Source organism: Sus scrofa, unplaced genomic scaffold, assembly GCF_000003025.6.
Source record: "Sus scrofa isolate TJ Tabasco breed Duroc unplaced genomic scaffold, Sscrofa11.1 Contig524, whole genome shotgun sequence".
In the NCBI taxonomy this organism is placed as follows: Eukaryota; Metazoa; Chordata; class Mammalia; order Artiodactyla; family Suidae; genus Sus; species Sus scrofa.
In genome coordinates this window covers 16,226-84,783 of record NW_018085235.1, presented here as the reverse complement: position 1 = coordinate 84,783, position 68,558 = coordinate 16,226, and the positions used below count along the sequence as shown (strand labels likewise).

General features: G+C 36.7%; 4 protein-coding genes and 2 pseudogenes across 4 annotated transcripts in view; all 6 read right to left on the bottom strand.

Annotated features, from left to right (window-relative positions):
• Positions 1 to 141, bottom strand: part of LOC100155959 (olfactory receptor 6C2-like) — a 1,089-nt gene extending 948 nt beyond the window's left edge. The window contains exon 1 of the mRNA XM_001928759.3: positions 1 to 141. This exon is cut by the window's left edge and continues 948 nt beyond it. Coding sequence (XP_001928794.3) covers positions 1 to 15 — 15 coding nt within the window. The 5' untranslated portion in view covers positions 16 to 141.
• An 8,706-nt stretch (positions 142 to 8,847) lies between these two features.
• LOC100513471 (olfactory receptor 6C2-like) lies at positions 8,848 to 9,894 on the bottom strand. Its single transcript, XM_003126245.4, is given in 2 exon segments — positions 8,848 to 9,335; positions 9,338 to 9,894. Coding segments are annotated over 2 exon segments (948 nt in total). The 5' UTR covers positions 9,798 to 9,894.
• An 8,541-nt stretch (positions 9,895 to 18,435) lies between these two features.
• LOC100521089 (olfactory receptor 6C2-like) lies at positions 18,436 to 19,460 on the bottom strand. The gene has a single exon (XM_013997614.2). The coding sequence runs from the start codon at positions 19,419 to 19,421 to the stop codon at positions 18,480 to 18,482; it is 942 nt and encodes a 313-aa protein (XP_013853068.2). The 5' UTR covers positions 19,422 to 19,460; the 3' UTR covers positions 18,436 to 18,479.
• Positions 19,461 to 27,811: 8,351 nt separating this feature from the next.
• LOC100625596 lies at positions 27,812 to 29,254 on the bottom strand (annotated as a pseudogene).
• An 18,910-nt stretch (positions 29,255 to 48,164) lies between these two features.
• On the bottom strand, positions 48,165 to 52,913 carry LOC100513280 (annotated as a pseudogene).
• Positions 52,914 to 57,709: 4,796 nt separating this feature from the next.
• On the bottom strand, positions 57,710 to 58,528 carry LOC110258870 (olfactory receptor 6C2-like). The gene has a single exon (XM_021082113.1). It carries the CDS (start codon positions 58,526 to 58,528, stop codon positions 57,710 to 57,712), a length of 819 nt encoding a protein of 272 aa, XP_020937772.1.
• Between the last annotated feature and the right edge of the window lie 10,030 nt (positions 58,529 to 68,558).

Genomic DNA, 68,558 nt, shown 5'->3' with positions numbered 1-68,558 from the left:
CTGTCCAGCCTGCATGCCCAATAATTCAGAGGTTATTATTTAGGGTATCTAACTTGTGTAAAGTCTAATTTAATCAGCTCGATATTCAGTATATTTTCATATTATATTTAAATCACAATATGCTTATGCTGTAGTTCGCGTCATGTCTCAGTGGTTAATGAACCTGACTAGTATCCGTGAGGATGCGGGTTTGATCCCAGGCCTCACTCAGTGGGTTAAGGATCTGGTGTTGCTATGAGCTGTGGTGAATGTCGCAGATGCATCTTGGAAACTGCATTGCTGTGGTTGTGGCGTAGGCCGGCAACTGCAGCTCTGATTTCACCCCTAGCCTGGGAAATTACATATGCCATGGGTGCGGCCCTAAAAAGCCAGAAAACGAACAAACAAAAAAAACCAATATACATAGAGGCGTATGCCTGGATATATTGCTAATATAGTGCGATTTCAGGAATAGCAAAATGCTGTTTGCCTCCCCACATTCGTCCATATTCAGAGCTATGTAAAAAAAAAATCATTAAATTATGCTTCTGGTTAACAATTTTGTCTTTGTCAAAATGGGACAGTAAATCTCTGCTCCAGCTTTCTAAGACTTTTCTTTTTTTTTTTTTTTTTTTTTTTTTGGTAGATAAGTTGTTTTCTCCTATGAACAAAGGGAGACATTACACAGAGACTATGTATAAGCTTCTCTCCTTCGACTTCCTTCCACATTTCTCTATCAATGTATAAGCTGTTATTTAAAATACCATTCAGTAAACACAATTTTGTTGTATTCTTCTTCTTTTTTTTTTTTTTGTCTTTTTGCTATTTCTTGGGCCGCTCCCACGGCATATGGAGGTTCCCAGGCTAGGGGTCCAATCGGAGCCGTAGCCACCGGCCTATGCCAGAGCCACAGCAACGCGGGATCCGAGCCGCATCTGCAACCTACACCACAGCTCACGCAACGGAGGATCGTTAACCCACTGAGCAAGGGCAGGGATCGAACCTGCAACCTCAGGGTTCCTAGTCGGATTCGTTAACCACTGCACCACGACGGGAACTCCTGTTGTATTCTTAAAGGAACTACTTTGATAAAGGAACTGTAAACTTACACATATGATTTTTCTAAGTTATCTTTGTGCCTGCTTGGATTCTTAGACCTCTTAGTTGCTCTTCCCTTCTGACTATACACCTCTCTCCATTTAATCCACAATTCCTACCATTTTATATAACATCTTTCACCTAAGGAAGACTAAATTTCTGTTTCCAGCAATGAATTTTTCTGACTTAACATTATTGACTTGAATACCAAGCACACCTGCTTATGTATTGAACTGACTCACAAACACCTGCTTGTACAAACCACTCATGTCCGTTTCAGTGTCACTAAAACAGAAGCTATGATCATCCACGTGGTTGGGTGCTCTCTTCCCTCTGCCCGTATTAACCATGTATTCTGTGCTAGTTAGTATAGTATTAACCATCCATTCTGTGCCAGTTATTATAGTAAGTATTAACCATGAATTAACCATGTATTCTGTGTCAGTTATTATAGTATTAACCATCCATTCTGTGCCAGTTGTTATAGTAAGCACTTACCTTGTATATTTTGCCCTGTATTTTGCAACTTAACTGAGTAAATGTAATCATCACTGATTTTCATTTGAAGTAAAACTTCCTCTGATACATTTTGTGCAGTTCTCATAAAGAATATTTTCTGAATAAAGTTATATACCCCAAATTTATCAAGTACACACAGACAAAAATATTTCTTCATATTTATGCTTAAATTCTGATAATGAATATTTTTATTAATTTTTTGTAAATCTGAGTCTATGACTAGGAAATTTTATAGGTATTTTGCTTTTCCATTTATTTATTTATTTCTGTAGCTAGATTTTATTTATAAGAAAGTAAATTTCCTTTTAATATCATTTAAACAACATTTTCCTTATCTCAAGGCACAAATATTCTAAGACAGAGAGAAAATAGTAAATGAGTAACTTAAAAATATGCAATAAAATTTGAAATTTGGGGAAGCATCTTTTGGGTGACTTCTATTTATCCTGCCACTCATTTTTTTATATTTTTCATTAAAAAATTATATTATGGTTGATTTACAATGTTGTATCAATTTCTGCTGTACAGCAAAGTAACCCAGTCATACACATATACATTATTTTCTCATGTTATCTTCCATCATGTTCTATCATAAGAGAGTGTATATAGTTCCCTGTGCTACAGTAAGAGCTTTTTCCTTTTAAAGAAGAGTTTTTTTTTTTTAAGGCGCACTATGAAATAATCTTTATTTATTTATTTGTTTTTGGTCTTTTTGTCTTTTTAGGGCCGCACCCGCAGCATATGTAGGTTCCCAGGCTAGGGGGTCTCATTGGAGCTGTAGCCGCTGGCTTATGCCACAGTCACAACAATGCCAAGATCCAAGCTGTGTCGGTGACCTACACCACAGCCCACAGCAACACTGGATCCTTAACCCACTGAGCAAGGCCAGGAATTGAACCCGAAACCTCAGGGTTCATAGTCGATTCGTTAACCACTGAACCACAATGGGAACCGCTGAAATAATCTTTACAACTATGACAAAAGCTATAACAGCCTTCTCTTCCCTCCCTGGTTTTTCAATTAAGTAACTGTATTTTCATTGACACTGTGTTTCTTTCTTCACTGTTATCTATTAATGCAATGTTAATTCCAGAGATATCCTGGGTTTTCTGATGCTAAATTTATGCCCAATGCTACTGCACAGTAATTTGCTTGGGCTTTCAGAATTAATTATTGTGGTGGGGTAATTGAAAGTTCTCAATTTTCACTATATCCTAGTGCTTGTTATCCTATGCCAATTTTTGAAAAAGTTTCCCTTTGAAACCACAATTTATTTGTTCATGAAGACTTTCTCTTCATTGCTTTTTAACTATATTTTATTCATACTGAAGCAGGAGAAGGGCCATATCTTCTGGTTTGCCCAGTTCATAGTATTAAACACACACTGGCAGACACCAGTGTGGGGACAAAGTGCTGACCTACGGCTCATAGTTTGCCTGAAAACTAGAACCCTCCCAGAGAATTTTGGGACATATGCAATATATATATATATATTAGATTAATTTCAGAAGTAGTAGAGAATGATGGTTGCAGTCTACCAAGTCTTGGGGTCATCCTTTCTCTTTATCTCTCAGGCTACATATGCATCACTATGTAACAACTCAGCATGCTATTGACATTACTCAGTGTTCAAAAACGGTATTTTTTTCTTACAAGATATTATACAGTATTATAAGATATAATTCAATAAACTAATTGACACTGACATGTAACCAATAGATTTTGGTTCATCTATCTTTCAATAAACATGTGGAAGGAGGCAGGGATTGCTAATGAGTGATGAAGGGAGAAGTACCCACACTCACACATTCCTACGCAGAGCTTGTATATTTTTCATTTTGAGGTTGTGGTATGGCTTATGTCATTTCTGGGTATACATTGTATTAGGATTCTCATTTATATATCCACCTACTTATATTAAGACATCTCACATATATTTTTGAAGTCTTTATACCATATATAAATCATAGCTTATATATCTGAATTTAATGCAGGCAGTTGAACTATTTTTTCTCAGAGAAAAATATGACCAAAGTTAAACAAAGGGAAATATTACTAATGTTGAAAAACTTATTATACTTACCTTTCTGTGAGTCAATCATAACTTCCTTAAGGTGATTAAAATAGCAATTCCTAAAGCCACATATGTGAAAATGGTTGGTTTTATGAAGATTTTCATGTGAACTTCTGTTCACTTTTGCTCATGCATCATTTTCACCTTCACATGATTTTTGACTGTGTAGAAAGCTCCCTGAGATTGTTGTCACCAATAAATAAATAAATAAATAAATAAATAAATAAATAAATAAATGGATTGACTTTCTCAGGAAAGGCCTAAAAAATATTTTTATGTATAAATTAACATTTAAAAGGTTAAAAAAAAAGTATCCCAGTGGCAGAGACTCTCTCCTCTTTTGAAAGAGTTGGTATTTCTATATCTTTGGACAGAGAAAAAGGTTTGAACAATACCAACCTTATCTTTTCTTTTTTTTTCCCCAGTTTTTTCTCTCTTCAAATAAATGAATTTCAAAAAGGTCCTTGGTGATTTACCCTCAGAAGTCACTAATGACTCTTTGGAGTAATTTTATTTGGCAAAAGCAAAATAACTAACAAAAAAAGTGCTTTGGCTCCAGTGTCCTTGGGGACAAAGAGGATAACAAGTATCAGGTTATTTTGTTCATTTTCTTACTTTTCTTAATAGTTTTACAAAGGAAAATCAACACACAATAAACTGCACATATTTAGAGTGTACAATTTTAAATTTGATGTATGTACACTCCTGTGAAAACATTAATACCATAAAAAGAGTGAAAATGTCCATCAGCCCCAAGGGTCCATGGGCATCTCTGTTCTTCCCTGTGCCCTCTCCTTCCTGCCCTTCCCCACTCAGGCAGCCACTGATAAGTTGTCTGTCTCTGTGCACTAGTTTGTTTTCTTATAGCAGTTTAAGTAAACACAGGATGCAATATTGTAACTTCCATTTCATTTACAATTACATTTGGATCTACATTTCATTTACAGTTACCATTACAATTGCATTTACATGCAATTTACATTTCAACAGACGCAGTGAAGAGTAGCCATTTCCCACAGGTTCTAATAAGTAGGAAGGGTAAGAGGTCTTTTCAACAGCCCCACTATCTCAATATCACTTCATTTTGGCATGGGCTGCAAATGAGTTTGACTAAATTTTTATATATTTATATATTTGTCTCTAAATTTGATTTGCTCATAGGCAAATTATCTATTCCAATTCTTCACTTCCTTTTGGATTATTTGTATATCCTGTTTCTATATGTAAGAGCTCTTTTTATAATTTAAATATTAATCTAGCACATGTTTTTTTGGATTTACTGTACAATGTATTTTGATTTATAAAATGTTTTATTTTTAATTTTTATTTTTTACTGTATTTATGGCTGTTGTTCTTTATTGCTGTATTCCTTTCCAAAAGTATTTATTAATTTACAGTGCCATCAAGTATGACTACTTGATAATTCCGTTTTGAAAATTACTGTACTAAAAAGCTGTGATTTTGCTATTTTAGTAGATATAAAATGCTATTTTAAAGATTTTTCTCTTGTATTTCTTTGTTTACTCTCAAGGGTAAATAATTTTTTCCATGTATTTGTTTACTAACTGTATTTCCTCTGGGTAGAAAAGATCGTTTTCCTTTTTCCCCATTTTTATTGAAACAAATCGACATATAACATTGTGTACAGGAAGTGTTTTAAATTACATATACTCGGAAGTATAACACTATTTTATTTTATTTATTTATTTTATTTTTTGCTTTTTAGGGACTCACATGCAGTATATGGAAGTTCCTAGGCTGGGGTTCAAATTGGCACTGCAGCCGCCGGCCTACACAGAGCAGCAGCAAGGCTGGATCTGAGGCAGGTCAGCTACCTACACCACAGCCCATGGCAACGCAGAATCCCTAACCCACTGAACAAGGCCAGGGATAGAACCCATGTCCTCATTGATACTAGGGTTCATTAACTGTTGTGCTACTGCAGGCAACTTCTTTCCTTTATTTTAGTGTTCTTTTTCCATTGAGAAGTGTTTTAACCGTGCATCATGTATTTTCTTCCAGAAAATACACACACGCAGTATATGTGTGTATACATGATCCATCTACTGATCTACGGATAGATCCATCTACAGATAGTATCAGTCATTTAAACCATTGTGCACGTTGTAAAAAAATATAGGTCTAACATATTTACTTACAGAAGAAGTTGTAGTCACAACATTCATTAAATAATTCTTTTCACACTGAATTTAAATTCCATCTTTGTAATTGAACATATTACCTTACTTATACACATCTTTTTCTGTTTTTGTTTGTTTGTTTGTTTGTTTTTTTTTAGGACACCCCATGGCATATGGCGTTCCCAGGCCAGGGATCAGATCCCAGCCATAGTTGAGACCTAACCCAGATCCACTGTGCTGGGCCAGGGATGGAGCCTGGGTCCTAGCACTTCCAAGACACTGCTGATCCCATGGTGCCACTGTGGATACTCCTTTTTCTATATTTTTTTGTTCTGTGCATTAACTATTCCTCCACCAATACATATTTTAAATTTATTTCAGTGGATCTTATTTGTACATTTGTGGGATATTTGTGAGTTTTATTTTTCCAAGTGCATCTGGAAATAATTATATGTGATTAATAGCATAACTGTTGGAATTTAATGAGAATTGCATTAAATTTTTATGTTAGTTTTAGGTGAGTTATAATACTTTTGGTCTATTGCTTTGCATCCAAGAATGAGATAACTTTTAAAATTATATATTTTCATGATTTTATATCTTTAAATGGATTTTATCTCTTTCTTCATTTAGAAAACCGTGTTTCACTTCTTAGTGAAGTCCCTTTGTTATTGTTATGATTTAAATTAGTTACTTAGTTTGCTTTTCAGGTTTTATTGGTATACAGAAGTAGACCACTTTTTTTTAAAATATAGTCCTTACTTATCCAACTTAAATGCTTTTCTAAATTCTATTGTCTATTAGTTTCTTGCATTTATACCCTCTTCAGTGTTAGCAGAAGAGTTTGTATGTCTTTCTATGAAATTAAAATATTAATCCATAGGCATGATTTCTTTTACTGATACAGACATAAAAGATGCTGCCAATTAACTTACCATGTAAATGCTTAGCTGTCATACATTATAAACACCTTTTGTATTCAGAATTAGCAATACTTAAAACATGCATATTCAAATTGCAAAAAGTTACTTTTGTATTTTTGTCTAGTATTTATAATGACTTTTATTTTCTTATGACTTTTTAAGATCATACAAAACAATGTTGAATAACAAGGAGGAGACTCAGCATCCATATTTATTTCCTGATTTACATTTACAATGTATTGGTATTTTATTTTTTTAATATTTTTATAAATAGTTTTTTAACATATTCCTATTTTACTTGTGATTTTTCATGACTATTAAATTTTATTAAAGGTTTTTAAGCATCTACTTATCTATTCTTATGATGTCTAACTTTAAAAATTCATATGATAAAGTGTGTGGATAGATTTTACAGAGATCTAGCTTTTCATGGTAGATTAAAATATAGTTGTTCATAATCTTTTTTCTTTTAATATTTTCCTAAAATGTACTTACAGATATTTTATATAGAAAAATTCTATTTTTACACTTAAAAATGCAATTGTGTTGTTTTCTTTTTCTATGATTTGGAATGGATCAATTTAAGCCGAAACTAATTAGGATATTTTTTTAAAGTTAATGAGAGTTTTTAAAAAAAATTTATCCTGTTTCCACATTAAAGGCAGAAATTTATTCACTTCCCCAGTATATTTTATCAGTATTGCTTTATTCAGATTTGTAATTTCTTTTTTTCATGTCTTGCCAAGAATTTTTTATTGCTTCTAATTTTTCTGTCTTTTGTTGTCAAATTGAATGCAGCATGTATTTATATGTATTTGAATTTCTTAAGTATTGATATTTATATCTTGTTTCTAATTATTAATCTTTAATATGTTGCTTTCTGCCTTTTTCCCGATATTTGGGATGTAAGATTATATTTTCCACAGTTTTAAGAAAACCAGTCTCCGATTTGTTCACTTTAAATTTTACAGTTAACTGCTTTTGCTTTTTATTTTAAACTTTCATTGTTCAGTCTTCTTTGTTTCATTATGTTATTTTTGAATTGTTTCGGATGAGTATGAGTCTCTTTGTTTTCAATCTACTTAAAAAATAATATAAAATATGTGTAGGTACATAAATTACTCTCAAGTAAAAATTTATATACACAAATGTACCTTATACTACAGATTTTTAGAGATATATATGCTTTAAAAACAGATTTTTAGTGTGTTGTGTCTTGTTAGATATGCTGTAATTTCACCCTCAAATTTTTAATTGATATTTAATTGGTATTATGCACTTAATTTTAAAGGATTTATTTTAAATATTTACATTTTGAATTTTATGTCTGATTTGTAGACTTTAAAAACTCCACTTGCATGCGTCTACAATCAGGATTTAAGTTATGTTAGGGGATCCGTTTCTCTTCTTTTCTTTTTTTTTTTAAGCTGGTGGACAAAAATATTCAAGTTTTTCTGAATTTGTGGTTGGTAGATTGTATTATAATTCTATGTTCCATTGAATGTGCATCAATTCATTAATTGAAGTTTGACTTTACTGTGCCATTTCTAAATTTTTTCATCATGTGACTGTTGAGATCTTATATTCCATTTCTATTTAAATTCATTCTGTTCGGATGCATTTTAAAGTATCTTTATTCACTCTTCTCCAATCTATGCCATACTTAGTGTCAGGCTCAAGCTGTTTTGTTTTCTCTCTCTCACCCAGGGATTTCCGTTATTTGCTATAAGATAACAAAACACTGAAAATGATAAATTTGTACTGACAATTTTTCAGGTATTTGCTCCGGTTAGAATTTTTACAGTATTTCAATTGATCATATTTTTCTTAGTTCTGGAATTATAACATATTCTTACAAAAATGTGTGTTTTTTATTACTGCATTACACCCATTTATAAATTTTAACTCAAATTTTATTATAAACATATCCATGTGGATGGAATTGTTAAATAGATATGGAAGAGAAGAGTCAAACGGTAATAGTTCCCCATCAGTAAAGTTAAAGAAGTTGCAAAATGTTAATAAAACTGGAAAAGAGATTATCAAAAACTCTAGTATGATTAGAATTTTACCAGAAATGTTGAAGGAATATTCATGCTTTCATCATGATGAATCAAGTACCTTTTTTCTTACTTTTTGAAGAATGCAATCTTTTGATCAAGTCATTCAAGGCTTTCTGCACTTGCTTGTTTCTCAGGGTATAAATAAAAGGGTTCAACGTGGGTGAAATAGAAAAAATGAGCAGGGAAACTCCCTTATTAAGAGCCACCTCTTTCTTGGCTGAAGGTTTGATGTAGATGAATATACAGCTGCCATAAGTGATGGAAACCACAATCATGTGGGCAGAACAGGTCGAAAAGGCTTTTTTCCTTTGCTGAGAGGAAGAGAATCTTAGAATTGTCATGATGATATAAATGTAGGACAGAACTACACACACAAAGGTCAAGATGAATGTCAACACAGCACACACTAAAATCATTCTCTCTATGAACCGTGTGTCTGAGCATGATATCTTTAGCAGAGGAGTGGCATCACAGAAAAAATGGTCGATGACGTTAGAGTCACAGAATTCCAGATTGAGGCCCAGGCTTAGTGGGGGATTATGATGCACAAACTAGCCATCCAACAGCTGATGATTAACCTATTGCAGACTCTGTTGTTCATGATGGTTACATAGTGCAAGGGTTTGCAGATGGCTACATAGCGGTCAAAGGACATGATGGCTAGAAGAAAAAATTCCGTTATCCCAAAAAGGTAAGTAAAAAATATTTGAGCAGCACAAGCAGCATAAGTAATGATTTTGTCACCCGTTGCTATGTTGTACAAAAATCTGGGAATACAAGCCGTTGTGAATGAGATTTCCAAGAAAGAGAAATTTTGGAGAAAAAAGTACATGGCTGTCCTAAGACGGCAATCTATGAAGGTGAGGGAGATAATGGTCAGATTCCCAGCTGCACTCAACATGTAGGTAAAGAAAAGGAAGATGAAAATCAGAACTTTCATTCGTGGGTCATCAGTCAGTCCCAGAAGGATGAATGTTGTTATTGTGTGATTTCTCATCATGGATTCTTGCTTTCTGCCCAATCTGCAGGAAGAATTCAGAGATACTTGAAAAGAGTGCAATGAAGCCAAAATGAGGACTCAGCAATGGCTAGAAATGCCCCCCCAAAAAACCCCAAAAAACAATAACAAAAAAACTGGCTTGACTGTCTTGAAGTGAACATCTTGTTTACGAGTAGTATTTTTATTGCGGATACAAGTAGTAACTGTATTCTAATCCTTGCCTTGGTCTCTGATCATATAGTTTTATTTTTGTTCACAATGCTTATGGCTTAGCATTTCTAGCCATGAGTTATATAAGCTAGTGGTCGAATACCTTGTAATTCTGAGAGAATTTTCTAAAAATTTTTCCTCAGCTTGCTCCAATTAATTACAGACATCACCTTCAATTATTTTCGGCCTTCATTCAGTGCCTCCCGTGCTTGGATTTCCCGATGTCACTGAACAAATAGGAAATTCCCCTCACAGAATGGAAATTATTTTATGTCATTATACATTTTATTGTCTTCCTTCAAAATATACTCTTCCTACTGACATGTAGCAGGCTCAACTTTCACACACACACAAATTGTGTCCTCAGTAAAGCTTCAGGGTTTGCAGATACTACTATGGGAAGGAAATGGCTTTGGTTTTTCTTTGCTTGAGGACTTTTGAAAGCTTCCCTCAAATTAAGGGCAACCCAGGGTACAACCATAGGCAAGTGAATCTGGGATGTTGTGAAAAACACTCCACAGCTCAACTTCTTCTCCTTGTCCTAGTCATGGGCACTTAGGGCATCACTGTGACCCTGAACTCATCCTTTCACACTGCAGTGCATTTTCAGGGTTCTAGAAGTAAATATTTTTTTCTCAAAATTAATGAGGTTCATCCATGAGATTCAGTTTCTCCTCGATATTACACATCAAGGATGTTAAACTTAGAATGCAGTGCATTCATTTCTGTTTATTTAGACTTCCTCAAGAACCAGCATTTGTAGTGAAGGGAGGGATGCCAAATGAGATGATAAATCATGAGTGTGTATGACCTCGTTTTACATGGGAGTGATGACCTCATCTGTGTATGTGTCCATGTCTATTTGTATTTTTTGTTTTTGTTAAGTTGTGAGTGAAAATAAGGTAGGCATTTACTGTCTTGATATTTCTCAAACTATACTGTACTAACTAATGCTTTTTTTTTTTTTTTTTGTCTTTGGTCCTTATACAACTGCACCTGCGGCATACGGAGGTTCCCAGGGTAGGGGTCTAATCAGAGCTGTTGCTGCCAGCCTACACCAGACCCACAACAACGCCAGGTCTGAGCCGCATCTGTGACCTATACCACAGCTCACAGCAACACCAGATCCTTAACCCAATAAGCGAGGCCAGGGATCGAACCTGCAACCTCATGGTTCCTTGTCGGATTCATTTCCGCTGCGCCACAATGGGAACTCCAACTAATGCTTTAAAATCAACCTGTCCCATGGTTTTTATCTATTCAAAGTTAATTATTTTTTAAATTACATCTAACATAATTTTTAGTTCCATTACCATATGTCAAAATTTACCCTAAAAGCTTTGATTTGGTAAAGATGGATTTATGCATTTTTTTAGCATAGGAATTTATGACTGTATCTTACAAAGGACAATGAAAATAAAGCTTCAGTGTACTTACTTTTTTGCCAGTCAGTCATAACTTCAAGTAGTTGTTTAGCAACATTACTTAAAGATAACCTCTATTTGTGTCTTTCTGGTCTCTATTGCTCATAATCTCACTCTATATTCATGTTCCATTTGGGATGTGTAATTCTATTATTCATCACCAAATACTATAAAATTTTCCTCATACATAGCGGCTCTTACAAGTCTAAGAAACACTTTGTCTTGCTGAAAATAAAAACAGCTCTGAGACTGAGAATTACCAAGAATTCTCTCAGGTTTTAGAGATCTTGATATCCTGACTTCCTGGCGGGAGAAGTTGATACATTAATAAGATTGATGTTTCTTTTATTTAGCACACTTACAACTTAATGAATCAACAGAAGGGTGCTCAGAGACCCAGGTTCAATAAAATCACTATGGAATCTTTGTGTCATAATGTTGGCCAAAAGCCTAAAACATGCAGTTCTGAGGAGTAGGAGCCACAGGGGAAAGCAGAAGGAACATCTTAGGGATTGGAGCACAGACAATAAGAATGAGATAAGGTGAAATTCTAAATAATTTTTATTTATATTTGTATCATCCAAATCACTCTGAGGATCAAAGAGCCCAGCTTTTCTCTTGCATTTACCTTTCATGTGAATAAATAAAACTATTCCAAGAATTAATCAGATAAAATCTACATGATATCATAATCTAGAGATAACTAATGTTAATACTTTGGAAAAATATTTTCAGATTATAAATCAGCAACTTTATCAAAAGATATTATATTTAATATTTAAAAATATGTAAACAATGATCATAACTTGAATTTGCTTAATAAATTATAAAGATAAATATAAATCTTTTTTAGGGACCTATTTAACATCTCAAATTTAATTAAATTTAGTTCCATTATATTTTGTCACTATAATAGTGGATTAAAACAAACAAGTTCATTGTATAAATAACTATATTTTTGCTATTATTAAATGAATATATGAATATAACTATATATTTAATAAATAAATTGATATTACATGTAGTTTTTGGAGGATTCCATTTTTATAATTTTTTGAGGAGTCTGTATTATTTTAGTGAAAATATTTTTGTATTCTAGCTGGCTATTACAGAAGAGAAATTCCTACTTAAGAAATACATACAAACCAGGAGTTCCCATTGTGGCTTATCAGGTTATGAACCTGTAATAATACTGTTTGTGAGGATGCTGGTTTGATCCCTGGCCTTGCTCAGTGGATTAAAGGTCCAGTGTTGCCACAAGCTGCAGCATAGGTCCCAGATGCAGCTCAGATCTTGCATTGCTGTGGCTGTGGCACAGGCCTGCAGCTGCACATCCAATTCGACCCCTAGCCTGGGAATTTCTTATGCTGCAGGTCTGGCCCTAAAAAAAACAAACAAAACACACAAACCAAATTGTTAACTGAGAAATGAAATATAATACCTGAATTAAGAAATTTACTGGATGACTTTAATAGCATTATAAATAATACCGAATAAAAGGCTTTGTAGTTATTATAAAAAAAGTAAAGATATTGAAGACAGAAGTAGATTAAAAACCTACAGGATGATATTATGTGATCTAACATGTTAGATCAATTGGAGTTAAGAATTATACATGGCAGAGGCTGGGCAGGAAAGACAGAAAAGTATTGGAAGAAATAAAAATATATGAAAATGGGAATTCTGGAGTTCCCGTCGTGGCGCAGTGGTTAACGAATCCGACTAGGAACCATGAGGTTGCGGGTTCAGTCCCTGCCCTTGCTCAGTGGGTTAACGATCTGGTGTTGCTGTGAGCTGTGGTATAGGTTGCAGACGTGGCTCGGATCCCGCGTTGCTGTGGCTCTGGCATAGGCCAGTGGCTACAGCTCCGATTTGACCCCTAGCCTGGGAACCTCCATATGCCGCGGGAGCGGCCCAAGAAATAGCAACAACAATAACAACAACAACAAAAAAGACAAAAACAAAAAAAAAAAAAAGAAAATGGGAATTCTTGTTGTGGCTCAGTGGGTCAAGAACCTGACTAGGATCTATGAGGATGTGGGTTCAATCCTTGGGCTTGCTCAGTGGGTTAAGGATCTGGCATTGCCATGAGCCATGGTGTAGGTCACAGATATGGCTCGGATACAGCCTTGCTTATGGCTGTGCAATAGGCTGGTAGCTGCAGCCCTGATTCAGTTCCTAGGCTGGAAACTTCTTTGTGTTACAGGTGTGGCCCTAAAAAAATAAAATTGTATGAAAATGTACAAAATTGATGATAAAACAAAACAGGTCAATAATCACCAAGAGGGATAAAAACAAAGGAAATCACACCAATGACCATAATAATCCTTATCATAATTTGAGTTAAATTCCTCAAACAGATAAAAATATATACCATGCTCTTGGATTGGAAGAATCCATATTGTCAAATGACTATAGTGCCCAAGGCAATCTACAGATTCAATGCAATCTCTATCAAGTTCCAAAGACATTCTTCACAGAACTAGAACAGAATATTTTAAAATCTGTATGGAAACACAAGAGACCCCAAATAGCCAAAGCAATATTGAAAAAGAAAAATGAAAATGGAGGAATCAAACTTCTTAACTTTAGACAATACTATAAAGCTATGGTCATCAAAACAAAATGGTACCAGCACAAAACCAGAAATATATTCCAATGGAACAGGAGAGAAAGCCCAAATATAAACCCTAGTACCTATGGTCAACTAATCTATGGCAAAGGAGGACAGACCATAAAGTGCAAGAAGGATACCCACTTCAATAAATGGTGCTGGGAAAACTGGAAACCTACATGTAAAAGAATGAAAGTAGAACACTATCTCACACCATATACAAAAATAAACTCAAAATGGATTAAAGACCTAAATATAAGGCCAGACAGTATACAATTCCTAGAGGAAAACATAGCCAGAATGCTCTTTGACATAAATCACAGGAATATCTTGTTTGATCCACTTCCTAGAATAATAACAATAAAGACACAAATAAAGCAATGGGACCTAATCAAACTCAAAAGCTTTTGCACAGCAAAGGAAACCATTAAAAAAAAATGAAGGACAACCCACAGAAGGGGAGAAAATCTTTGCCAACAATACAACAGACAAGGGCCTAATCTCCCAACACATGCAACTCATAAACCAAAAAACCAACAATCCAATTGAAAAGTGGGCAGAGCACCTAAACAGACATTTCTCCAAAGAAGACATAGGGATGGCCAATAGGAATATGAAAAAATGCTCAATATCACTAATTATTAGAGAAATGAAAACCAAAACTACATTGAGGTAACACCTCACACCAGTCAGAGTGCCCATCATTAACAAGTCCACAGACAACAAATGCTGGAGAGGGTGTGGAGAAAAAAGTACTATCCTCCAATGTTGGTGGGAATGTAAATTGGTACAACCATTATGTAAAACAGTATGGAGATACTTCAGGAAACTTAATAAAGAGCTAACGTATGATCCAGCAATTCCACTGCTGGGAATGCATCCAAACAAAACTTTAATTAAAACGATATATGTACCCCTGATAGCCAAAACATGGAAACAACCTAAATGTCCATTACAGATGAATGGATTAAGATGTGACACATATATCCAATGGAACATTACTCACCCATAAAAAGACAAACTAATGTAATTTGCAGCAACATGGATGGATCTACAGACTCTCAAACTAAATGAAGTAAGCAGAAATAATAAGGCAAATACAGTATGATATCACTTGTTTGGGGAATCTAAAATATGAAACAGATGATCTTATCTAAAAACAAACAAACAAACAGCAGAAAAAGATCCTGGTTTAGAAGAGCAGACTCAGTATTCCCAAGGGGGGAAGTGGAGGGAGTGGGATGGATGGGCATTTTGGGGGTATTTTGGATGCAAACCGTTATATTTGGAATGGATGGAGAATGGGATCCTATTTCACAGCACAGGGAAATGTGTGTTATTGGGTCACTTTTTTGTACAACAGAACTTGATGAAAGATTGTAAATCAATAATAATAATGAAAATATTCCTCAGAACAAGTGACATGAAAATCTCAATAAAGCAGGTCTAAGGACAGATAATCTCAGATTCCTCATTGAAAATGATTCAAGCTAGAAGATAGGGAGAAAAATATCTTTAAAGCTGAGCTACACTGAAAAGGGACCAGGCTGTAAATTAATACAGTTCTGGGTTAGATGTGGTGCTGCTGGGAGAACACTGGCATGATATTGTCCAATTTAAGGATTAATAATAACAGTAATATCTGCTAAGCACCAGAAACTTTTCAGCGCTCTTTATGTGCATGATCTCATGTCTTCACAGCTCTATATATGCTGCAGCTACCATTGTTTTCACTTTGCAGACCAAGAAATCAAATTCCTATAGTTGCACAACTCACCTAATGTCCTGCAACCAGTAATTGGTAAGATTAGGATTAAAATCAAGGCACCCTGATTCTAGTGGTTGTGGTTATTTTTCATAATTGTATTATTGTATTTCAATTACTGTATATGTAAAGTGATGAATGAAAATCCTGTTGGGTACACAGAGCAAAAGAGGAGCAGAGGTGAGGAGATAGTTTGAGCTTCCTTTGTCTTCCCTGAAAGCAGGAGGAGCAATTCAGTTTATAGGAGTAGAGTGAATGTCTCTGATAAAATTCCACCTGACTTCATATATCCTCAATGACTAGGTTGTTTTTCTTTTTCTTCACAACCACAGGAGAGGTTATCTGTTGCTATGTGATCTCATAAAGTCTCAAAAGTATTGTTTGGAAGAATAATTTTGTGTACTTTTTTTTGGCCACACCCATGTCATGTGGAAGCTCTCAGGCCTGGGGCTGAACTAGCACCACAGTTGCAACCTGTGCCACAGCTGTGGCAATGCCAGATCTTTAACCCAGTGTGCCACACAGGAACTTTCAATGTCTACTTTTTAATAGGATTGAAGGGGCAATAAACTCAGAAAGTATCCATACTATTATATTTTGCCATAAACAGAATAAATAAATACAGACTTAGTATGGACAGACTTTATGCAAAAGGATTATTGCAATGGGGTGGAGGGTTTGGGAAAATGGGAAGAAAGTACGCTTTGGGAAGAGGCCAGGGAAAGATTTCCCAAGGTGTTGACATTATGATGTGAGCCACAGGGGAAGTCCCCAAGGCATTGCCACTATGCTGAGATCCAAAGGATGAATGGGATTTATCTAAAGGACAAGCTAAAGAAGGAAAAGAACAATATTTCAGGAGTGAACAAGAATCTAGAAATAAAATATTAGAGAGACAAATGTATTCCACATGCCCAGACACAGAGGACTAGGGAGAGAAATATGGAAAGTTATGAAGAATGAGATAAATAAGAGTATGAAGAGCTTCATACTCTCAAGAGTTTTCCTTGAGAATTAATACAGAGGTTCATACTTTTTTTGGTCTTTCTCACTTTATGCTACTGATCTCTGATCAGTATGAACCCGAGTTTTCCATACACTTTTCCAGTTGAGTATTATTGGAATTTGTTCTTGTATTTGTGCAAAACATATCTACTTTCTCTCTCTCTCTCTCTCTCTCTCTCTCTCTCTGTTTCAGTGTTTGGCCTGCTTCTTCCTAAAAGGTTTTTTTTTTTTTAATTTTCCTATCTATTATAAACTCCCATTGAAGATTTATCTCCAGCTCTGTAATGTTAGTCTTCCTCTTTGGTGATACAATATACTTCTTTTTGTGTAGAGTACATTTTCTGATTTTTAGAAAGTATTTAAAATTTTTTAAAATTGAAATGCTATGTTTTATTAGTTTCAGATGTACAGCAAAGTGATTCAGTCATATATATATATAATATATCTGATAAAATGTATATCCTTTTACATTATTTTCCATTATAGTTTATTTCAAGATATTGAATATAGTTTCCCATGTTATGTAGAGAATCTAGTTATTTATCTATTTTACATATAGGAACTGATATCTGCTAATCCCTTTTTATTGAGGTGTAATTGAAATAAAGAATTATATCAGTTTTGGGTATGATGATTTGACATTTGTATCTATTGTGAAATGATTAGCACAATAAGTATTGTTAACACCGGTCAGCTTATATAGATACAGAATTTTTCTTTTTGTGATGAGAATTTTCAAGATTTTAGAAAATTTTTTTTGGTACTAACATCTGGAGAATGATCCTGCCAGGTATGTGGATGCCAGCATCTCTGTCGTCACCATCGTCATCATCATCTTTATGTACTTGCACAGTTGAGCTGTTTGCGGAATAGGTGACACTGGTTTCAAAGTGTAATTTCTCTTGTCCTCCTGGACAATCTCTTTTAATGGCAGATGGTACCATAGCCCATTTGTTTTGCAAGGAGGGGAAAAAATAAACCAGTTAGTATCTGTTTTAGCTCCAAGAACAAAAATGTTTTTAGACACTTTGTCTGATTATGATTTCAAAGATACAAAATCATGTAAAAACTTAAGGCCCATTGATCTAGTGTTCCCCAAACTATTTACGGTGCAGAATTAGCATTTAACTACTTTCAATTTGTTGTATACTCATATTTTTGTAAACACAGTACAGATGAATTACTTTAAAAAGAATCAAAAAAGGCATAAGTTTGAAGTTCAATTTTTTTATTGTTATGTTCACCAAATATTAACTTTGTCACATTGCTTTTACAGTATATAATGCTTACTTTCTCTTTCTCTATTTATTATTCATCAAAAATAGTTTACTGATCTGCTTTGGTCCTATGCTAAAGACCATACCAAGCTGGGAGTTCCTGTTGTGGCGCAGTGGTCAACAAATCCAACTAGGAACCATGAGGTTGCAGGTTCCATCCCTGGCCTTGCTCAGTGGGTTAAGGATCCGGTATTGCTGTTAGCTGTGGTGTAGGTTGCAGACGCGGCTCGGATCCCCTGTTGCTACGCTCTGGCATAGGCCAGTGGCTACAGCTCCAATTCGACCCCTAGTCTGGGAATCTCCATATGCCGCAGGAGTGGCCCTAGAAAAGGCAAAAGGCCATACCAAGCTGTCATAATAATTTGGATCCACAATTTCAGTATTTTCCTATTTCTTTGAGAAAAATGCCATTCTTTTGACTGAATAACTGAATGCCTGCTTCACTTGCTTGTTCCTCAGGGTATATATAAAGGGGTTTAGCATTGGGGCAACGGAAGTGGTGAGCACTGACACACCCTTATTAATGTCCACTTCTTCCTTTGCTGAGGGCTTAATGTAAATGAAGATGCAGCTTCCATAGGTGATGGATACAACAAGCATGTGGGACGAACAGGTGGAAAAAGCCTTTTTCCTTTGCTGGGCAGAGGGGAATCTTAGGATTGTCTTGATGATGTATACATAGGAAAGAACTACACACACAAGGGTCATGATGAAGGTCATCACGGCGCAGGCTATAACCATCTGGTCTATGAACCATGTGTCTGAACAAGAGATCTTGAGGATAGGTGACGCATCACAGAGAAAATGATCAATGACGTTAGAGTCACAGAACTCCAGATTTAAGCCTAGACTAAGTGGAGGGATTATGATGAACAAACCTCCAGCCCAACAGGAGAGGACAAACCTTCTGCAGACTCTGCTGTTCATGATGGTCACATAATGCAGGGGTTTGCAGATGGCCACATAGCGGTCATAGGACATGACGGCCAAGAGAAAAAATTCTGTTGATCCAAAAAAGATGACAAAGAATAGCTGACTAGCACAGGCATTATAAGTAATGGTCTTGTCTCCAGTAGACATGCTATAAAGGAATCTGGGGATACAGACTGTAGTGAATGAGATCTCTAAGAAGGAGAAATTTTGGAGGAAAAAGTACATGGCAGATTTAAGCTGAGAATTCACTAGGGTGAGGGAGATGATCGTCAGATTGCCAGTCACACTCAGCATATAGGTGACAAGCAGGAAGATAAATAGCAGAGCTTGAAGCTGTGGGTCATCAGTCAGTCCCAGCAAAATGAATGTCGTCAGCCTTGTATGGTTTCTCATCATGGGCTGCGGACTTCAGCCCAATCTGTTTAGAAAATTGAGATTGATATTGAAAAAAGTGGTACCAAAAATCATGTTGTAAATGGACAAGAGAACAGCTCTGCCATGTGGCTCACAATCCCCTAAGAGCAGTTTTTATTTATAAAATATTTTATTAGTAAATATAACAAAGGACAGTGCATAAAAATGGGTGGAGCTTAAATAATATGTATTAAAGAAACAAGAATGGAACACAACTTGCACCACCGAAGCCCTTGCGGGGCTTTCCCTGATTACCACTGCCTCAGCCTCCTAGAGCTAAGGGAAATTTCAGTTATGCGATAATGACATTCTGTTCTTTAGAGATTTCTAGTATTATCCGCATGCTTGAAATTTAGCTATTTTAAACTGCATATAAACGGAAGTGTAGGAGTTCCCATTGTGATTCAACAGTTAGGGAAACTGACTGGCATCCATGAGGACACGGGTCCCATTCCTGGCTCAGTGAGTTAAGGATTCGGCATTACTGTGAGCTGTGGTGTAGGTCACAGAGGTGACTCGGATCCTGCGTTGCTGTGGCTATTGCATAGGCCGGTGGCTTCAGCTTCCATTCGACCCCTAGCCTGGAAACCTCCATATGCTGCGGATGTGGCCCTAAAAAAAAAAAAAAAAAAAAAAAAAAAAAAAAAAAGACACACAAAAAAAGAAGTGTACTGAATGAATACAGTCTTTTCTGTCTAGCTTTTCTTAACTTTACATTCTAGAAATTCATTCATGTTTTTATTTGTAAAAGTGGTTCTTTTCTTTTTTTTTTCTTTTTTTTTTTTTCTGTCTTTTTGCCATTTCTTGGGCCGCTCCCACGGTATATGGAGGTTCCCAGGCTAGGGATCGAATCGGAGCTGTAGCCACTGGCCTACGCCAGAGCCACAGCAACGCAGGATCCGAGCCGAGTCTGCGACCTACACCACAGCTCACGGCAACGCTGGATCATTAACCCACTGAGCAAGGACAGGGATCGAACCTGCAACCTCATGGTTCCTAGTCGGATTCGTTAAACACTGCACCACGACGGGAACTCCTAGAAGTGGTTCTTTTCTTTTCTGGAATCTGAGGACTGTATTATGAATACACCCTAATTTATTAAGGTACTCCTCTATTGTTATCTGTGCTTCCAATTTGGATTATTATAAATAATGTTGCTATGAATCTTATTGTGTGCGAACACAATTTGCCATGCTTTAGTCACATACATGTCTCTCAAGACAAAATTTTGAATTTCTTCTTTCAAAGATCACATTCTCTGGAATTTATTCTGCTGTCTGCTTAATAGCACTGATACATTTAGAAATCTTTAAAGAAGTAAACACTTCTGGAGTTCCCGTGGTGGCGCAGTGGTTAACGAATCCGATTAGGAACCATGAGGTTGTGGGTTCGGTCCCTGCCCTTGCTCGGTGGGTTGGCGATCCGGCGTTGCCGTGAGCTGTGGTGTAGGTCGCAGACGCGGCTTGGATCCTGCGTTGCTGTGGCTCTGGTGTAGGCCGGTGGCTACAGCTCCGATTCGACCCCTAGCCTGGGAACCTCCATATGCCGTGGGAGCGGCCCAAGAAATAGCAAAAAGACAAAAAAAAAAAAAAAGAAGTCAAGCACTTCTTTCTTGCTATGCTCCTTTATCAAACTCCTTTGACATCAATTGACATCTATATGTTTCTGATTTCTAAGTCTCTATCTCTAATTATAAATATGTCCTTGTATTCCAGGCACAGGGCCAAATGGCTACTCGGCACCTGTTCGAATGGCTCAAAAGTTTTCATAGCCTATTTTAGAGTGTTCATGTGTATTTCCTAAAAAAACAGCTAATACTGAGTTCCAGTTATGGCTCAGCAATAGCGAACCAGACAAGTAACCATTAGGGTGAAGGTTCGGTTTCCAGCCTGGCTCAATGGGTTAAGTATCCAGAGTTGCCTTGAGCTGTGGTGCAGGTCGCAGATGCAGCTCAGATCCTGTGGGTTGCTATGGCTATCGTGTAGGCCACTGGTTGCAGCTCCAATTCAACCCCTAGCCTGGGATCATTCATATGCCACACATGCAGCTGTTAAAAAATAAAAAATTAAAAAAAAAATGCTAATAAGTATTGAGCATTGTAACATGCTTTATATGGATTCTTATCTGGAACTTTCTCTTCTTCAATTGTTTGTGTTTCCTTCTCAACCTTATCTCATGAATATATCATCACTCCTGCTCTTCAACCATTTACCCTTGGAGAAACCCTTGTTTGAAATGTGTATAACCAGATTCAAGGATGAGTTTGCATGGAATTTCATCAAATTTCAGGCAATCTTTCTAAAAGTCAAAACTGGCCATGCAGTAATGATGTATAGAAGAGTTTATATGAACATTTGATCCCTAACAATGCACTACTTTTATGTTTCTAAGTGGAATATCTCATATCGAAGATTACATGTGCCTCAATGTTTTGTGATCATTCCACTGTGACAGCATTTGCTTGCCATAAACCGAAATGATTTATTGGTACATCTCAGTGCAGTGGTTTGTCTGGTTAGATTCCCTCCTACTGTCTCCAATGGCTAACTGACATATCCTTCACTCATGTGGGGGGTTACATGAATTCCTTTGAGAAATTATCTTGAGCCACCTTGGTCTGGGTTAAGTGCCTTTTGTTCCCCTTGCAACCCTCTGCTTATTACTATCTTAGCATTCAGCAGGAGGAAATAATTTTGTTGAGATTCAAGACTATGCTTCATTCAAATTATATCCTGCAATTAGTGGAATTTCAGATTTATAATCAAATTTTCAAAAAAATTTTACTCTAAAAAAAAAAAAAATTTTACTCTAAAACATATGCATCCCACATTTAACCTACTAACCTCAAACACACTTTTGGCTTCCTTGTTCAATGCAATTGACATTTCTTTTTAAAATGTCTTTAACAGATGTTTCCCATAACTCTGAACATGGGAGCTATTGCTTTAGCTTATTTTGGTGGAGGAGTTACTGCTAATCCCTCTGGCATTACTCTAGGCCGTGACCTGTGGATGCTGAGAGCTCATACTGATGACCACAGCGATAGCTGCCTCCCTCTTTCTGTTTAATTTTCTATTCAGAGTTTTCTCTTTTTTGATGTCACTTACTACTTCTCAACACACCTCACTGAGAAATTACAAACTGAAATCAAGAATTTGTAATTCTGTATATCGGTTTCTAGCTGTTTCCTCTTTGGAAACAGCTACTCAAATATTCAAATATTTCCAATTGGCAAGTGTATCTCAAAGGCTGTCATTTTCCTACATTGCTTACTGAAAGGCATCCCTTGGAGGCCTTATGAATAGTTTCACTTGGTTCTTTCCTTTTTTTCCTGCCGAGGTGAAGGCAGGAAGCAGCCCCCACTCTGTGCCCAGATTCTACTATTCAGCACCTCATGTGTAAAATACCATGTCAAAGAAATGGAACTAATTTAATTCCTGAGAGGTGGTATTTAAAGACCATAAAGGGACCAACCATCATAGACCACCTGAAGTTATAGGAATGAAATGTATCTGTTCACAGGTATCCTCCCTCTGCTGACACATTGTTGGCAGAGCAGTGTTCTTTGTTGCAAACATATTTTTTTTTTCTCCCAGTATGATCATTATCGTGCCTAGATACAAGTTTAACAAACTAATTTATAGTGAAGTACAGGGTCATAATCTTTAATTATTCTTAAGACATACTTTTTGTTGTAAAATTTACAAGTGGGTAGATTAATTACTATTGGATATACACACACACACATCTCTCTGCAATGCGTGTGTCTATATATTTATCGTTTGCATGAGTGAATGTGATATTGAAAAAGGTTGCTTCTGGATGTTCAAAAAATCATGCTACACTGGGATAATTTTTCTAATGCCTAAGCAGGCTGACATTTGATTGTAATGGGTTTATTTCATCACTATAAAAAATTACCTTCTTTGATTTCTTAAAAAGACCTTTTCCTAAAATATCAAATCATCTTAGTTTCCAGAGGCAAGCATCATTCTATCTCTATGTCAAGGTGAGGCAAGTGACCAAGGCGAACATACTTACTCTTTGGTCATCATAGCTTCAGAGACTCATTTCACCCAAATTCCTCAGGGTGACAAAAAGCGACCCCAAATGCGTCCATGGAAATAGTGGGTGCACTGCCAATCACCCATTTTCATAAGTCCACGCTCACACTCGCAGGTGGAGGTTTCCTGAGTTTTTTATCTCTAGATCCTTACTTCGAGATTTTCTCAAGCTTTTGAACTTGCTTTAAATCTCACACTCTTTTCTTTAAGTAAACACTCTTCCCTTGAAGAAAAAAGGCTAGAGGGTGCAGGACCCCTCTCTGGTTTGTAGAGAACCTGATGTTATGATTCCTTTGAAATGCTATCATTTTTTTCATGTACATACCTAAGTGAGTAAATATTTATGTCCTTAGTGACTGGTTCGAAAATCACTAAGGAATCTGGTGTGTAATTAACTTTGGGGGAAAGAAAAACTCCTGAAGGAACAGTGGGGACAGTGTTCTCAGAGATGGAAAGCAATGTGAACCTCATCAAAAATCTTTTTAAATTATAAGGAACAAGTTTCCTTACTCACTAATTTTTTTATGAATCTTTCATTTTAATTGTAAAAATAATTCAAATAATCAAAAAGGAAATACATATAAAATTACACATGGTAAAGAAACAGTTATTGGTATTTGTATATGTACACTGAGGCATCCTACTTTTTGTATCTCTGTGCATGTTTGTTAAGCACATTTAAAATGGGAGAGCATTTTATAAAATTGAATCATAAAATTTCTATTTTTTAGATTTGTATACACAGGGCACTAAGTATCCCTTCACTAATTTATACACGCTTCAGCACAAAAAATTCCTGTGAAGGGAAAAAAATTGTAGTTCCCTGGTGGCCTAGCAGGTTAAGGATTCGCCATTGTCACTGCTGTGGCATGGGTTCGACCCCCGGCCTGGGAACTTTCATGTGCTGCCAGCATGGTCGGTAAAAATCCCTGTGTGTAGCGTTCATTTCATCAATGCTCGGTTACTTTTTAAAACAATCTCTGACTTTTAACACTTTTTTTACTCTTCATTAAAATTACTCCATGGTACTCATTGTATGGACTTATTCTCTGTTTCACTCACTGCTGTAAATTTATTCTTGATTTTTAACAATTGACATATTTCCACAAAAGTAATAATTTAGAAAACATTATAGAAATGTATCATAAATTATTCCAAATGGCCTTTATAAGATGCATCATTATTTGGATTTTGTTTCGTATTGCAAAGTGCTGTCCCAAAAGGGAACACCAAAACTTGCCAGTCTCAAGCCCACTCATTTCCCCAGGCCCAGTCCCTAGACACTACATTTTCTTAATTTCATTTTCAAATTGTGAATTACTAGTGTATAAAAATGCAATTTATTTATTTTATTGATCACATATCCTGCAAACTTGTTGAACCTAGTAGTTCAAATAGCAATGTGGATTTTGTGGATTTTTTTAATACATGATCATGTTACAAAATAAAAATAGTTTTACTTCTTTTCCGGTCTTTATTTCTTTTTTCCTGTTCTAACTGCCTTTGTAAAAATCTCTGGTATAATGTTGAATAGAAGTGGTTAATGCAGACATTCTTCGTCGTACATCATGCATAATCTTTTTTTTTATGTTTCTGGATTTGAGTATTTTGTAGAGGATCTTCGTATCTATATTCATAAGGACTGTGTATTCATAAGGTCTTTAGTTTTATTTTGCAACGTGTATGTCAGGTTTTCGGATCATGATAATCCTGGCCTCATAAAATAAGTTGGGAAATGTTTTCTCCAGGAGTTTGTGGAAGACTGATATCAATTGTTGTTGAAACATTTGGCAAAATTCACCATTGAACCCGTCCATGTCTTGGGTTTGCTTTAAGAGAAGATTTTTTTTAAATGACTAATCTATCAATATCTCTACTTGTTATAAATCTATTAATCTTCTTAACTTTGGTGTTTTGTGTCTTTCTAGAAATTTGTCCACTTCATCTAGATTATCTAATAGGTTTATGCTTGTTTTTGGTATTTCCTTAGAGTCCTTTTTATTATTGTAATATTTAGTAATGTACTTCTTTTTCTTCTTTTTTTGGGGTGGGGTGGGGGACGTAGTTACAGTATATGGAGGTTCCCAGGCCAGGGATTGAATCAGAGCCACAGCTGCCAGCCTATGCCACAGCCACAGCAAAGCCAGATCTGAACCACATCTACAACCTACACCACAGCTTGTGGCAACACCAGATCCTTACCCCACAGAGTGGGGCCAGGGATTCAACCTGAATCCTCATAGATATAAGTTGGGTTTGTTTCTGCTGAGCCACAATGGCAACTCCTTTCTTTTTCTTCTTGATTTTAGTAATTGGAGTTCTGTCTCTTTTTCTTTTATCTTGTTCAAAGATTTTAAATATTTTCCAATTTTTTTGATATTTTCAAATAACCAACTTTTGGTTTTCTTGATTTTCTCAAATACTTTTCTCTTCTTAAATTTCCATTCTAATCTTTTTTTAGGTCCTTCATTTTGCTTGTTTTGAGTTTAGATTGCTTTTCTTTCTTTCTTTCTTTCTTTCTTTCTTTCTTTCTTTCTTTCTGTCTGTCTGTCTGTCTGTCTTTCTTTCTTTCTTTTTTCTTTTTGTCTTTTTAGGCTGCACCCTAAATATGGAGGTTCCCAGGCTAGGGGTCAAAAATTGGAGCAGTAGCTACTGGCCTACACCACAGCCACAGCAACAGCAATGACAAAACCAAGCTGAGTCTGTGACCTGTACCACAGCTCATGGCAACACCAGATCCTCAACCCACTGAGCAAGGCCAGGGATCAAACCTGTGTCATTTTTATGACTGATAATAGTATTTTCTTATTGATTTCCTGTTGCTTATTGCTATGACTGTCTATTGATTTTTAAATAATTTCCATTTTTTATATAGAACACCAAATTTCTCTATTAATTCCACTAGTATCTTATTAGAGTTTCATGAGTTTTCTGAGATATGTAAGAACGATCCAAGGATTAAAAAAAAACAGATATATCAAATTTCATTAATTTTAAGACATGCAATTATACTGTGTATGATTATTGAAAAGGAAATATTGTTGAATAAACTGTGAGCAATGGTAGATATCATTCATTTGTATGACATAACTCCATTTCAGAGAAGCAAAATGTGAATAAGACTTTGAAATTAATTAAATGCAATAGTTTTATTTCTTCTCATTCAGATTTATCCTGATGATGTTTTTCTCATATTATTGCATGTCCAAGATTTTCCAGTAAAATATTGAACATTTTCATTTTCTTACTCATCATTGGGGTGCAGTTTTTCTATGCTGTTGGACTTTTCAAAGAACTGCCTTTTGAATCTCTTTAGCTGACTTCATTGATTTCATTATCTACCCACAGGAAGTTACATTTCCATTAACTTTGTTAATTTTTTAATTTTTTCAAATGTATTAGGATGAGTGTAAGTTCTCTTTTGGGCTAGTTTACATTTTTGTATGTAATGAATACATTTAAGATAAGAGAATTCTATCGACAGCAGCTTTTTCGGTGTTCCAAATAATTTGTATATGTTTGCATTTATTGCCTTCCAGATAGCAGTTAGTATGTTTGGTGTAAATGCCATTGTTTCTAAGGAATTATATTTGTGTGGGTTTCTCAACTCATTGTATGTAATACTTTAGATTATTGTGACAGAATTTAGACTAATAAAAGCATAATTTGTGTAAGATGTTGGCACAGGTATCAAACACACTAGGGAATGTTTTTCCCTTGACTCACAGCTCTATAAGCAGCAGACAATACTTTCCAGAAAAAAAATGTAATCTTTCTGTGAAAATGAGCATGGTTTTCTTTTTTTTCTTTTTTTTTTTTTTTTTTTTGTCTTTTAGGGCTGCACCCATGGCATATGGAGGTTCCCAGGCTAGGGGTCGAACTGGAGCTGCTGTAGCTGCCTGCCTACACCACAGCCACAGCAACATCAGAGCCAAGCCACGTCTGCGACCTACACTGCAGCTCACGGCAACACCAGATCCTTAACCCACTGAATGAGGCCAGGGATCGAACCCACAACCTCCTGGTTCCTAGTCAGATTCACTTCCTCTGCACCACGACAGGAACTCCGAGCATGGTTTTCCAATTCAAATTTCATTGAATGTGCAGCTCTTGGTAGGCACCTATTGCACTAATCCTGAGACTTCAAACCTAAGTGGCTGTGATCCATAGTGTGACCCATGCTCCCATAACTTCAGTCTATGTTCTTGTGAGCACCCCTTCCTTTCATAGATATTGCTCTATTTTTAACTACATTATTGTTTCTGATACATTCTATTTACAACTTTGCAATGATTTCAGCTATGTATTCCAAGGAATATTTATTATATTTTCCCACTATTTATGTGTGTTCATTGAATAGTATGTATTCTTCTTTATTTTCAATATTGGAAGTGCTGTTGTTCTCTTTTACATTAATTTTAAATTATGTGACATTTGTTTAGACATTTATGTAAAATTACTCCTATTATATGTCTTTCATATCATCGTTGAATATATTGAGAAGATCTACAAAAAATTTTACCTCCATTTTCCAGAGTAATGGCTTTTATTATATATTAAAGCAATCTTTTCAAAATGATTCTTTTTAGAAGTTGACATGCAAAACTGTTAGATATTGGATTGAAAAAGAAGACAGAAATGGCTTGATTGGGGCTCAATAGAAGCTAGGCTAAAGAAATGCTGAGAAAATTAATGTGACTCACATGTATATTATTAAAAAGCAAACAAGATTACAAAATCCAAAAATAAACATTGTAACTGTTTGGTCTTGGTTTTGAGGTGATGGTTTAAAAACATTATTTCTTTTACTTAGTTGAGACAAGGCAATTCTTTTGATGAGTCCTTAAAGGCTTTCTTAACTTGATTGTTTCTCAAAGTATAAATGAATGGGTTCAGTGTAGGCGAAAGAGAAGTAACAAGCAGTGAAACAACTTTATTAATGGTCACTTCTCCCTTTGCTGTAGGATTCATGTAGATGAAAATGCACGTTCCATAGGTGATGGAAACCACAATCATGTGGGAAGAGCAGGTCGAAAAAGCCTTTTTCCTTTGATGCACAGAAGGGAACCTAAAAATTGTGCTGATGATGTAGGCATAGGACAGAACTACACAAGTGAGAGTCATATTCAGGGTCAGCACAGCACAGATTATAACCGACTGTTCCATGGGCCATGTGTCTGAGCATGAGATTTTCACTAAGGGAAAGCATCACAGCCAAAATGATCAAGCCTGTTAGATCACAAATTTCAGATTTAAACCCAGGCTAAGTGGTGGGATTAAAACACAGAGACCAGCCATCCAACAAGAGCTGATGAGAATTCCACAGACTCTGCTGCTCATGATGGTCACATAATGCAGGGGTTTGCAGATGGCCACGTAGCGGTCATAGGACATGGCGGCCAGGAGAAAGAACTCTGTTACTCCACAGAGGTCAGTGAAAAACACTTGAATGACACAAGCGTTATAGGTAATGACCTTGTCACTTGTTGCTATGCTATATAGGTATCTGGGGATGCAAGAAGATATGAATGAGATCTCCAAGAAGGAGAAATTTTTTAAGAAAACGTACATGGGTGTTTTGAGACGGGAATCCACAAAGGTGAGTGTGATGATGGTCAGGTTTCCAGTCAAACTCAGCATGTAGGCTACAAATAGAAAGATAAAAATCAGAACCTGTAGCTTGGGGTCGTCTGTGAGTCCCAGCAGAATGAATGTTGTTATTGTTCGGTTTCTCATCACTGACTTCTGACTTCTCCCAGTCTGTAGATGAATTCAGAGAAGTTTGCTTAGAGATTACAGATCATTTTAACTGATTCAAATTTAAAGTATTTGAGCTTTTATATTTAATTATATATAATATTATATGTAAATATGAACACTTACGTTTTATGTCTATCACGTCCTTAGAATTTTCCATTGTGACTAAGGATGCTGAGGAGGTGCACTTTTATGGGTAGTAATAGCGTCTTTTGACTCAAGAATTTTTCCCTATTCAGAAATATATCACAAATCAATAATACTTCTGTAAAGAAAAAAGGGAAAGGGAAAAAATTTGCATTCTTATTTCATGTATTTTCTTGACACTTTGAGTAAAGTGTGCTAATATAACTTGGATTCACTCTATAGACTCAAGAGCAAAAGTTGAGGTCTTTGTTTCAAAATAAAATTTCACTTGCCGGGTTTGCTTTTAGTTTCAGTGTGCATAATTCTCACAAACAACCCACACACTGTTGCTTGCCCACAACCCCCCATTTCACAGTCTACGTGCTCTTTTCTGTGTTACTTTTTACTGCTGATACAGTGATGACTGCCTTCTCTTCCCTCCAGCATCTTCCAGTCGCGGAATCATCTTCATTGATGCTACACCAGTAGGGACTCAAATTTTCTAATATAAAGTTAGTGTATATTATTTCATGTCTTGAGATTTCCTGACATCAATTAATTAAATATTCCCCTCATGTTTTATCAGTATATTTACTTTCTTGTTTAACTTATCACATGCTGTTCTTGCTGACGTTGGGCAGGGTTGACTGTGACTGTTTCCAATACAAAAAAAAAAAAAAAAATCAAGAACAGAGGATTATGGCTTATTCAAAAGTTAAAAATCTTCTTAGGAAATTTACCCTCCCATTCAACAACTATCACGTATTTATATCACATTAAGATATAGAAGGGATACGCATACATACATATATATTTGCAGCCCACCTACCTTCCTTTCACCTTTTCTCCTAATCTCTCAGATGTTGTATGCATCGTTATGAAATCTCACTCTGCCCTTCAAACTTTGACCATTACACAATTCTCCAAATATATCTGTTTTCATCACAGACATTACAACGTATTTTATACTAGAAAAAAACAGGTTGACAGTAAAGTTTAAGTACATGATTTCTGATTATTCTGTCTTTTAAACAAATGTTCGGTATGAACACAGGGATCTGTGATGTGATGAGTCATTTCAGTCATTATGTTATTTGGGGGGGTATAGGGAGAGGAATGCAAGGATAGGCTTATATACCTCAATATACAGGAAGACACTATTTTTAATTCGAGTTTGGATAGCTATTCAAAGTTACCCTGAATATTTCTTACAGTAAGTTAGATACAGATTTTTTTTACATATCTTATGCATAGAAAACTCCCAGGAAATGACATTTATCTATACAAGGGAAATTTGTTCTAAAAATTGACATCTGAAAATATACCTTAAATACATTAAAAATATAAATTATTACTGCAACCCATTTTTTCTTTCCAGAAGAAAATATAACCTAGATCCTACAAAGGGAATTGCAATCAAAGAGACAAACTTTATCACACTTACTCAGAGCTTCTGTTGGTTGTTGAAACAGAGCAACATTACACTATAATGTTAAATATTATATTTTAATAAAGCTATTTGTGTCTTCATGTTCATTGGCATGTCTGGGAATGCACAGAACTTCTTTGTTCACCCTCTCCAACAAATTGGGAAGACTTGCTTATGATGGTGGTTTTAGCACTTCTATAAACCTCCAAATATTTTTTACTCTCTCCATCATTGAAACAAAAATAAATTCTAATAAGAGTTTTAGAGCTCTCTCCATGGTAGAGGGGATCAATTTTAAATCATCAGGACAGAGAGAAATGCTTTTATAGTGCCAAATGTGAATCTCCTTTTTAATTTGCCAAAAATGCCACTAAGTGAAAAAAGCAAATGGTCCTTGCTGACCTACAATTAAGAGTTGTTACTTAGTTTCATGAGTAATGAAGTTTGGGAAAAACACAAGGAACACAGGTTTCAGTGGGGACTGTGTCCTTGGAGACAGGAGGATGTTAAAGCAGCACTTGACACAGGTCAGGAGGGCAACCTCTCATTTCAGTTACATTGCTCTTTAAAATAAAACTTTCACATCTTAGAGTTCCCATAGTGGTGCAGTGGATAGGAATCCAACTAGGAATCATGAGGTTGTGGGTTTGGTCCTGGCCTTGCTCAGTGGGTCCGATATTGCCATGAGCTGTGGTGTAGGTTGCAGACAAAGCTTGGATCTGGTGTTGCTGTACTGGGGTGTAGGCTGGCAGCTGTAGCTCGGATTAGACCCCTAGCTGGGAACTTCATATGCCACGGGTGTGGCCCTAAAAAGAGAAAAAAAAATCTTTCACATCTAGAAAGACATTTTGAAGTTGTAATTCTTTTTATATTAATAAATTCCTTTATTATAGTAGTTTTGTTATCATTGGACCATTTTAATCAGACAACAAAAGGAAGTTTATAATTACACAAGAGTACTGCTTACATTATAGATCTGTCTTTCCTGACATTTCTTTCTCTGAATACACTATCATAAATGTTATTACTGAATACATAAAAATATGCAATCATATCTTGTAATTGGATACAAAATATGCTTTCATGGTTGCATAGCAATATGAATTTACCTACAGTCACTGAATTTTATACTTAAAACTGTCAAAATGCTAAATTTTGTTGTGTACACTTCACCACAATAAAAAATACCTATTATTTAAGCATATCTTAAATTTATGATTTTTTCCAATTATTCACTATTATAACATTGGCTCTATGGATATTTTTAACATTTTAAAACCAATATCTAATTAAATGTATAATTATTTTTATTTTTCAAAATTACCAACCTTTCTATTGAAATTATGTTCATAGAAATATTTTTTCATGTGTGAGAATATTTGTAGAAGTGTAATTTCACTTAAAAATTTGTAACCATAAAATTATTTTATATCAAACATTTGCCAGTATAATTAAATTTTAATAGAAATTATTTATACCTATTCATATCTTGTTCTTTTAAATATATTATATATGTTTTTAAGATTAGAAGTCTTTAAAAGTGTCATGACTGATTTTTGGCATATAATTCAGAGTTTCATGCAGTCAAGTCTAATGTTTTTGCTCTTTAATTTTTAACTGTAGTATTGAGATACAATCAACATACAATGAACTGCACTATTTAAGGAGTACAGTTGATGTTTTTATATGTATATGCCAAGAAAGTAACACCACAGTCACACTAATAAATATCCATTGTTTCATGAAGTTTCCTTTTTACTCCCTCCTTCCTGTCCATCCCTTACTGGTGCTGCTCACAGCCAATCACCCACCTGTTCTCTGTCATTAGAGACTAGTTTGCCTTCTCTAGATATTCTTTGAATGGATATACAGTATCTATTCATTTTAAATTTTTTTTTCACCTTTACTGAGGTACGAATGACAAAAATTAAATGTATTTAAGGTGTAATATGGTTTGTATAAATGTACATTGAGAAATAGCCACCACAGGAAGCTCATTAGACTTCATTACCTCAAACAGTTACCATTGGTTTTTTGTTTGTTTGTTTGTTTTTCCTTTTCATCTCCTATTCTCTGGTAAACACCTGTTTGTTTTCTGTGAGTCTGTCTGTTCTGATTGTTCCTTTTTTTTTTTTTTTTAGATTCCAAATACAAATGAAATCATACAATATGTGTCTTTATCTGTTTTGTTTCACTTAGCATAATGTCTTCTACCTAAGTCCATGCATGTTGTCACAAATGGCAAGATTTCATTCTGTTTTATGGCTAATATTCCATTGTATACATATGTACACACACAAACACAATCTTATGTATAATATAATCTTATTGCTTCATGAATTTGAAACACAAAGCCCAAGAATGTGCTCTTTCCTCTATTCATCAAGGGTCCTCCTAAAAGCTAAAATTTATCTCTGTCTAAACGAGGGATGGTATCAGGGTTCAGGAAAGATCAAGCATGGAAAGAAGGTTAGTTACAAATATTTTAAAAACTTTTGTCCCCCTCCCCAAAACATTGGGATGTATTAACCATATCTGGGCTTTCTGAAAATTATTTTGATGGCATTGATTTTAAAAGGCTGAGTGGGGGCAGGAAAGATATATGTTGAGTATATCAATAGGCTTTTTCAATATTTCAACTGAGATAAAGACATTCAAAGTAAATCAGTGCTGTCAGAGTAGAAAAGGATTAAATTAATAAGGTGTTAGGGATACAAATATGACAAAACCTGGTGATAAAGAAAAATGGGGGAGAAAAAGAAGAAATATAGAATGTGACTCTAAGAAATTTAGGATTAACAGGGAGGGAGTGAAAATAGTGGTGCCACATTTAAAATCTCTATACAAGAGTTCCCATCGTGGCACAGTGGTTAACGAATCCGACTAGGAACCATGAGGTTGCGGGTTCGATCCCTGCCCTTGCTCAGTGGGTTAACGATCCGGCGTTGCCGTGACCTGTGGTGTAGGTCACAGACGCGGCTCAGATCCCGCGTTGCTGTGGCTCTGGCGTAGGCTGGAGGCTACAGCTCCAATTCAACCCCTAGCCTGGGAACCTCCATATGCCGCGGGGAGCAGCCCAAGAAATGGCAAAAAGACAAAAAAAAATAAAAAAATAAAATTCTATACATATCTTGTTTATCCTCAAGGGAAAATGATTAGATAAGAAAATAAGAATATCAATAAAGTAAATATGATGGATATATTCTTCTACAGATAGAGTTTTAGATACTTAACCTCAGTTATCTAAGTTAATCACTACAGTCATAAGATGTACATACTATTTTTTCCTGGAATTTTGCACATGAGAAAAGTAGAGAATTCAGGCAAATTGCCCAAGAACACTCAGGTAGACAATGGCAGATTTGAATTTGTACACTGTAAATTTGACCTTGATGTCCCAGGTAAGTGGATTATTGTAGTCAGAAAACTGTAAATGGATTTACCCTACATATGTATAAATGTGAGAATAATCAGACTGTTTGAAATCACATTATTTAGGAGAATATCTTAGAAAGAGAGGGAACAGAGTGAATGAAAGCACTGCCTGGAAGACCTCAGGTGCACTGACAGTCATTGACAAAATGTTATATTGTATTCAAGGAATTAGAGGAATGTTGAAATAGGGTCCATAAGCCTGCTTTCTGTGTTTACCCCATTTTTCCTCTTCTTAAACTGCATTTCTTCTTACAGTTAGTACCTATTCTTTACTTCTCCTTCTCTATATTTTTAATAAAGGCACATGAACCCAAAGTGTTTAAGAATTGATAACCACATATCTACATACATGAATAGATGTCTACTTCGAGAATCACAATGATAACAACAATATTCATAACCCACGACAATACCAGGGTCCATCTGGAAGTTGAAGACAAGATCTACAAATGGTAGAAGATAATCGCAGTAGCTTACAGGTAAAAGATTTCGGACAATTTAGTCCAATCTTTTACACAAAGCTGAAATCTCCTCCACAAAATTTAGATGTCTATTTATCTAGGACTTTAAGATTGAATTAATAATTAGTATTACTTGGGAAGAAAATAAATTTTAGGATATAAACTTAAGAATGACATCTTTCTGCGAATACAAAAAACATGCAAACTATTACAACCATATATGAAACAATAGCTTTCAGTCTCCCAAACAGATTGTAGAAATAAGCTGCCTTGTTTTTAAGACTATAATGAGATTTTTTCTTTCTAAGAGAGCTTAACTAGAAAAAAAAAATCCCAAACCCTTTTCCCTTCTTTATGTTTAACTTGATCTGTGAAATCTTCTACTGCTATTGATGACTCTATTTCTCAATTTGTTCCCTCTTTCAGCTGTTTTTCAAATCTCTTTTATACAAAAACACTTACCTTTGGGGGTTTTGTTATTTTTCTCAGTTTACATCATTTCCAATTTATACCTGCCCAGAAAAATGACTTATTTCTTCTTTGTATAATTCCTTCCCAGTTTGACCAAAGACACTGGACTGTCTAGAGGTTTGTGTGAGCTTCACAAGTGAGAAAGATTTACTGCAATCTTGATAGTCCCTATGTCTAGATCTGTTTTGTCATTTTTTAACTTCAAAGTGAAAGAAAATGTAGTTTTTTTCACATCTATTTTTATTCAGTCAGCATCTACACAGGCTTAAGAGTAAAACATATTGAATTGAAATTCAACAATCAAGGGTTCGAATCTGCTGTTAAGGAAAGAAAAGAGTAAGAGCAAGTCAGATTTATAGAACCTTGGTCAATCTGTGCTTGGGCTAAGTAGAGGGGAAAAAACGAAATAAATAAGCAATAGCAAAAACTTAAGAACTAATTAAAAGACACTAGTGAGTTAATATGAAGAGTACTACAGAGTTCTGCCATCCTTAGAATCAATCACCCATGGCTGATTAAAAAATTTTTTTTCTCTTCTAAATCTATAACTCAGGTTGTGCTTGGGGAAAACATAACCTGAATTAATGTCCATATATCTTAAATCAATTTGAGTTAATTCCAATTTGACATAAAATGTAAGAGAGTGGTGATATATGACTGGCGTCATGTTCTCTATTTCCTCTCAATTTGTATTGCCTTATTTTTTTTCTGAGCATTCTTGTATGTTTATAAGTCGTGATAGGAGTTCCCATTGTGGCGCAGTGGAAACAAATCCAACTAGGAACCTGAGGTTATGGGTTTGATCCATGGCCTCTCTCAGTGGGTTAAGGATCCTGTGTTGCCATGAGCTGTGGTGTAGGTCACAGATGCGGCTCAGATCTGTGTTCCTGTGGCTGTGGTGTAGGCTGACAGCTGTATTTCCAAATAGATGCTAGCCTGGTAATCTCCATATGCCGCAGGTGCAGCCCTAAAAAAAAGTTCATAATAATTTCTGTATATTCATGGTGTAATCATGTATTGCTAAATAATGCATTGTACCCTTTTCCATGAAAATTCTCTACTATATTATAGAATTAAATTTTTCGTTGTTAATAAAATGATTTATCACTCTGTTGAAGATTTTTATGCATTAGTGTCTTAACTGATGCTTTGAAAAATAATACATGCATATTTTTAAAGGTTTCCTTGAAGTCACACTGCTATTATACTAGAGAGGTTGCACCATATACTGGAATGGACATTACCTTGTAGGTAAGTGTTGCTGGGAGCAAATAATATTTTTAGCAATTACTAGCAATACATAGCTTTGCTAGATCTATTCAAATATATTTTGTACAAAGAGCAGAAATAAAACCAAAACTTTAAAAACACTATGGAGATGTGAGGAATGGAATGAGAAATGGAGATACAAGAGAAAAATAAAAAAGCAAAAGAGTCAGAATGATTAAACATAATTGTAATAAACAGGACAAGAGATATGATTATCAATGCTTTACATATGAGAAGGAAATGGTAGTCATTAAATTTCAATTTTGCCCTTCTTCAAAAATTTACTTTGGGGAGTTATTTGAGAATTAGCAAATATATTTTTGGTAGAAAAGTTTATTGCTCTCATTATATGATTATCACTGCTATAATGAGTGAAAAATGTGAAAAGATTTTAAAATTAAAGTAAAAGATTTGCAGAGCACTTTGTTAATCAAATTCCTTTTAATTCCACATAAATCACACCCACCTTATTTCTCTCTGTATGGTTCCGGATCACTTAAGAGTTATTATAGATATTACCTCTCTACAAGATTACTCTTATTGTTTCCTATGGGATTTATTCAACTGTTATTTATTAAACATTAATTTGAAAAGCAACATTAATCACCATTGGCTTCCCAGGCATCATAAGCACACTAAAGACATAGTAGTATACTTGAGAGAAAATATTAGGGATTATGAAATATAAGGGGGACACAGTGTCTGTGGAAGAGGGGGAGCAAAAATGGCTACCTCTCTCCCCAGCCACACCCTCTGTAACGTGTCTCTCTAGACTCATTCACACATAAGTAATTTTATTTCTCTCCCTTGAACTTTGACTGGTCCTGTGACCTGCTTGGCTCATTGAACTGTGGGTGGAAGGGATGTTGTGTCTAGGACTCAGAGCCCGTGTGTGCTTCCACTGTCTCTCCTGGAGCCCCAGGATCCTACCATGTGACCAAGTGTTAACTAGAGGATAAAACTATCTGGAAGAGAGTTCAGTTATATCAGTAAGGAGACATTCAGCGTCTACAGTTGTGAATGAGGCCTTACTGGACAGCAAGACGCAATCATCCATAGTGACAATTCTCCGAAGAAACCCAGCTAAGATCAGATGATGTCTCCTCAAATAGGCAGAAACAGCCTGTGGGCCCAGAAACTCAAGTTTTAAACCACTGGTTTTGTGATGATTAGTTATTTCATAAGAACTAACTGTAGCATTTGACAGGTACATACATGCGGGTTCAAACACAGACTAAAGTACTAAGTGGGTTAGAGGGGGATGCAGGGAAGAAAAACTTTATAAGAGGTGACACCCTGTGCACAGGTCTAGAAATGACAGTCAAAAACACTCCAGTCTGGACCACTGAGGTTTATGGTGAGAAGTGTGAAAGACTGTAAGGAATAAAATAACCACATGTAGAGAATTTTTCTTTGGGAAATATTAGTGAAGGTCACACTTCAGGTTTTCTCAGTGTTGAAGAAAATCTTTGAGGAAACAGTTATGACTTCATATTGGATCCCTTGCCTATAACCCAAGGCTTCCATGTATTTTGCTGGTTTAATTTTACTGATGTTTAGCACTTTAATTGGCTGAGATTTGCTGACTCCTGTTGGCTTAACTTAGCTATATTTAGGACTTGCATTGAATTATGTATTTCAGCACCAGTGTTGTTTGTCATCCTAAAGATGGTTTTAATGTCTCAGCAGGTTTTATCAGATCACGGCCACCTAGGTGATGAATTACTGTAGAGGCTCTGTTCTTTCACTTTAGGGAGAATCCAGAGACTCTAAACTGGAAATCTTTGGGGTTTAAAGTTCTTTTACAAGGTAGACATGGATCTCCAGCTGTCTAAACCCATAGTGTTAAAAATATATTCCTTTTTGCTCAAACTAACTCATTAATATTTTGAAAAATTATCTTATTCCTTCTTGAGAAGAGTAGCTGTAATCGTACATAAACTTTTTGGATGTTTGGTTTTAAAGAAAGCAATGGATTTATAGCGCATTATATTCCTGTTAGTTCAAGAGTTCAATTTGCTTTTTTTACACATAAGATTTAATAGTTCTTTTACTGATCGAGCCAGGTTAGAGTTTAGGTAAGGCCCTTTTCCTGGAAATTTAATTTCATGCTCTCTTGATATGAGATGTTATCTTGGAGAAAATTTATTTACAATAAGACTTGAAATGACTCATCTTGTTTTTTTGACAAGCACTGAAATGATGACTTGCTAGTAAAGATTTAGGAGTAACAGTGTTTAAGCTTTTGCTATGAACAGATAATAGAACAGAGTATAATAGTTAAGATTGAAGATTATGGAGTTCCTGCTGTGGTGCAGCAGGTTAAGATCCAGCATTGCTGCAACTTCTTTAGGCTTCAGCTGCAGCCTGGATTCAATGCCTGGCCTGGGAACTTCCATAGGCTGCAAGTGTGACTGAAAAGAAAAAAAAATGAAAATTATGACTTTAAGGTGTACTACTCATATATTTATATTTATTTATGAGACTTTCAACTTTATTTCTTTGAGATCAATGCATTCTTTTGATTAAGTCTGTGAAAGCTCGTTTCACTTGCTTGTTCCTCAGGGTATAAATAAATGGGTTTAACATGGGGGCACCTGAAGCAGTGAGCACGGACACACACTTATTAATTGTGACTTCATCCTTTGCTGAAGGTTTGACATAGATGAAGATACAACTGCCATAGGTGATAGAAACCACTATCAGTGAGAAGAGCAGGTAGAGAAGGCCTTCATCTTTTGCTGGGCAGATGGGAACTTTATGATGGTCTTGATGATGTAGGTATAGGACATAACTACACACAGAAGTGTCATGATGTCAGCACAGCAAGGGCCACAGCCATCTGTTCTATGAACCGTGTGTCTGAACAAGATATCTTCAGCAGAGGAGAAGCATCACAGGCAAAATGATCGATGATATTAGAGTCACAGAATTCCAGGTTTAAGCCCAGGCACAGTGGTGGAAATATGACCAACCAACCTGCTATCCAGCAGCAGCTGACAAGCCATCCACAGACTCTGCTGTTCATGATGGTTGTATAATGTAAGGGTTTGCAGATGGCCACGTAGCAGTCATAGGACATGGCGGCCAGGAGAAAAAATTCTGTGGCTCCAAAAAGGAAGACAAAAAATAATTGAGCCACACAAGCATTATAGGAGATAGTTTTGTCCCCACTTGACAAGCTGTATAGGAACCTGGGGATGCAGACTGTAGTGAATAAGGTTTCTAAAAAGGAGAAGTGTTTGAGGAAGAAGTACATGGCAGTTTTAAGGCGAGAATCTACTTAAGTGAGTATAATGATGGTCAGGTTCCCAGTTATACTCAGCATGTAGGAGACAAACAGAAATAGAAAAATGAGAACCTGCATTTGAGGATCACCTGTCAGTCCCAGAAGTATGAATGTAGATAATGACATATGGTTTCTCATCACTGACTTGTCCTTCTTCTCGAACTCCCCACCAACTCAAGTGACTTTGAACTGAGAAAATGTGTGAAATTATGAGCTCATGACCATTGCCTAAACAAATCCAATCAATATAATGAATAGTCGTTTTCTTCTTTGACTTGATAATGTCACATCAAAAGTCAGGAATTCTCTTCTTTTTGCTGTGCATAATATGTCTCCTCAAGATCGTGTTTTTCTGACATCAGTTTGTACTGCAGTCCATATCTTTATACCCTCTTGTCTGTTCTTACATCTCCATTTTTAAATTCATCTAAATCCTGCCATTTATTCTCTGAAGTGTTTTTAGCTATGGAATTAGAAAGCATTATCCATGTCATACAATTTTGTGGATATTACAGTGTCCTTTTGCTCCTAATGATTCTTCACTACTCATCAGGTTGAATGAACTCAGAATTTCCTTGGAAGTGTTGGTTCCTATTAAATGTTCAAAAACGGCTGAGCTTGACATTATCTACAGGCTGTGTGTGCAGTACTGGAATGTTTGCTTTTACTGCAATGACCAAAGTAGTTACTTCAGTTTATTTTAAACTTTTGGTGTCACAATTGTCATTCAAATAACACCCAATGTTTTCCAGTTTTGCTGTTTATCTCTAAATTTCTAAATGAATATGTACTTTTCCTTCCATTTTCCCTCTGACAGAACATCCTATTTCATAAGTACTGCGATAGGAATTTACCTACTACAGTGTTGGGTAAAGAAATTAGTATAAATGGAAGAAAAAAAAAGAATTTAACCTTAATTGTTTATACTTCTGAGGTCATGAAGGCCAAGGGAAGAAAGAATGAGACAGGAGTTGGAGGAGACCAACCACTCATGACCCTTTCTTGTCAAGTAGTAACTTGAAGTGGATCCTGCAACAGAAAAGAGATGTTAGTGGAAAAACTGGGAAAAATCCAAATAACGTGTGCACTTAATTAAATTAATTTTTCAATTACTCTTTCGCTCCTCTAAGACCCTTCCCCCCAGGGCCAACCCAAGCCTAAGCCGCAAGCCTAGCCCTCCTGGACCTCTGGGGGCTCACAGACCTCCTGGAGGTCAGACCAGGGGCTGTGCCTGCTCAGCCCTGGGCGCCAGATCGAGTCGGGAAATGTGTGTGTGGCCCGATGCCGCCGAACCGACAGGTGGCGCTAAGAGAGCGCGGGACGCTCCTTGCCCGGGAGGCAGTAGCAGGCGCAGCACCAGCGATGGAGGAAGCCTTCTCCCCGCCTGCCCCGGCCTGGCCAGGACACCGAGCCGTCCTTAAATGCGTATTTTAGTTGTTAGTATTTGTGTACAGGTTTCATTCCTGACAGTTAATAATCACACTATGATTATGCAGGATGCTACCGTTCGGAGGAGCCGGGGGAAGGCTCTCTAAGAACTAGCTGCAGCGTTTTGTCAACTCCTCTGTAAGTACAAAATTATTTCCCGATTAAAAAATTACCAACTCGAAATTTTTTTTAAAAAAAAAAAAAAAAAAAAAAAAAGAAAAAAGAAAAGCTGACCGCAGTTACTGAGCACGTTGTGTGTGCCGGGCGGTTTGTTGTGGTTATTCGTCTAGGATTTTCATTTTATAAACCAATTGTCTGTGCCTCAGCCGTGTTTTTGCAGTAATGTCGATTTTATTCTGTTTATGAGTAGGTGGGATATTATTTGAAGTTAACGTTTACAGTTGAAAATGTAGATTGATGCTAATTAGAAACACCTGAGTTGCATGGATTCGGCCTCTACCGCCAAGTCGAATTGTTGCATCGACTCCTAAGACGCGAAGTGCCTGAGGCTTTTGACCCCTGAGGATACACTCGTGTGAGGAAGGTGTCTGTATTTAGAAAGAGTGTCCCCTGTGAAGCAGCTCTTCAGAAAGTGTCCACCGAAGAGGGACATTCGCTTTCCACCAAGCAGAGCAAAATGTTTATACTTTGGGTGGCGTCTCTTTCCTGTTCCTCTGCTCCTGAGGAGCTTCCCACCCCTGCCGAGATACTCAGTTTGGGCTGATGTCACTTCCTGAGTAAACATTTTCTTGAGACTTGATTGTCTAAGTTACATGCCTCTCGTTTTTGCCTCTCTAGCGCATAGTGCTCATCTCTCTATCACTAAATCTGTGCGTGTAATTTTGTTAACATCGGGCTGTTCATAGTCTTGTTCCTGAGATTCCACAGCAGCTGGCCCTAATCAAAGTTTGCTAAGAGCTCGATAAACATGTATGTTTTAAAGTGAAAAAATTGGAGTTCCCAATGTGGCTCAGCGGTGAATGAACCCACCTAGTATCCAGGAGGAAGCGGTTCAATCCCTGGCCTTGCTCTGTAGGTTAAGCATCCTGTGTTGCTGGTGAGGTGTGGTAAAGGTCTCAGGCACAGCTAAGATCCTGAATTGCGGTGACTGTGGTGTAGGCCAGCAGCTGTAGCTCATGTTCCACCCCTAGCCTGGAAACCTCCATATGCCTGGAGTGCCGGCCCTAAAAAGACAAAAGAGGGAAAAAGAAAAAAAAAAAAAAAAAAATTTGTGTGTATTCTTCTGACTCAGACCAAGCAGTCTGTTTCTCATTTAGTGAAATTTCAATTCTGTTTTATGGAAGAGAGAATGTCGCATTCTACAATATAAATATGTAATCCTAGATGGGGGGTCCCCAATTTTTATCAATTCTGTCCTAGCTTTATTGAGCTGTAGTTTATATAAGAATTGCACATATTTAACATGTATGCCATATATTGTCTCTATTCTCCTTCATTTTTTTTTTTTAATGAGCTCTTTAAAACATAAAAATCGTGCTTTGCTCCCTGACGGTACAAAAAAAAAAGGCTACATGTCTGATATAGCCCTAGAATGAAAAAAAAACCGTCATTTGAAATGTTTTGCTTGGGTCCAAAAGTGTAATATATTTGGTCTTTTCTCTGATTACTTAACATAACAGCTAGCTCAAGTATTTCCTGTCCTTCAGTCATTGTCTGGATACTTTGTCATTTTCCTACATTGTTGAATCAAAAGGCATTTGCCTTAGAGGCTTCAGCTAAATAGTTACATGAAGTTTCACTTGGTTTAAAAATTTCCTTGCTAATCCTTAGGAAAGGCAGATAATCTGCTCCACCTTTGTGCCTAGTCTCACAGTTTAGACTAAAGAGTTTATAGGACAGCAGAAGAAGGGAAGAACAGGGAATGGTTTGCCTAAAAGTTAGCCTCCCCACCTCAACACCAGGTTTAAGGTCATAAAGGGATAACCCAGCATTTCCAGTGGGGGTAAAAATGAATTGTATGTGCAGCCCTGATAGTCCCTTCAGGTTGTCACCACAGCTCCAGATATCTGACTCCCTCTCAAGCACCTCAAGCAGCTTGTATGTACTGAGGAGAGCATTTTTTTCTTCCCCAAATACCACTGTTTTCTCCAGTCCTTCATATTCCACAGTCTCCAGGATACTGTCATGAAATTAATTGACCTCGATATGATACAGAGATGAAAAAATTGAGTTTCCATTAAAATGCAAAAGACTGTTAGAGGATGGGGTCTCCAACTGATAAAACGTGAGCAAGTGGGTCACTGAATGGAGATATAATTGGCATATTTTATACCCAGTTTTTGTTTCAAGTGAGGGTGAGGTTATGGTATAGAATACGAAGGAGTGTCCCTCTAACATTCCACTACATTTAGTTGAATTTCAATGTAGTGATACGTTAACAACAGCTTATCAGCGACTGCCATGTACTTGCCACTCATATTGTAAAGACACACGTCATAAGCAGTTGTTGGAACATTTCATAAAATATAAAAACAATCAGTTATTTTGCTATAGACACTTTCATCTGAGGAGAGCATCATTCTAGACTTCAGAAAATGAAAAAAAAAAGTGGTAAAAAATACTTCTCTGGAAGTTGTCGCCTCAGCTGTTTGCTGAACCGCAAAGTTGCAAAGGGTGAAAAAAGTCATTCAGGAATGTCTTCTGGTGGAGAGAGGTGGCAGAGGGGCAGGGGGGCTGCTTGTTTTTAGGAGCAAACGCATACTCACACAGGGCTCTGCAGTTGGAGAATTTTCACCAAGTCTTCCACCACCCATGCAAAATAAAGAGTTTTCCAACACAAAGCCGTCCTCTTCCTGAGCCCAAGTGCTCTTTTCTTTACTCTGTAACTGCAAAGCTAACAGAAGTTAAAATGGCCAGGTAGGCATCTCTCTCGGTTGTTGGGAAAATTGCTGTTCTGCTACTTCTGGCAGAGGGCCATATTTCTAAACTGACAGAATTTCCCTTTTGAAAAAGAATTGACCCCGTTTTCAGTTAAGTGAAACAAACAAACATGGCATTGGTGGTCCTAACTTAAAATAACGAATGAATCCTTGTGTAATAGACCTTGGGGATAGAGAAAGAGCGAACTGGGGAAAATGTCCTCAGGGACCCAGCTGTAAATACTAGCATCAGAATCAGGCCAGGCAATAATAACTAGTAGGTGACCAGGCCAAAATCAAACTTCTCTTCTTGTATTTCAGTATCATGTTAGGCATTTGTAGGAAGATAAAGATAATTTTTCAAATTTCTTAATCCTGTAAAATGTATAATTCATGCTTAGTATAAACATAACATATTCAAATAATGGTAGAGGAAAAAGACTTTATCCAAAGAACAGGAAAAGTGATAATGTTGATATTTTTCAGAGATACCTCCCAGATTTTTACATTACTTTGGTTTGTATACTTCATGGGCCTTTTTATTGCTAAATTTATATATGATCCTATTCTATTACATTAAAATGTTAACACGTATTTTTGCATTTATATTTACATATATTTTATATTCATGTTCGTATATTTTTTTATTTTATACGCACAGGTTTAGATGCTTTTTCTTTGACTTGATTTTAGTATGTCTGTGTGGAGTTTTCATATGTTTTGGTGGGGATCAATGGGATTTTTTTATAAGATTTTTATTTTTTCTATTCTAGTTAATTTACAATGTTCTGTCAATTTCTGCTGTACATAAAGTGACCCACTCATATATAATTCTATATGGTTTCTTGCTTATGTTTAAGTCTTTAGGCCATTTTGAGTTTATGTTTGTGCATGGTGTGACTATGTGTTCCAGTTTCATTAATTTACATGCAGCTGAGCAGTGTTCCCAGCACCACTTGTTGAAGAGATCATCTTTTTGCCATTTTATATTCTTGCCTCTTTGTCAAAGATTAATTGACCATAGGTATCTGGGTAAATTTCTGGGTTGTCTATTCTGTTCTTTTGGTCTGTATGTCTGTTTGGGTACCAGTGCCACACTGCTTTGATAACTGTAGCTTTGTAATAGTACCTGGAGTTTGGGAGAATTATGGCTTCTATTTTTTTTGTTGTTGTTGTTCCTTGGGATAGCTTTGGCAATTCTGGGTCATTTATGGTTCCATATAAATGTTTGGATTGTTTGTTCTAGTTCTGTGAAAAATATGGGTAATTTGATAGGGATCACATTTAATCTGTAGATTGCTTTAGGAATATGGCCATTTTAACAGTATTAATTCTACCAACTCAAGAGCATGGACTCTCTTTCCATTTCTTTGAATCCTCTTTAATTGCCTTGATTAATGTTTTCTACTTCTCAGCATATAAGTGTTTCACAAGCTTAGTCAGTTAACTCCTAGGTATTTAATTTTTTGGGGTGCAATTTTAAAAGGTATTGTATCTGTATTTCTTTTCTAGTATTTCATTGTTAGTATCCAGAAATGCAACCGATTTTTGAATGATAATCTTGTATCCTACTACTTTGCTGAATTCATTGATCAGTTTGAGTACTTATGGTGTGGAGTTCTTAGGATTTTCTATATATAATATATCATCTGCATAGAGGGACACTCTTACCTCTTGTCTTCCAATTTGGATACATTTTATTTATTTTGTTTGTGTGACTGCTGTGGCTAGGACTAACAATATTATGTTGAATAAAAGTGGTGAGAGTGGGTATCCTTGTCTTGTTCTGGATTTTGGCAGGAAGGCTTTCAGCTTTTCTCCATTGAGTATAATTCTGGCTGTGGGTTTGACCAGAATGGCTTTGATTAGGTTAAGGTATGTTTCCCTCTATACACACTTTGATAAGAATTTTTATCATAAATGGATGTTGGATTTGGTCAAGTGCTTTTTCTGTGTCTATGGAGATGATCATGTGGTTTTTGACTTTTGTTAATGTGGTGTATGACATTGATTGATTTGCCTGAGTTGAACCATCCTTGTGAATTTGAGATGAATCCCACTTGGTGGTGGTATATGATCTTTTGATATGTTGTTGGATTCAGTTGGCTAAAATTGAATTGAGAATCTTTGCATCATTTTCATCAAAGATATTGGCCTGTAATTTTCCTGTTGGTAGTATCTTTGTCTGGTTTTGGTATTAGAGTGATGGTGGCTTCATAGCCACCATCTTTGGCTAGGGTTTGGAGTGTTCCTTCTTCTTTAGCTTTTTGGGAAAGTTTAAGAAGGATGGATATAAGTTCTCTGTGTGTTTTGTGGAATTATTCTGTGAAGCCATCTGGCCCTGGACCTTTGTAGGGTGTGCTTTTATTACGTAATGAATTTCATTTATTGATCGCTATGTTCAGTTGATCTATTTCTTCTTGATTCAATTTTGGTGGGCCGTAATTCTCTAGAAAGTTGTCCATTGCTTCTAGGTTGTCAAATTTGTTGGCATATAATTCTTCATAGTATTCTCTCTTTTATTTTTATTTATTTATTTTTTTGTATTTCTGCAGTATCCATTGAGATTTCTCCTTTTTCATTCTTATTTGAGTTCTTTCTCTCCTATTCTTGGTGAGTCTGTCCAGAGGCTTATCAATTTTGCTTTTCCTTTCAAAGACACAGCTCTTGGTTCTATTGTGTTTTGAATATTTTATTGATTTCCTCTCTAATCTTTATGATTTCCTTCTGCTGACTCTAGGTTTTGTTTGTTCTCCTTTTGCTAATTCTTTTTGGTGGTAGATTAAGTTGTTGATTTGAGAGTTTTTTCTTTTGTGGAGAAGGTGTGTATTGCTCTGAATTCCCTCTTTTGCAGCATCCTATAGATTTTGAATGGTTGTGTTTTCATTATCATTTGTCTCTAGGTATTTTTTAATTTCCATGTTCATTTCCTCTTTGACCTGTTGGTCTCCTTTGTTCCTTTCTTTTTTTGGTTGGATGATTTCCTTTTATTTTCTGTTTGTGTCCTCTTCTTTTTAGGTTTCATGAATGTAATGTTTGTTTGGTTTTGATTTGTGGTTTTTCTGTTTTTAAAGTATGTTAACCCCTTCTTATATCTGCTTGCTTTAGTCTGATAGTCATATAGGCACAGACACATTCTGAAAAAAAAAAAAAAAAGGTGTAGATGTTCTTGCCTTCCTTCCCCAAATTTTATGATTTTGAAGTCCTTGTTTAACATGTCTATGTTTGTCCCTTTGCTGTTCCCCTGTGTTTACTTTCACCTTTACAATAAGTGTGGTTTTTTTTTGTTGTTGTTCTTTTAGAACTGTATACTGGTTTCTTGAAGTGATTGCTTTCCAGTTGTGATTTCCTCCAACCTTATTTCTTCTTCCTTCTTTTTTATTCAGAGCACCCCTTTCAGTATCTTTTAGCATGAGTTAGTATTGGTGTTGTTTTAGTTTGTTTGTTTGTTTGTTTGTTGGAGAAATTCTTCATTTCTCCTTCTATTTTAAATAATATCCATGCTGGGTAGAGTATTCTAGGCTGCAAAGTTTTCCATTTTAGAACTTGGAAAATATCTTGCCGCTGTCTTCTGGCCTGTAGTGTTTCTGTAGAGAAATCACCTGATTGCCTTATGGGGGCCCCCTGATAATTAACTCGTTGTTTTTCTCTTTTTGCCTTTAGAATCCTCTCTTTGTATTTAACGTTTGGCATTTTTATTATAATATATCTTGATGTTGGCCTGTTTGGGTTCAACTTGCTTTGGGCCGTCTCTGCTTCCTAGATCTTCCTATCTGTTTCCTTTAGATTTGGCAAGTTTTCAGCCATAATTTCTTCAAATATATTTTCTTTCTTTCTTCCTTTTTTTGGGGGGGCCATATCTGCAGCATATGGAGGTTCCCAGGCTAGGAGCTGAATCAGATTTATAGCTGCAGCCCTACACCACAGCCACAGCAAAGCTGGATCTGAGACACACCTGCCACTTACACCACCACAACTCACAGAAATGCCAGATCCTGACCCCACTGAGCAAGGCCAGGGATCAAACCTGTGTCCTCATGGATGCTGGTCAGATTTGTTTCTGCTGAGCCATGAAGGGAAATCCCCAAATATATTTTCAATACCCTTTTATTTTTCATCTCCTCTAGGGATCCCTATTATGTGTAGAGTGGCCCACTTTATATTATCCCAGAGAACTTTTTAATCGCTTTCATACTTTTTCATTTGGTTTCCTCTCTGATGTCCTGAGTGGGTGATTTCCATTATTCTCTCTTGCAGGTCATTAATTCATTCCTCTGCACTGTTCATTCTGCTCTTCAGTGTCTTTACCTCAGCTTGTGTTTCTGGAAATGAATTTTCTAATTTTTCTTGGCCCCTCTATATATTTTCTAGTTCCCTTCTAAAGTCGTCTGCATTGCTGTTCATATCCACTCTGAATTCCTTCACATTTTCTCTGACTTCCTTCAGAACTTTCATTGTCTCTTTTTGAACTCAGTGTCTGTAGGACTACAGAGGTCTTTGTTTGTTCCTTCACATGAATTCTCCTGTTCTTTTAACTGGGAATGGTTCCTGAGCTTCTTCCTTCTGTTTATATTTTTCTTATTCTGTGAATTTTGAGAAAAGAACTACTGTAGTCTTGGAGGACTATTTATATGCATGAGCACCCCTGGGTATTTTGCGAGGGCTTACTCTTTACTTTTAGGGTCCTGTGCCTGCTTCCAGGGAGGTGGAGGCAATGGGCAGGGCTAGTAGCCAGTGCCTGGTTGCTGGGCCCTTGACAGTGGCAAGGACCTGTGTGAAGGTGGCACAGGCTGCTCCTAGTTGCAGGGCCCTGGGAAGTGACTCTGATCCTCAGGCAGGGGTAGGAAGTGCCCAGAGCATTTGGCAGTGGCAGCCAAAAGTTGTGTGTCTTCCCAGGGAAGTGAGAGCATCAACTGGTCGTGCTCAGTTGCAGTGCCCTCCTGTGTGCTAACCTCTGAGGTTGCTGGGGCTGCGAGTGGTGCCTGTTCACAGACCCCTAGTGGTGGCATGCCCCGCTGACCTCTGGTGTCTGAGATGACTGCTGTGGTTTGCTTCCCACTGCTGGAGACCATGCAAGAGGCATTACATCCTGCTCAGCCCCCTGCTGTCCTTAACCCAAGCAAGAGGTGCCTGGCCACCTGTAGCCTGCACGTGAGGGGTCCCATTACCCATAGCCCACACAAGTGGCACCTTGACCCCTGTAGCCTTTGCCAGAGGTGCCCCGGCCTCTGAGAGTCCAGACATTTGCAGGGAAAGATATTCCTATAGCATTTGGCCCCTCCTCCTCTTGCCCTCCCTTACCATGGTGCCTTGCTTCTCCTGTGGACCAGACCTCCTCCTGGGTTTCCTCGGCTAATTGTAGCTATTCTAATAAGCTTGTCACTCATTTTAGTTATAATTGGAATATCCTGAATGACTGATGTTACTGATTTCTTTCCATGTATTGGCTATTGGCTATTCATGTAACTTCCTTGAGGAAGGATCTACTAAATTTTCTCTGCCATTTTTATTTGGTTATTATGATTGAACGTTAATGGTAAATTTTTAAGGATGCTTGCATTTGTGATCATGAGGGGTGCAGGTTTACAATTTCATTCTAGTTTCCTTCTAGGTGTTGGTATCAGATTGATGTGAATTTCTTAGAATGAGTGAGAAACTATTCTTTCTTCATGTGTTGTGTAAGAATTTTCATAGATTGGATTATTGATCCCTTTTATAGTAATCACCAATAAGACCACATGATTTTGGAGTTTTCTTTGTGAAAAGATTTTTGGGTATAAATTCAGTTTGTAAAATAAAGATGTATGCAGATGTTTTCTTTGTTTTGTGTCAGGTGTGACATTTGTATTTTTTCAGGACCTTTCCCATTTCATCTAAGTTGTCAACTGTATTGGTTTAAGAGTGCTCATAATTCTCCCAAATTAATGTGTCGACATATGGAGGCTCGACAGATTGGTGATCATTTCATGCTTTATAAAAATATTGAATCACTATGTTGTACACTTGAAACTAATATTGTCTATCAATTATAATTCAATAAAATAGAATGACATCTCTACACCAATGTTTTAAAACATCTGGAAAAAAACTTCTAAAGTGAGAAAAAGGGATGATTTATCTGTGATGGGTTCGGGGCAAAGGATTAAAATTAATATATGTTTTCCCCATAAATCAGTGTTTGATAATTAGTTCCTTAGTATATGAAGGGAAAATTGATGATTAAATGCCAGTGGGGTCATCCTGATTGATCTATAAGTTACAAAATTACACTCTTGGTTGTCAGCTTAATGAAAAAATAAGGTTGGATGTGTGTCTTTTGAGTTGGTTCATCAAGAGATGTATTTTACTTTCTTAAAAGAAATGCAGTTTTTTTGAGTGTGTCATGAAAGGCTTGTTTAACTTGCTTATTCCTCAGAGTATATATAAAAGGATTCAGCACTGGTGAAATGGAAGAAACGAGCAATGCCACACCTTTATTGAGATTTACCTCTTCTTTGGCAGATGGTTTGATGTAGATGAAGATGCAGCTGCCATAGGTGATGGAAACGACAATCATGTGGGAAGAACAGGTGGAAAAGCTTTTTTTCTTTGTTGGGCAGAAGGGAATTTTAGAATCATCCTGATGATATTTATGTAGGAGAGAACTACACACACAAGAGTGATGATGAAGGTCAGCACAGCAGAGGCTATAACCATCTGCTCAATTAACCAGGTGTCTGAGCATGAGATCTTCAGGAGAGGAGATGCATCACAGATAAAATGATCAATGAGATTAGAATCACAGAATTCCAGTTGAATATCTAAGCTGAGCAAAGGGAGGAAAATCAGAAGTGCTGCCCCCCAACAGCAGACAACCATCGTTTTGCAGAGTTTGTTGCTCATGATTGTCATATAATGTAGGGGTTTACAGATGGCCACATAGCGATCATATGCCATGGTTGCCAAGAGAAAGAACTCAGTTATCCCAAAGAGGTCTGTAAAAAATAATTGAATGAAACATGCGTTATAGGTAATTGTTCTGTCCCCAGTTGATATACTGTATAGGAATCTTGGAATACAAGCGGTTGTAAATGAGATTTCTAGGAAAGAGAAATTTTGGAGGAAAAAATACATGGGGGTTTTAAGGTGGGGATCCAGCAGGGTTAGGGTGATGATGGTCAGATTTCCGGCTACACTCAATATGTAGGTGAGAAATAGAAAAAGGAAAAGCAAGAGCTGCAGCCGAGGATCTTCTGTCAGTCCCAGAAGGATGAATGTTGTTATTGCAGTGTGGTTTCCCATCAATGACTCCTGGATTTTGCCAACCCTGCATGAAAATGACATAGACTTGAACTGCAGACTTCAGTGACACAGTCAGCCAGTGATGAGCACTCTCTTGCATATTTGACTCATCCAGCACCCATGATTTTTCTTGTTGATCCAAGGAATGCATTTCCTGGTTTCCAGTGAGCTGAGCTCCCCAGTCTATTTATACCTAAAGGGGACAAGTGGAATTATTTTATAAGTATTAGTTGTTGACTTAGAGTCTAACTTTTCCTTTAGTAAACTCCTAAAATTAATTTATAATGAATTAAGTATTTTTAGATCCTAACCTGGGTTGTCCTTTTTTTATTATATTGAATTATTTATCATTTCATATATTACAGCTAATTTTTAATACTGTCAAATGTTTTCCTTCAATTCATATGTGAAATTAAAAAAATAAAAATTACCTTCAGTTTCATTCCCTTGTTGTAAAATTTGGGAAATATTAAAATCCTAAAATAAAGTTTCCTATCAGGACCCAAACTAAGCTTTTCAGTTCTCTCTAAAATAATTTTTTTTGGCTTTCTGTTGTTTGATCAGTCATTATAAAGGTAAAAGCGGTTTTAACTCTAAAACATCCACTTGTATAATTTCGCAGGCTTTACTTCCTATAGATGTTATGTTACTTCTTGGATCACACTGTGCAGTACATCCTGGTTACTTTGCTGCACTTTCATCTCTTTGTGAGGTTATGCTGAGTGTATGAGTGAAAGGACACAAAAGCTGTGCTTTGATGCTTCATTTAACCCCTCAGATTGAAACACTATACTGTGGAGAAGCTGTCAAGACAATAGTTGCCGAATACTCTCTCCGTGAAACTCTTTACTCCATTCTCACTGCTTTCAAGTCCACATTTTTTGCCTCTGTTTTTACATTTTGCATTTACTTCTCAACCTCTTATTCTCTGGATTTCAGTGTCACCTGTCTTTATTAAGCCCTCCATCATGTATTTTCTTATAACCTAATTCAGTAGAAACCATAATATGAATCTAATTCCATATAAGCATAATAATACATGCTTAGAAGTCTCTTGCCATGGTCCATGCACTGGTGTGAACATATTACAGATGTAATGCATATAAGCCTTAGAATATCCTGTGAGGTAGGGAGGTATATAATCTCCATTTTAAAAATGGGAAAAATGGGTCACAGAGAGATAAAGTGTGTGGCCACTGTTTCCTAGATACATGGTAGCCACCCAGAAGGGCTCCAGAGTCTCAGGCCTGAATCATTGCACTCTGGTTATTGATGCACTTTTACTTGAATATCTTGGATTCATGACAACAGTATTTGTATTGGTAATTAAAACAAAGGTAGTGTTTTTATATAATTCATTGTCAAAACTGAGGTGCTTGAGAAGCAATGATAGGCGGGAATAATAAATAATTAGATTGATTGATGCACCTGATATGAATGGGCTGTTGAGGGAAAAATCTCAATGAGTGCAGTCACTGAATTCATGTGTAGTATCAGGGCTGATGAATATTAAACATCACCCAAGTGCAGCCAGCGGGTTTTCCTCTCTATATTTTTTTCTTTTGTCTTTTTATGGCTGCACCCACAGCATACGAAAGTTCCCAGGCTAGGGGCTAGATCAGAGCTGCAGCTGCTGGCCTATTCCCCAGGCACAGCGATGCCAGATCCATGCCACATCAGTGACCTACACCACAGCTAAAGGTGATGCAAGATCTTCAACCCACTGAGCAGGGCCAGGGATGGAGCCTGTTTCCTCATGGATACTAGTTGGGTTTATTATCATTGAGCCATTGTGGGGACTCCACCATTTTATTGTTTATTCCTGTTGGTATATTGATTCTTCCATGTTGGCTCAGTATTTCTTTCAGTGAAATATTAAGGCCGAAGAATAGGGATTATATTATCCTAGGTTAAAAGATCAATAGCTAGCTGAAAGTTATTTTTCATCTATCCTCTATTGTATTGACAGGTAATCATAGTTTTCTAACCTGTAAGTAAGGTCTTCAGGGATCCACATTCTTTTACCTTTACTAAATGCAAAATGGATTTCCTATTAATAAGCCATTTTCCTGTGTTTTTATAATATTTTCCTCAGAAAGTACTGATACTTGTATTAGGGGAACTTTAAAAATTTTTTTCCCTTTATTTACTAACTTTAGAAATAATTAGTTGTTCCCCTAACACCATCCACATATGACCAAGGAGATTTTTTTTATTTAAGGTATAATTGACATGTAACATTAGATTAGTTTCAGGTATATAACAGATCACTGCATACATTGTGAAATAATTATTTCACGGTTTAGTGTAGTTAACACCCATCACCTATATAGTTACCAAACATGTTTTTCTTGTGATGAGTCCTTTTATAAGATCTACTCTCTTACTCACTTTCACGTATGCAATACAGTATTATGACCTCTAGTCTCCATGCTGTAAATTCCATCCCCAAAACTTATTTACTTTATAACTGAAGTTTCTATCCTTTGAGCCCCTTCATCCATTTCTCCCACGACTCTGCACTCCTGTCCTCTGAAACCACTAATGTATTCTTTGTTTGTCAGCGAGGATTGTTGTGTGTGTGTGTGTGTGTTGTGTTGTTTCTTTGTTTCTGTGTTTTAGATTCCACATATAAATGAGATCATATGGTGTTTGTCTTTTTCTGTTTAATGTATTTCACAGAGTTTTGAACAATGTCTTTCTCTCTTTCATCTGAGCCCGTAAACCCTGTCTGCTTCTGCTGTAGGCTCAGTATACAGGATAGTTTCCATGGTAGACAGGTACCATCTCAGGGAGGGATATTAATTGAGTCTCAGGATAGATCAAGTTTGATGGAAAGCTAATACGCTCTTGAAGATTGCATTATCATCGATGGTGACCATGGTTCACACTGAGAAGCTCTGTCCCATTTTCTTTTTCTCATTAACTCAGTTCACCACCCAGCCGTTCTCCTGATATTTGACTCAGCTTTGTTTGGGTCTTAAAACTAATTCACATTTAATAATCAATAGTTTGCTTGTATCTGAATCTAGTCTTACATAAATATTAAATATTTGATAATGCCAACATATTCAAATTGACCAATTATTTAAAATTATTTATTTTACAAAGTATTTTATTTATGCAAAAAATAAAATTTCAGTATGTGAGTCTGCAATTGATTTGTGTGTGTGTGTGTACTCATGATTTTATTTTTGTGTGTCCATATGTATTTGTGGGAGTTTTTATTTCTGAATATTCCTCAACCAGGCCTGTCCTCAACCAGGCCTGTTAATGATTTCTAGGGCCATCACTCTAGAAAAAAATAATTGTATCTCATAAATGACTACAGGATAGTCCCATCAAATGCTAATTGTATTGGTTATTTAAGTCTATCATGTTGCTTAAAGAGAGAAATCTATCATGGCATTTCCCATCAACCTCCCACTTCTGCCAGAACACATGCATACATGCTGTGAAAAATAACTGAGGCCTCAAACATTTTCATACTTACTCTTTAAGCAGTAAAATAGTTCATGGCATCCGTTGACCATTTATTTGAACATTCTCATAATGAGAACAGGCTGAACAGGAATATGCTAGTAGAGACCTGAAAGCAAAGTTTTCTGAGGAACCGCACTCAGCTAGGAAATCCCTGGAAATGCCCAGAGCCCTCCTACACGATAGAGAATTAATAAGAGAGCCTCTGCCATTTTACCCCAAGAATATGTGTTCTTCTCTTTCTAGATTAAAAAGAGAAAGAAAAAGAAAAAAAGGAATGTCTAGTCTCTAGGGTTAGGCATTCCCTGGGCTGTTGAGCGATTATGGACAGCTGATCTTCTGAATTTATTCATCAGACAACCATAGTTGGCACCAAATATTATGGCTAGTTCATTTCTGTATTCTACTTATAACAAGAGTCATTAGAGTAAACAAAGAAAAGAGTCCTTGGAGACCCAGCTTTGAAAGTCATTAAGGAATTTTAATATACAATGTTGGCCGTCAACTTCACAGCAATGGGGACAGTGCCCTTAAGATCAAGAAAATGCAGCAATAGCATTAGATACATTGTGGTGATGCAGGCTAATAGAAGTCAAATGATGAAGTGATATTTTTCTGTCTTGTCTAAGGCAATGAAACTGACCTGAGAAAGCATTTTCTCTTTCTTTCAATTAAGTAACTCACTGGTGTCCTAGTGATTAAGAATTCATTATTGTCACTGCTGTGGCGTGGGTTCCATCCCTGGCCTGGGATCTTCTGCATGCCAGGGCTTGGCCAATAAAATCAAGGAACTCATAAACATTATGAAAAATATGAAGGTAAAAAGGAAAAAAAAGTGGCATAGAGATTACCACTGTAAATAAAATATTTTAGAAAAGCAGTGTCATAGATTTTCCCACTCAAACATAAGTACATAAGTAAACTTGCAAAAAAAAAAAAAAAGTAACCTACCATTTTCACCCAACCAATGATGGTTGTCTTTAGTTATCAATATGAGGAGATTTATGGCAATTATTAATGACTGAATGTATATAATTTTATCTCTATTTGATAATAAGTGCCACCAGTTTGGTGGTACTTACACTATGCCACAGCAGTGGCAACATTTACTTCTTAATCACTAGGACACCAGTGAGTTATTAATTGAAAGAAAGAGAGAATGCTTTCTCAGGTCAGTTTCATTGCCTTAGACAAGACAGAAAAAATATCATTTCATCATTTGACTTATATTATCCTGCATCACCACAATGTAAACTTAAGTTGTTTACATTTCTTATTTTTAATAATAAAACACTTTAAAGTTTTAAATAAATATATTTGTTCCCATGACTGCTTTTACACCAGACCAGTCCTGTAGGAGAAATTCTTAGCAGTAGGTAGAAAAGTTTTTATATTTGTATGGATTTTGATACAGATTTCTCATCACTTGTGTTAAAAATATATGTAATCACAATCCAGAAATAAAAATCAGGAGTGTGAACACGATACATGTGTAGTCTTAATAGATTGTCCTAGAAAAAGGCTCAGCATCTTTCTGTGTACTAAAAGAGTTCTCTGCAAATACACAAAAATAGAAGATCAGTAGACAGTTCAGTTCATCACTTTGATTCCCTTAGTATAAAGGGACATCAGTAGAGGGTCCTGGGGGAAATTGTCTCCAAGAAAGAGTAGAGATGTCAGAGTATAATGAACGATAAAACCACCTTGACTACAGCAGCAGACTCTTGAGAGGCTGAGTGAGACTTAAGAAAAAAGCTGGGAAGGTGCCCTTAGATATTTGATAAGTTCCAGATAAACAAGCCCAAAGCTCATTGAATTCTCTTTCTTCTTTTGTGTCCTCCAGTCACTATCACGTTTTTCTTTTTATGTTTTCTGAATCCCAGCCATTAATTTCTGTTGACATTTGTTGAGAACCTATTATATATTCTGTGCACTATTCAAGGTGGTAATATTACAGCAGTGAACAAAGTGGGCAGAATCACTACTGGCTCCTGTTGGCTTAACTTAGCTATGTTTGGGACTTGCATTATATTATATATTTCTGCAGTAGTCTTGCTTTGTATCATAAAGATGGTTTTATTATCTCAGCACATTTTATCAGATCACTGCCACGTGGGTGATGAGTTAATGTAGAGGCTGTGTACTTCCACTTTAGAGAGAATCCAGTCACTAAACTCTAAATCTTTGGCTTAAAGCTTTTTTTTTTTTTTTTTTTTTTTTACAAGACAGATATAGACCTCCTGGTGTATAAACCCGTAGCATTGGAATACATTCCTTTTTACTCTAACTCATTAATATTTTGGAAATTATCTTATTCCTGTTTGAGAAGAGCAACTGTAATTGTATTCTTTTTAGAATTTTGGTTTTAAAGAAAGTAATGGATGCTATGGCTTCATTATTATCCTGTTAGTTCCAGAATTTGATTTTTTATTTTGCAATTAAGATTTAATTTTTTTTAATCGAATAGAGCCAGGTTAGAGTTTAAGTAAGGCCATTTTCCTAGAAATTTGATTTCATGTTCTCTTGATATGGCATGTCATCTTGGGGAAAATTTATTTACAACAAGAGTTGAAATGTCTCAGTGTGTTTATTTACAAAAGCATTGAAATGATGATTTGGGGGCCAAAATTCAGGAGTAACAGTGTTATAAGCATTTAATGTGAACATACAGTAGAACAGGGTACAGTAGGTAAGAACTAAAGATTATGGAGTTCCTGCTGTGGTGCAGCAGGTTAAGGATCCAGCATTGCTGCAGCTCTGGAACAGGCTGCAGCTGCAGCTCGGATTCAGTGCCTGGCCTGGGAACTTCCATAGGCTGCAAATGTGGCAGAAAGAGGAAAAAAGATACTTGAAGAGTATGACTTTAAGGTGCACTGCTCCTTTTGTATTTACATTTCTATTTTATGTTGCTTTCAACGTTCTTTGCTGCTTTGAGATCAATGACATTCTTCTGATTAAGTCTGTGAAAGTTTGTTTCACTTGCTTGTTCCTCAGGGTATAAATAAATGGGTTTAACATGGGGGAAACTGAAGTAGTGAGCACGGACACACACTTATTAATTGCGACATCATCCTTTGCTGAAGGTTTGACATAGATGAAGATACAACTGCCATAGGTGATAGAAACCACTATCAGGTGAGAAGAGCAGGTAGAGAAGGCCTTCATCTTTTGCTGGGCAGAAGGGAAGTTTATGATGGTCTTGATGATGTAGGTATAGGACATGATATCAGTCAACACAGCAAGAGCAAGAACCAACTGTTCTATGAGCTGGGTGTCTGAACAAGATTTCTTCAGCAGAGAAGAAGCATCACAGGCAAAATGATCAATGATATTAGAGTCACAGAATTCCAGGTTTAAGCCCAGGCACAGTGGTGGAAATATGACCAACCAACCTGCTATCCAACAGCAGCTGACAAGCCATCCACAGACTCTGCTGTTCATGATGGTCGCATAATGTAAGGGTTTGCAGATGGCCACGTAGCGGTCATAGGACATGGCGGCCAGGAGAAAAAATTCTGTGGCTCCAAAAAGGATGACAAAAAATAATTGAGCCACACAAGCATTATAGGAAATAGTTTTGTCCCCAGTTGATAAGCTGTATAGGAACCTGGGGATGCAGACCGTAGTGAAGAAGGTTTCTAAAAAGGAGAAGTGTTTGAGGAAAAAGTACATGGCAGTTTTAAGGCGAGAATCTACCAAAGTGAGTATAATGATGGTCATGTTCCCAGTTATACTCAGCATGTAGGAGACAAACAGAAATAGAAAAATGAGAAGCTGCATTTGAGGATCATCTGTCAGTCCCAGAAGTATGAATGTAGATAATGACATATGGTTTCTCATCACTGACTTGTCCTTCTTCTCGAACTCCCCACCAACTCAAGTGACACTGAACTGAGAAAACTTGTATGAAGTTATGATGCCAAGGCCATAGTGTAAAAAAAAAAAAATCCAATCAATGCAATCAATAGTCATTTTCTTCTTTGGCCTGATAATGACCCATGAAATGTGAGGAATTCTCTTCTCTTTGATGTGCATAATAAGTCTCCTCAAGATTATCTCTTTCTGACATCAGTTTGTACTGCAGTCCATATCTTTATACCCTCTTGTCTGTTCTCCATCTCTATTTTTCAATTTATCTAAATTCTGCCGTTTATTCTCTGAACTGTATTTAGCTGTAGATTTAGAAAGCATTATCCATGTGATATAACTTTGTGGATATTATAATGTCCTTTTGCTCCTCTAAGTCTTCACTACTCATCAGGTTGAATGGACTTATGAGTTACTTGGAAGGGTTGGTTACTATTAAATGCAAGTAAGTGGCTGAGTTTGACATTATATAGAGGCTATGTGTGCAGTGTTGGAATGTTTGCTTCTACTGCAATGACCAAAGAAGTTATTTCATTGTAGTTTTCTTTTGGTATCAGAATTGTCATCTGGATACCACCCAGGTTTTCCAGTTTTGCTCTTTGTCTCTAAGTTTCTACATGAATACCCAATTTTCCTTCCATTTTCACTCTGACAGAACACTGTTTTATACATGCTACATCAACAAGATACCTACTCCAGTATTGGGTAAATAACAGTATAAATGGAAAAAAAAAAAAAACAGTGGAATTTAACCGCAATTGTTCATACTTTTGAGGTCCTGAGGCGAGTGAAGACAGGATGAGAACACAAGTTGGAGGAGACCAAGGGGTCATCATGATTTCTTGTCAAATAGTAACTTGGACTGGATCCTGCAACAGAAAGATGTTAGTAGGAAAACTGGGAAAATCCAAATAACATCTGTGCTTAATTGATTTATTGTATTTTTATTTAATTATTTTTCAATTAATCTTTCACTCTTCTGGAACCCCCAAGTCTGAGCTGCAAGCTTGGCCCTCCTGGATTTCCCAGGGACTCATGAACTTCAGCCAGGTCCGTAGCCTGTTGTGCTTGCTCAGCCCACAGGTGCTGGGATAGGGAGTCAGGAAACCTGTGCGAGGCCCAGCTTCCGCCTATCTGACCTGGGACACCAAGAAAGCCTGCAAAATGTGCTGCAGCGGTGGGGGCATGGGCGTTGGAGGTGGTGGCATCATCGCTGCTTGCCCAGGACTGGTTTGGGACCACGAGCCATCCTTAAATGTGTATTTCAGTCATTAGTGTTTGTATACAGTGTTCCTTCCATAGCGTGAGTAATTGAACTATGATTATGCAGGGTGCTTACCATTAGGGGGAGCTGGCTGAAAGATATCTGGGAAATGTCTGCACTATTTTTTCACCTGTTCTGGAAGCACAATTTTACTTCATAATGAAAAATTTACCAACTAGAAAGAAAGAAGAAAGAAGACTGCATGGCCACACCTAACGGTATGGGAGAAAAATGTGGTCCACTGTGTTTCCAGGGATGATGGCTAGGGCTAAGACACACAGAAATTTCTGCAGGTAGACTAAACATCATCATCCAGAGTTTAGTTTTGATGAAGAGCAAATGTTGGAGTAGTCAGAGTTCAGAGTAAGCGAGTTTACAAAGAAGGGTTCATGGGATGATGACTGGAGAATAAGTGATATAGAGATAATAAATAGTATCTGAAACTTGAGGTTTTGTGCCTCTCCAAGCTTCGTTTGATTTGGATTTATTCATTCAGTTTCCCTTTCATCTTTGACAGGAGTTCAGCTTTTTTAATCAAGTCAAGGAAAGCTTGCTTCATATGCTTGTTTCTCTGTGTGTAAATGAAGGGATTCAACATTGGTGACATAGAGGTAATATGGAGTGAAATTCCTTTATTAATAGCTGCCTCGTCCTTGGCTGAGGGTTGACGTAGATGAAGATGGAGCTGCCCCAAGTAATGGAAACCGCAATCATGTGGGAAGAACAGGTGGAGAAGGCCTTCTTCCTTTGCTGGGCAGAGGGAAACCTTAGAATAGTCTTGACGATGTAAATGTAGGAAAGAACTACATGCACGAGGTGATGATGACCTCAGCACTGCACACACTATAACCATCTGTTCTGTCCACCGTGTGTCTGAGCAAGAGATCTTCAGGAGAAGAGAAGCGTCACAGCAAAAGAGATGACATTCGAGTCACAGAATTCCAGGCCCAAACCCAGCCTCACTGGTGGGAGTGTGATCATTAGTGCTGCTACCCAACGAAGAGGATGAAGTTCTTGCAGACTCTGTTGCTCATGATGGCCGCGTAATGCAGGGGTTTGCAGATGGCCACGTAGCGGTCATAGGACATGGTGGCCAGGAGGAAGAATTCTGTCCCTGCAAAGAGGTCTGTAAACAACAGTTGACTGGCACAGTCATTATGAGTGATGGACTAGTCCCCAGAGGATACGCTGTACAAGAATCTGGGAACACAAGCAGTTGTGAATGAAATCTCTAAGAAGGAGAAATTTTGGAGGAAAGAATCCATAGGTTTTTTTTACAGTGAGAATCGATCAGAGTGAGGGTGATGATGGTTAGGTTTCCAGATAGACTCAACATGTAGGAAAGAAAGAGAAAAATGAACAGCAGAATTTTCAGTGGATGTCATCTGTCAGCCCCAGCAAGATGAAGCTTGTTACTGTGGTTTGGTTTTGCATCATTGCTTATTATCTCTTGCCCAATCTTCTTGAAACCAAATATGGAAGACGTTGTAGGAAAAACTCCAGAGCCCTGGCTACTTTCTAACCTCGAAAGAAGTGAATCTGAGAGTGATTCCTATGCAATTGTTCCATGGAGAAGCAAGCACAGAGTGCATGACAGTGTTTCATCACCCCTTTGTGAGACACAAACTGACTATTCATTTTTCTTTTTTTGGCCCCACCTGCGGCACGCAGAAGACCCAGGCCAGGGATCGAACCTGTGCCACAGCAGTGACAACGCTGGATCCTTTACCCACTAGGCCACCAAGAACTCCTGAATATTCATTTTTAAATCCTGTTATTTCATACTGCGGCTTCAAATGAACGTACAGCTTAGCTATAATTAGTGTCAGTTCAGCATATCACCTTATTACTATCAGTGGAAAAAAAGTCCCCTTTAATAAGTTGCTTTATCAAGTCTGGTTACCCTAAACTTCCCATCTTTGGACATGCTTCTCGAAGACAAGTACCTCTCCCCAACCCTAACCATGTTCTTTGTTAAGAAAATCCTAAGGCTAAAGTTTACATGTGTGTGGATTATTAAACTGGCAGGTATCACATAGTTTATCCTGTTTGAGCATATTCAGTCCAACTTATAGAAGGTGTGCCCAAGACATCTTTACTTGATATATTTTCTTAAAGATTCATCTAAATGTGTTCTTGTCCTGTCTGGGAAGTTCCCACGTGGCACAGCAGGTTAGGATCAGGATCCAGTATTGCCGTAGCTGTGGGGCAAGTTGCCACTGAGGCGTGGGTTGATCCCTGGCCTGGGAACTTCCACATGAAACAGGTGTGGCAGCAAACACACTCACATACACACACACACATAAAACAAAGAAAACAAAACAGACGTGTGCTCTAGTCCAAACACTTCAAGTTTTCCTGGTTGAAATTTTATTTCAAATGTGTGTACTTAATATTCGTTATATTCATCCTTGGCTGTATTTTCCTGCCACTGTTGGGATAGACTATGTTATGTATTTTAATGCTACCTAGGATATCCTTGTGTTACAAAGAATTTCTCCCCAGTTTACAAGCTGAAGTCTGGAATTGTATCATTGGGTGGATTACTTTGTTTTTGATTCCTTTAACAGTGAAACCCCTAATGCATTCTAACGAGCTTGTACAGTTTCCTATTTGCTAGAACTTGAGAGTTTCGTTTCTCTTTTCCAATCAAAGGGTTCTCAGTAAGAGCAGTTTTTTGATATTAAAATCCTAAACTGGTTTCTATAAACATTTGAAAAGCTGTATCCATGATATTTGAAATGTTTTTGGTCAAACTTGTTTCAGCTTGAAACTCGCTGAGTCACACTTTTATAAAAGACATTTAGCTGTATCAGTTTTAAGAAGCTCGATCACTTCTTAATCATACTTCAGCATTTTTACTTATGTTCCATCTATGTGATAATTGTGTCCTTTGCCCTTTTAACACTTTTTACCTCAATTCATCTAATGTTTGCACCAATTTAACTACTCTAGACAAGGTCACCAATAATCTCTCTCATGTTTCACTCATTAAACATAATTGAGTCTTCATTTACTTCAAACTCTCTGTATAAACTTCTAACTTATGAAAGTGATGACAGCATAATTTCCACTCTCTCACATGTTCCTGAATTTCTTCCTACCTCTCTGTCTGTTCTTTTTCATTCTCCTTCGTGGTGCCTTTTCTTTTGCAAATCATTCTGCTTGTTGATCAGCCTGAAATCTGTTTCTAGAGGCAGTCTTCCTTCACTCTGCTCTTTGTGTAGGAGAGTCTCATACGTAAAATAACTTCAGATAAGCTGATGATTTTCAAATATATATCTGTGGGAAAAATACATCTTACAGTCTAGAGGCTTCAACATTCAGCTCATTCTTGGGCATCTAGATGAGATTTAGAGGGTTGAGTTTAGACTTTGCCTTTTTCCTTTCTGAGTGTCCTTGGGCACTTTGCTTAACATGTGTAACTTGTGCATTTTTGCAAGAGCAGAATTTAAATTAAAAATACTATATACTTCTTAGTGTAGGACTAATGAGTGTAGATAATACATATAATATCTACAGCTGCATCTAGGACATGGTGAACCTTCATTACTCTTTAAGCATTCTGATTTTGTTTTCTTAGTGTTTCCTTTCAAGAGTCCTCTAGATGTGTACATTTCAAGATTTTCAACATGGCACTCATTCTTGTGTTTCCTTCCCTATCCATCCTAAATCACATAAGATTTTATCTATTGAGAAACTAAGATATGGCTGATTTTGCTGTAGGTACTAATGCTAAAAAGAGCAAACAGGTAACTCTATTGATCTCTAGTTATGCGTGGAATAATATTTCCACTGAGTCCATTCTCTTCAGCCTTCACTCTTCTAAAACTAAATAACATTTCAAACTACTCATTTCTTTTTCAGAGCTATCTAAATTAATTCATTGCTATCTCAGTTTTAAACAGATAAGTCTGTAGTTCCTGTTGTGGCTCAGCAGTAATACACCTGACTAGTATCCATGAAGATGAGGAGCCATCCTTGGCCTCATTCAGTGGGTTAAGTATCTGGTGTTGCCTTGAGCTGTGGTGTAGATCACAGACACAGCTCAGGTCTTGCATTGCTGTGGCTGTGATTTTGGTCAGCGACAACAGCTCTGTTACAATTCAGCCCCTAGCCTGGGAACGTCCATATGCTGTAGTTGTGGCCCTAACAATAAATAAATAGATAAATAAAGAGATGGATGGATGGATAGATAGATAGATAGATAGATAGATAAATTGTGATATTTGGCTGGGACCAAGAAACTAGAATGTTGAATGAAGGAAGAAACTGAATTACCAAAGAACATATTACTCTAATGGAAAGTAATCGTGGCTTTAGTTGTATAATCCCGACAGTCCCAAAGATGAAACTGAAGTTTAAATGGGCTCAAATATGTGCACAGATGCCCTTCTCAAGAAGACATACATATTCACAGGCAGTTTTTTATGATGGATAGTGCTCTCTGACTTGCCAACAGCCTCTCATTAAAGATTCTTTTCCTCTTTCAACCTAGGAAACAGTTTCTTCGATCTCAAAGCTGAAAAAAAGTCATGTATTTTAAATGTCTGTGGAATATAAGATGATTCTTAGAAGATTTTGAAAAAAAATAATTTCTGATCTCTCTTGGCAAAGAGATTTTTTACACAGTGAAGATGAATATTTCATTATCAGGCTCTTTTGGATAAGCAGGAGCCCTCTGTGTGGATAAATAAGACTCCTTTGTGACTAAAGTTCTAACATGACCAAAGGATCTATGTGCACTGAATTTTGACAAAATACCTAACACAGGCAGCACTGGGAATCATGTCATTGGAGACAATAAGAGGCAGCAATTTTAAGGACACATTCTAGTGCAAAATACTAACTTTCTGATGAAAAAATATTTATGGATACTTTTCCTCTCATGGATGATAAAGTGTTATAAAAATACAATAAATTTGCTTCATGTCTTTTTGTTTTTTGCTTTTAATTTTATTTTTTTATTATTACTCAAATGAATTTATCACATCTGTAGTTGTATAATGATCATAACAATCTGATTTCACAGGATTTCCATCCCACAGCCCAAGCACATCCCCCAACCCCCAAACTGTCTCCTCTGGAGACCATAAGTTTTTCAATGTCTGTGAGTTAGCATCTGTTTTGCAAAGAAGTTCAGTCTGTCCTTTTTTCAGATTCCACATGTCAGTGATAGCATTTATGTTGGTGTCTCATTGTATGGCTGACTTCACTTAGCATGATAGTTTCTAGGTCCATCCATGTTGCTAAATATGCCGGTATTTCGTTCCTTTTAATGGCTGAGTAATATTCCATTGTGTATATATACCCATCTTCTTGATCCACTCCTCTGTCGATGGACATTTAGGTTTCTCCATGTTTTGGCTGTTGTAAATAGTGCTGCAATGAACATCGAGTACATGTGTCTTTGCGAGTTGTGATTTTCTCTGGATAGATGCCCAGGAGTGGGATTGCTGGATCAAGTGGTAGTTCTCTGTTTCGTTTTCTGAGGAATCTCCATACTGCTTTCCACAGTGTTGCCCAATTTACAATCCCACCCACAGTGGAATAGTGTTCCTTTTTCGCCACACCCTCTCCAGCACTTACTGTTTGTAGACTTTTGGATGATGGTCATTCTGGCTGGTGTAAGGTGGTACCTCAGAGTGGTTTTGATTTGCATTTCTCTCATAATGAGTGACGTTGAACAACTTTTCATGCGTTTTTTGGCCATCTGTATGTCTTCTTGTAGAACTGTCTATTTAGATCTGCCCATTTTTGGATGGGGTTGTTTTTTTTTTTTGGTATGGAGCTGCAGAAGTTGTTTATAAATTTTGGAGATGAATCCTTGTCAGTGGATTCACTTGCAGAGATTTTCTTGCATTGTGTGGGTTGTCTTTTTGTGTTGTTTAGGGTTTCCTTTGCTGTGCAGAAACTTTGAAGTTTGTGTAGGTCCCATTTGTTTATTTTTGTTTTTGTTGTCAGTACTCTGAGAGGTGGATCTGAGAAGATCTTGCTGTCATTTATGTCAGAGAGTGTTTGGCCTGTGTTTTCCTCTAAGATTGATAGTGTCTGGTCTTATATGTAGGTCTTGAATCCATTTGAAGTTTCTTTTTGTGTATGGTGTTAGGGAGTGTTGTAATTTCATTCTTTTCATGTGGCTGTCCAGCTTTCCCAGCAGCACTTATTGAACAAGCTGCCCTTTCTCCATTGTATATCCTTGCCTCCTTTGCATAGATGAGTTGGCTGTAGGTGCATGGGTTGAATTCTGGGCTTTCTATCCTGTTCCACTGATCTCTATTTCTGTCTTTGTGGCAGTACCATGCGGTTTTGATGGTTGTTTCTTTGTAGTATAGTATCAAGTCCGGGAGCCTGATTCCTCCAGTTCCATTTTTCTTTTTCAGGATATCTTTGGCTATTCTGGGTCTTGTGTGCTTCCAAACAAACTTGAAAATATTTTGTTTGAGTTCTGTGAAAAATGTCCTTGGTAATGTGATAGGGATTGCATTGAATCTGTAGATTGCCTTTGGTAGTATAGTCATTTTGATAATATTAAATCTACCAATCCAGGAGCATGGTATATCTTTCCATCTATTTGTGTTATCTTTGATTTTCTCATCAGTGGCTTATAGTTTTCAGAGTACAGGTCTTTCGTCTCTTTAGGTAGGTTTACTCCTAGGTATTTTATTCTTTTGGATGCGATGGTAAATGGGATTGCTTCCCTAATTTCTTTTTCTGCTCTTTCATTGTTATTGTATAGAAATGCTGTCGATTTCTGTGTATTAATTTTGTATCCTGTGACTTTGCCAAATTCATGGATGAGTCTATCAGGTTTCTGGTAGAGTCTTTAGGATTCTCTAGGTATAGTATCATGTCATCTGCAAATAGGGGTAGTTTTACTTCTTCCTTTCCAATTTGGATTCCTTTTATTTCTTTTACTTCTCTAATTGCCATGGCTAGGATTTACAGAACTATGTTGAAGAGTAGTGGCGAGAATGGACATCTTTGTGTTGTTCCTGATCTCAGTGGGAATTCTTTTAGGTTTTCACCATTGAGAATGATGTTCACTGTGGTTTTGTCATATATGGGCCTTATCATGTTGAGGTAGGTTCTCGCTATGCCCACTTTCTGAAGGGTTTTGATCAGAAATGGGTGTTGGATTTTGTCAAAGGCTTTTTCCACGTCTATTGAGAGGATCCTATGGTTTTTATTCTTCAGTTTGTTAATCTGGTGTATCACACTGATGATTTGTAGATATAGAAGAACCCTTGCATCCCTGGGATAATCCAACTTGATCATGATGTATAATTTTTTTGATGTATTGTTGGATGTGGTTTGCTAGTATTTTGTTGAGGATTTTTGTATCGATGTCCATCAGTGAAATTGGCCTGTAGTTTTTTTTTTTTGTGGTATCTTTGTCTGGTTTTGTTATCAGAGTGATGATGGCCTCATAGAATGAGTTTGGGAGTATCCCTTCCTCTGCAATTTTTTGAAATAGTTTCAGAAGGAGGTGTTAGCTCTTCTCTAAATGTTTGATAGAATTTGCCTGTGAAGCCATCTGGTCCTGGACTTTTGTTTGTTGGAAGATTTTTAATCACAGTTTCAATTTCAGTATTTGTGATTGGTCCATTCATCTTTTCTCTTTCATCTTGTTGTAGTCTTGGAAGATTGTACTTTTCTAAGATTTGTCCATTTCCTCTAGGTTTTCCATTTTATTGGCATATAGTTGCATATAGTAGTCTCTTATGATCCTTTGTATTTCTGTGATGTCCGTTGTTACTTCTCCTTTTTTTGCTTGATAAGTCTGGCTAGGGGTTAATCAATTTTGTTGATCTTTTCAAAGAACCAGCTTTTCGTTTCATGGATCTTTTCTATGGTTTTCTTTGTTTCTATTTCATTGATTTCTACCCTGATCTTTATGATTTCTTTCCTTCTGCTAACTTTAGGTCTTTCTGTCTTCTCTCTCGAGGTGCTTGAGATGTAAAGTTAGCTTGTTTATTTGAGCTTTTTCTAGTTTCCTGTGGTGGGCTTGTATTGTTATAAACTTTCCTCTTAGAATGGCTTTTGCTGTATCCCATAGGTTTTGGAGTGTCGTATCTTCATTGTTATTTGCTGCTAGGCATTTTTCAATTTCCTCTTTGATTTCTTCAGTGATCCATTGGTTGTTTAGTAGCATGTTGTTGAGTCTCCACGTGTTTGTGTTTTTTGCAGTTTTTTTTTCCTTGTTGATTTCCAGTTGTATAGCATTGTGGTCAGAAAAGATGCTTGATATGATTTCATTTTCTTAAAGTTACCGAGGTTGGATTTGCAGCCCAGGATGTGATGAATCTTAGAGAATGTTCCATGTGCACTTGAGAAGAATGTGTATTCTGTTGCTTTTGGATGGAATGTCCTATAAATATTAAGTCCATCTGGTCTAATGCATCATCAGGGCCTGTGTTTCCTTATTATTTTGGTCTGGCTGATCTGTCCATTGCTGTAAGTGGGGTGTTAAAACCCCCACTATGATTGTGTTGTTGTCATTTCTCCTTTTATGGTTGTCAGCAGTTGCCTTATATTGTGGTGAACCTATGTTGGGTGCGTAGATATTTAAAATTGTTATATCATCTTCTTGGATTGATCCTTTGGTCATTATGTAAT

What these genes read in the sequence shown, in the direction of transcription:
- LOC100521089 (XM_013997614.2), bottom strand. Translation starts at nt 19,421, where the DNA reads ATGATGAGAAACCATACAAGGCTGACGACATTCATTTTGCTGGGACTG.
- LOC110258870 (XM_021082113.1), bottom strand. Translation starts at nt 58,528, where the DNA reads ATGACCATCATTATACTCACTTTGGTAGATTCTCGCCTTAAAACTGCC.